Raw genomic sequence first — 72,089 nt, 5'->3', positions numbered from 1 at the left:
TAAGAGAGGGGGTTGGCGACATTTAAGGAAAAAAAAATTGAATATCAGTCGCCAAAACAACATTAATTTTCAAAATTTTGGGGGAATAGTCGGATTCAAATTCAAAACCCCCTATAAATTACGCATGCTGGTCCAACAGAGAACACTTTGTGCCCTTAGAGTTTTGCTGAGCTGTGATGTGTGTTGCCTATGAACTGGTCTTATTGGGAGGATTTAGTTGCGAGCCCTGTGTTTGCTAAGTTGTTTGAGTTGAATTAGAAGTTCATTCTCGAAAAGATGCTTGCACTAAGCCCTGCAAAAACCATGAGTATTGGTGGCGATGTTGCTTCTGAGGGAGCTACCCCTAAATTTGTGAGTATGGAAGCTTCGGCTCTTGTGCCTACGACTCCGAGGTCACATAGGCTAATGCCTACCCCTGCAAGAGAAACCCAGACAGTTAAATCAAAGAAGGATAAGCAGAAAAAGCTAGTACCAGTGCGCAAATCCCATAGGAAGCATTATGTGGCACAGAAACAAAAGAAGGAGAAATAGCCCGAGAAGGTAGTTGACCTAGAGGCGGAGGCAGGCTAGGGTACAAAAGACATAGATGCTAAGGGAGTGGATCCCATCACAAAGCTACTCGACTATATCCCTCCACACAAGGGGAAGGCGAAGGTCCCAAAGGACCCAAATTCAGAGAAGCTTTCCATTTCTATGCCCCTTCTACCTAAGAAGGTTCCCACAACTGAAAATGATAGATCCCACAACTAAAAAAGTGTAGATTGGGACCTAGCGGATCATGATAGGTTTCCACAGTTAGCCACTGTGAAGCACATGAAGCACATCTACTATCCGGATTTGGGGGCTACCACATTAGAGACGGTGGAATGGATTCACAGTGTGGAGAACTCGGGGTTACTGAATCTGCTGTGGGTGCCCCATTATCACCGCACCCCTATCAACACAATTTCTGTGCGCCAGCTGCTCAATTTGGTGCACAATGGGTGCTTATGGCTAGGAGGGCCTATCCCCATCACTCTCATGCTTATCTAGAGAATCATGGATCTGCCATATGAGGGATTGAATCTAGAAAAGGAGTTTAACGGAAAGATAGGGGAAAAGGATTTGGCAGAAAGAATGAAGAAATAATTTGACCTCCTCAAAAAGGTGCAAGGATATTCCATCACCTCAATAAATGACCCCACAGTTCAAATTTCCACCCAAAGTTTAATAGGGAAGGTGATGATAAAGTGGTGCGCGAATGAAGTTCTGGCACCCGTAGTGTCCCCTACTACACAGTGCACGAAGGGCGTGCAATTCAAATGGTATAGGTATCTCTATCAAGAGCTCCTGGAAAATTGCCATGAGGCCTAGGATGAAACCAAGCCGTTTCATTATGCTTGGTTGTTTCTTTCTATTATGTTGGTTGCATGGGAACTGCTAGAGGATAGCCAGTTTCCTCCGTTGGAAGAAGGATTATCAGAGGCAACACAGTTCGCCTCTTCGTGGGCTACAAAGGATCCTGTGCAGATCACAAAGACGGAGATCTTTTGGGTCCTTATGGAGTCAAGCCTCCACATGGCCATTAACCAATGCCCAAGGTCATCCCCAACCTTGTACATGTAGATGTCAGCCTATGCAACATTCAAGGCTAACTTCCATTGAGTTTACATTCAAGAGTGGAAGCATCCACAATAGAAATGGCTTGAATTTCCATATTTGGTGATGGAGACAAATGTGTAGGAGGTGATCACGCAATGGCCAACAGTGTGGTGTGCCCCCTCAGAATTAGATGCTAGAACAAGTAAGGGTATGGGAATTTCGGCAGCACAGAAGAGAAAGCAAGCAGCTAAGCAGGTTGCACAGAACTTGGCTACACAGACAAATAAGGAAGCCACAGAGAAGGCTCGAATGGAGAAAGAGCACGCTGCCAAGGAGCAGGCGGAACAAGAGTAGCACAAGTCAGAAAGAAGAGGCAAATCACCTTTACTAGAGACCGAGGAGGAAGAACTATTCGAACAAGGCGATGGTGAAGATGAGGGGCAGAGCACCCCCTTCATTCTGAAGAAGCATGGAAATGGGCAACAAGAAGGTCCTCAGAAAAATAAAAAATCAGAGAAGTCGCAAGGTGATCCATGATCTTGATAGAGGGCGATCTTGATGACATCGGGGATAAAATAAGCGACACTATGACTGTTAGAAAATTATATATTACAAAGCATTGGAACACATAGAATATTGCATAAATATAAACACAGAAAACACATAAAACTAGAGAGACACAGATATAAGTGGTTCACCCAGTTTGGGCTACGTCCACCCCGAATAGCTAGTCCTTCCTTTCTATTATCCAGCAAAATGAAGAGACACAATGTTATGAAACCAGCTCAAGAAAAGATAGAAAAGATAGATCAACGCCTTAGAATTCAGCCTCTTCGAGGGGGCAACCTCCCTTACATTACATAAATGAATAATTCTTGGATGATACAAATGAAAAGACCTCCTTTCTATATATAGGAGTCTAAGGGGTCATAACATAATCAGAGCCAACATAACAATAATAATGTAAGGGCACAATAATAACAATATTGGGCTTCTATGGGGCACAATAGTAACAATATGGGCACTAAATGGGCACATCAATATAATAAGTGGGTTGTACTAATAACAATAAGGGGTTACACTAGTAGTATAGGGGTCTAACATGCCCCTCTCCTTCAAAAAGCGTTGTCCTCAACGCTTGAGTAGTTCTTGATGCTTTTGTATAAAATTCTTGTCCTCCCATATGGAATCTTCAGCGGGTAAGTTCTTCCACTTGATGAGATACTTTGAAATTGATCGATTTTGTAGCTGTCGAGTTCTTGTTTCTGTGACTACTCCAGATTCCAATATGATTTTTCCTTCCTCTTCAATTTCTGACAATATTGTTTGAATTGGGATCTTTTGCAACTTTTGAATAAGTGGCCATACTTCTTCATCCTTCTTCCATTCATCCCTTGCTTCGTTTATCCAATCTGGTTCGATAATAGAAATAGCATAAAACAATGCTTCCACATCCTCATCTTTGAAGAGTCTTCCCATTCGGTAAGGTCGCCATTTTTAAGTGCATGTAGTATTGCCAGCATTTCCTTCTCATAAATAGCTTGCTTGAGATGTAGCAGTAAAAATACCCAATCACCTACATCAAAACATTTTTCACTACAATGTTGATCTACCTGTTGTTTCCTTTGATTTTGCACAGAAGTGGCGTTATCCTTTAAAAGTTGGAGAACTTGTTGTTGATGCTCGATGTGATCTTTCACTGCTTGAACATTTTGCTTCTTGATATGTCCTTCTATCTCTAGAGTTTGAGGAGTGGTAATTTCTTCCAATCCTTTACAAGATATGGTCGGATTCATTTCTTTATGCTCGATGTGATCTTTCACTTCTTGAACATTTTTCTTCTTGATATGTCCTTCTATTTTGATAGTTTGAGGAGTGGTAATTTCGACCAATGAATTACAAGATATGGTTGGATTCATTTCTTCTTTCTCGATGTGATCTTTCACTTCTTGCACCTTTTTCTTCTTGATATGTCCTTCTATCTTGAGAGTTCGAGAAGTGGTAATTCTTGCCAATGCTTTACAAGATATCGTCTGATTCATTTCTTCTTTCTCTGGGATGGGGTCCTGGTGCATATCTTCTTCTTTTGATGTTTCTTGATCCTTTTCTTCCTCCTCTTCATATTCTATGTAAAATAATTTCTTCTCAGCACACTTATGACCTTTAATGCATTTTCTATCACAATTGTAACAAAGCGCTTTTTCTCTTTTTTCTTCCAATTGTTGTGGTGTAACCCTTGTAGGTTGTGGAAGGCTAGGAGAAACAACACTTCCATCTTTATAGTTGTGAGGGGTATGCTTCTTGGTGTCCATAATTTTGCTTTCCACTATGTCACAAATCCCTTTTACTCTTTCCAATTGTTGTGGTGTTGCTCTAAAGAAGGTGTTGCTCTTTGTATCCTCATAATGTGCTATCATTTCCTCCGTGAAAATTGACCACGTAACAAGTTTTTTACGAGAACAAAGCCCCTCATACCATAAAAATTGATCCGGTTCTAAATATGAAGATGCAATACATTCCTTTTGTAACAGTTGCACCTCATGTAGATCAAAATATTTCTCCATCTGTAGTATCCAATTTACCGGATCCTTGCCATCAAACTTCCTCATCTCGCTTTTTCTTGATTTTAGGAGCTCGATCTTGAAACGATTGTAACTCTGTACTTTCAGATCTTCAAGTTCTAAAATTATGACCTACAGTATCCCTCTATGTCCTATTTCCAATGCCACAAGTCTGACCCAATTTGGATTCTCCAAGGAAGAGTTATGCAAAATCTCCCACAGTGACTTGATTATAGAATAGTTCAGTAGAGTGAACTTGTACGACGTGCCACGAGTCACTGTTTCGACCTTTGGATCTGAAAACTGCATACCAGAAACTAAAGTCCGTCCTCTTTCTGTACCTTTTTATAAAATTTCAATCCGATCCCCAGAGAGAATGTTATGACTATTTTCCCCAGGTCACCTGTTTTGAATGTAATTCAGGGGTCTTCAAAAAGACAAACTTCCTCAGATGATTTCTCTGAAAATATCACGCGAAAAGCTCTAAAATTCGGACCCATGGTTCAGCACGATTACTTCTCAAATGGGTTTTTTTTGCGACTTCTGAAACGTCACAGAAAAAAAGTTATAGCGAAAATGCCACGATGACCTGTTTGGAGTAGCGAAACCCTTGAATCCAAAGCTCTGATACCAAATGTTATGAAACCAGCTCAAGAAAAGATAGAAAAGATAGATCAACGCCTTAGAATTCAGCCTCTTCGAGGGGGAAACCTCCCTTACATTACATAAATGAACAATTCTTGGATGATACAAATGAAAAGACCTCCTTTCTATATATAGGAGTCTAAGAGGTCATAACATAATCAGAGCCGACATAACAATAATAATGTAAGGGCACAATAATAACAATATTGGGCTTCTATGGGGCACAATAGTAACAATATGGGCACTACATGGGCACATAAATATAATAAGTGGGTTGTACTAATAACAATAAGGGGTTACACTAGTAGTATAGGCGTCTAACACACAACCTACAACATATCCGTTGTAATATCCTCTGTTTTCTCTCACAGTCTCACCTCTCTGTTTCTCGCTCGGAGAATACACATCTATTACATAGCCTCAATACAATGCCCTCATACAAAGAGAGGGGTTGCCTTCTAGGGAAAAAAACCCTAAACTAAACATAAGTTCTACCATCAGATCATCTGCCTAATGAACAACCTAGATTGACTAGAAATTACTATACTTTTACAAGGCAATTTTACATCTGTTTTTAGCTTGGGGGTGCTGTCCCAGAAATCCCCACCAGGGGATCGCTAGCCCCCGAAACCTCCAGCTGGGGGGGATGGGACCCCCCGAACCCCTGCGGGGGGGACAAGTCCCCCCCACACCACCCCGCATGGAGGGGTGTATAAACTTCTTGGGGTATACATCCGGCTGAAACAAAGACCTCTAAATAATCATGCTCCACACCCAACAATGACTGAAGTGTTGCAATAGTTCAAGCAGCAATATATGCATTCATTGGGGAGCATCCAAAAGGATCTGCACAAGTTGTAGATCCAGGCGAATAGGATACAGTTGGGCACTGGTCAAGCGAGCTTGGCACCTAGGACGAGTCAAGCAACCGAATTGGTAAGGATCCTCAAGCTTTGAACTATTGCATTACCAAAGGGGTCCCTTCATGTGAAGACAACCGATGACCATGTCATCCTGATCATAATCAAGAACATCGGGCTGAACATAGCAGTGCTCCCCAATGATATTCTTCACGCATTGCATGCAGGGGTGACAGAGGAATTGAGAGCTCAGGAGCATCGTGCTCTCAACCTTATCAGAAAATAAAGAGTGAACAATAAGTATATGTTCGCCAAGAATATGCAAGTCTTGAAGGAAAAGGAGACACTGTAGGCATAGAGTTCCTGACTGGAGTCTGCATTCGCAGAGGCATGCAGAATAGTGCCTGAGCTTCACATCCCTAAAGATGCACATCCAGAAGCGTAGATCAGGAAGTTAGCTACTGGTGTGCGCAAAGACAAGGCAGAGGTTGGACGAGTTTAATTTGAACTCAATATGAAAATTACCGAGCCGCAGTTAAAGTTGTAGCCCAGGACTCCGCTTGAGGTCCAGGAGCAGTGCAGAGTCACCATAAAAGAAGGAATGGCCACCCTGGATGCCACAGTGACTGACTGTTCGACATTATTTGAGCAAGCCATGGAGTTGGTGACAAATCTATAGGATGATCCGAACCTGCAGACACTAAATACAAATATCATGGCAGTATGACGAGGTTAGGGAAATGACGCACTCCATTGCACCAACGCAACGCCTATCCAAAATATAGGATGGTAAGAAGCTCCTCACATAGGTCTAGGTGGCACAGAAGAAGGAGGCCTTGCTATGGGGGGATGTGTCACTGAAGAGCAAACCATTGCTCGTGCCCAGTACTTGGATCTGGTTTACTCTCAGTTTGGCACTTTATACGAGTTGTTACCCAATTCTCTGCAGCCATTATCTGATCCCACAACATCAAAGTCACCAGCTGTTCCTCCCATTGATGGAGTTATTGATTCAGTATCCCAGACCCCTACTAAAAATTCTTCCAAAAGGAAGTCGGTCTGAGATGCTGCTCCTAATATTTCATCTCAAAATCTGCCTGGCCTTGGTAAAACCTCAAAGGTCCACACTGTTCAGTCTACCGCAGCAGAAAAATCCTCAAAAGGAAAAAAGAAAAGGTAAAGGAAAAGCCAAAGCTGATGTCGTGATTGATCACACACTTGGAATTTTTGTGACTGAGTTTTATTAACAATCTTTTCATTTCTGTTGCTTCTTTTTCCCAAGTTTCAGGAGACTCCTCTCTTTGCTTTGCCTTCTCTGCCTACTTTTCTCCCTCTTCTGTCTCTTTTTCCCCCTCCTGTTCTGTATCTTCAACTTTTCCTTCCTCTATTTCTTTTCTTTCCTCCTTCCCTTCTTGCACTGATATGTTACTACTGGCTTCATCTTCTCCTCCTTGCTGGTCTTCCTCCTCACTGACAGCAGGACTGATATCATAGGTTAATGCCTTTATGTCATCTTCCACTGTCATATTTATGAAAACTTCCCATGCTATAGGGATTGTAAGTGTATGGAGGGCTTCTTCTACTAGGATTTTTATTAGGCCATGGTGAGCTAGCTATTGTGAATTTCCTGCTTGTACCTTGGTGCTGGAGCTAATGAGGGATTGAAGGAGAAAGTAAGGAATACTAAGCTTTTGAGGTGTGGGGTATCCATGCCATATCTCAAGTCATGGAGGATTCTGAAATGATATCCATAAACAATGTTGTGCCTCCCCTCACAAGAAATGTATTTAATCACTTGGTAGCTAACCTCATCCCAAGTATATGGTATACTATCCCTCCTAATTCCATTTTTGTCTTCAACAGAGGTTTCATTATCTTGGAAAAATTTCTTCTTGGTAGCCTGTTCTCATATTTACTCCAAGGCAGCCCAAGAAGAAGGGTAGTGACCCTACTGATGAATTCAGGGGTTATTTCCATGGAGAGGCTTCTAATGGTTATAGTAGCATGAGTTCTTGTGTGAGGGACTAGAGAGAGAGCAAATTCATGGGCAATTTTCTCATCAAACCCTCTAAATTTCTCAAAGAAATTCATCCAGTTTTCCCTTGTAAATATTTCCACCATTTGAGGATGTGCATGGAGTCTAGTGGAGTTAGTGGGCTCTTTTCTCATAAACCCCCCTATCATACTACCTGTACTTCTTTTGAAAAACCAAATATGGAGGTGGAGACAAAGAATTTTGAGTGAAATAGAAAAATAGAGGGGACTGTGTTATAGATATTTTTGTGCCTCGCGTCAAGGAGCAGGAAATGTCGATAATTACAGGGATCCTCAGTCCCTAAACATGTTGTTCTTACCCCTAAAAGAACAAGGTCATCAATCAACAGCACTTCCAATCAGTTCTCCACCTGAAAACACTTCAGAACAGGCTTATTTTGGATCATGTCAGCTGCTTAACTGAGCTTCTGCGCTGTATTGCAACTGTCCCACTCTGTACCTGCGCTGGAAGTCAAAAACAATGAAGGCTACCTGCGCTGGGCGAGATTGGCCAAGTGGCACAGTCCTCCTGCAAGGTGTCAATTGCCCAGGAAGCTTCCAAACTGACACTTGGTTCATCAGATTCGCCTTGTGATGAGTAAGAGGTACTTGATCACCATGTGTAACCAAGGATCTCCAAGTGGACTCAAGAACTGAAGATTAACTGAAGAGGGAGAGGACACTAGTCAGCTCTATGCCAGCCTCAAGTTGACTCATCCTCTCTTCTTCTCTCCTATATATAGAGCTCTTCTATGAGGTCTAAGGAGGCGGGAATTTTGTATAAGCAAGGAGGTGCTGTTGGTATACTGCCAGGATTATTGGGTGATTGTTTTACTAGAGGTGAAGAAGAGAGTTCTTGCTGCCGAGGAGGTGCTGCTGGATTGGGGCCAACATCATTGGTTGTAACTTCCTCTGGAACCCTGTTACTTTCTATCAATAAAGTTTGCATGTTCTTCTATATACTTGTTTTACATAGATGCTTTTGTGTTTACATGTATATTTGATGCAACCTAATCCATGCTTCAATTATGATTGCTTGTATCTCGTAGTTTGCTCCCTTTTGTTGTGCAGATTCTGTGTGTAGCTGGATCGGCTTGGAGAGTAAAGAGCTGGGACGGGATACAAAGCGAGAAGGACAAGGATCGACTAAGCGCAAGACACCAGGTTGGTTGATCCTCTTTCTATTCTCTCTGTGCTTTCATAAAGATGAACATGAAAACTTTGTCATTCAGTTGTTGCTAAAGTCTGTCACCTTTAGAAAGGGTTAGTGTCATCCGCATCGGATACTTTTCCCCACAACAAACTGGCGACTCCTCTGGGGAGATCCTAGTATCTTGTTGTTGTAGTATTTTGCTATTCATTTCTTGAAGAAAGGAGTACCGAATCGAAAAGCTTTTGACTCTATCAAAAGCGAAGTAGAGGGTTTTGCTACTCTTGCTCCTTTGCTGAGCAAATTCAAGATTTAAAGAGCTAATCTACAAATGAATCCTTACTCTTAGTGATAGATCTTTATCCTCTTGATCATCCCTTAGCCTGTACTTAACCCATAGCATTTTATTTCAGTCAAAACAGTACATTTTTAAGCTTTTTATGACCCGGAATTCTTAGCAGACGTAACTCTCGTAAGTCAGTGCAGGCTGTCCACAGGCAGTCTGCATTACAGCGCAGGTGCTCCCTTCGGGAACTGCGCTGAGAGTGAAACTGGAAGACCAGTGCCTGCGCTGGTCCAGTTGGCCTTAGTCTAGCTCAGCTCTTCCTTTGTGTCTTGGCCCTGTTTGCACTTGTTTTTGGCTGATTGCTTGCTGGTTATTGTATTTGCTGTAGACCACTTCTCCTTGACATTATTCCGCCTCAGTTGTGTGATGAAATTGTAAACGTTCTTTCAGTATTTCTTGTTTCAGTTACAATTTCCCATTGTGAAAAGCGAACCTAGTAGCTGTGGCCTCTTAGATTGCGATCTTATGAGTTAGTGTTATTGTTGTTCATAGCTGTTTTGGATTGGTTTGCTTCTCACTTTATGGTTTGAATCTATACTTTTCCTGTATTTAAAACAAGTCTTTCATAAGGTGTTCTTTTGATTGTGGACAAGCTTGTTTATTTTTACTTGAAAGTTGATTAAAAAATCATACAACAGTTTCCTTTTGTTAAGCATCAACATTAAGGATAACGAAAAGAAATACATGCATTGTGCATTTTGCATTTGACTGTATGCTTGACGATTTAGGAAAATGTGCATTTTAGTGTGTGTTCTTTGATCTGTGGAAAAAGTTGTGTCTTGCTCTTTCCTCAAGTAGATTAAGGTTTTCAAAGTTGAAAGATTGAAAAGATTTTGCTTCTCATTCTTAGATTGCATATAGGAAGTTGTATATATACATCTCGTGGCGAACCTGAAAGGCAAACTGTTAAGGAAGATCAACATTAAAATAAACTCAATTTACATAACAACGCTTTGGAATTTAACGCAAACATCTAGAGGTCTAGGTAGAGACGTGTTCCGGCGTCGTTAAACATAGTGACTGTCGATCTCTACGAAGGTGGGTGATTCCTCCTGAGAGTCGGTGGCACTAACACGGATTTGAGCTCCCGCGTACCGTCGCGTATATTGGGGACCCCTATAGGCTTTTATCCTTTATCCTTAGGAAACCGTGTCGGCCGCCCTACTGATCGCGATGCAGTGAACACAGCATTCACGAAGATCGAACACCCGTACCGTAAAACGTATTCTGTGGTTTCGCGAAAGGTTTGGCACACCCTCTGCCTAGATCTCTAGAGCAGTTTCTTTTGGCCCTTTTCAAACTCTATAACTGAAAAGGTCCAACCGAGCATTTGTCACTTCGGGCTCGTTAATACATCGAAGGCGACTAGAGTCATCTTTAGCTTTTTCTCGACTCTTAAAACATGAAAAAGCAAGTTTGTGTCTAAAAGCGTCGTAAATAAAACTTATTTTAAAGCGGAACATAATCACCTGTTATTCCCACGTTGATCTTTCAGTTGAAAAGTATGGAGCCCACCAACCAAGGAAGTAACCTTGGCGGAAGTCCAAATCCCTTCTCCTCTTGGGGAGATGTTGGTGCGCCTCATATGGCTACATTGTCACTTCCAGGATTGACAATCGGCCTTCCTGTTTGGCTCTTTTCAACTAATGTTGTCCAAATCGCCACTAATCCTGAGCAGTCGAATCAACTGTCAGAACAATCTAGAACTACCCACCAGCCTTCTACCTCTTGTGATACTTCCTCTGATCCTTCATCTTCGCAGGGTAGAGCCGGCAAAAGTCAGCCTCCCAAGGAGAAGAAGGAAAAGAAGAAGAAAGGGAAGAAGCAGAAGGAGCCTCTGGCGAAGGCGACTGGGGGCAAGCAGAAGAAAACTGACAAAAACCCACACACTGCACCGACCGGGCCTAAATCGCCATGTGTCATTTGCAAAGGGATCCATTTCCATCGTGATTGTCCTTGTATTCCCCGGATACTAAGGGACTGGTCCCCGAGGTTGCACAATCCGGTAGCATCAACCTCTAGTTGTCAAGTTGATTGCATTCCCTCAACTAGCGAGAGTGAAGGACGAAGAAGGGGACCAAGATCACCCTGTCTATTGTGTGAAGGTCACCATGCCATCCACAAATGTCCATTCTTAGATGAGGCAAAGAGAGTTTTGGAAGATCGCCCGGTGTCACCGGTGCAACTTCCGCCTGGATACCGAAAACTCGCGCCTAATCCCTCGATAGTTGAAAATCCAGTTGAACCACTCAAGTGGTCAGCTGATGTGTCAGTCATTGAGAATGAACCTACTGAATCTAGACCAGACGAAAGTCTAAAGGTCGAAACGGCAGTTGACCCGGTTCTTCCTTCAAAGGTTCTATCGTCCAATGACTCCGTCATTGAAGACCCGTCTTCAAATGACACCGTCACCGAAGTGTCGTCTTCATGTGACACCCTCACTGATGAGAACAAGGATGACACCATCCAGGTTCTCTTTATCAGCACCGACTCCGACGAGCATCCGGGCAATGCGCCCATTCCTTTATCGCAGGAAGGAACATCATCTGAGTCGTATCCGGCCGTATATTCGGTCCCACCACCAAGCAACCTGGTTGTATCCTTTGATTGGAATCAACTAGGCAGACCCCGGTTACCAGCCAGTACACCATTTAGAATCATTGTCCAGATCTATAGAATGGTTATGGCTGGTACTATCATTGATGAAGGGGCGTCTGTGAGTATCCTTTCCTCTATTGCTTGGAAAGCACTGGGTTCCCCAGCGCTTTTACCTGAGTTGAGAAATCTCTCAGGTTTTGATAAAGGAACCAGTCGACCATTAGGAATCCTCCCCGATGTACCTGTTACATTGAAGGGGAAGACCGTCAGGATGAACGTGTTGGTAGTTCAAGGACCTTTGGATTATAACCTACTCCTTGGACGCGACTATATTTATTGCATGGGAGCGATAGTCTCCTCACTCTTTAGAGTAATGTGTTTTCCACACGAAGGAAGGGTGGTCAAGCTCGTAGACCAGCTTTCATTTCCGGGATCTCGCATCGCAAATAGTCAAATACCAATCCTAAATGGTCTGTTCACTCAAGATTCGCCTCCGCCCCAAGTCCTCCTTCCCGATGAGCGCGAGTAATTCGGAAAGAAAGACTAGGACCCAGGGGGCATGCACCCTGGTCTGCTTCGGGCAGAAGAAACTCCGGGTATAAGGAAGAATTTCCGCAGGAGAACATGACTAGTCCGTACCCCGTCCGAAGGAAGTGGGGTTGTTCTGGAATAATGATCTTTTGTTAAAGTTATGTGTTTGGGAATCATTCACCTTTGTCTAAAAAAGTGGGCAATGCCCAAGTAGGAATTCCCTTATTGTAACAAGTAGTCACCATCTTTAAATTCAAGCCTCGCCCATCGAAACATATGTTTTGAAGGATAAGCAGGGGCAGTAAACTAAGAAGGAGACCGTATTGTTGTGACAGAGGGTAACCATCTTTGGACAACCCAATGATAGACACCGCCGAAGAAAGAGATTGATTTGCGGCAGCGAATAGAACCACTCTTCGGATAATAAGAAAGAGGCAAGCCTCCCTCGATAATACCAATGTTTTATCTTTGAGTAGTGTTCTTCTATTGTCACAATAGCTGTTTGTTAAAAGTGGGCCGACAGGAAGTCTGAGTACTGCGTAAGACCCCTTAAAATAACGAGAAGACAAGTATCGTTAGCATTAGATTAGCAAGATGACAAATAACTGTGAACACCCAAAGAAAAGCAGAAGTAGGAGAGAGGAGGGGCAACCTCGAAATTCTATCCTATACCTGGGGGCATGCAAACTTTCTGGAGTGCAAGCTAGGGGCGGTTATTTATCTGGTTTTAAGATTAGCCGTTTCCAAACTTGCATGAAAGAAAGCCTGTGGGGCAGAAGTAAAATTTGCCAAAATAAGAGCATAGCTGTAGTAAGGCATAAGCTCTATAAAAATTGGTCCTTATAGGAGGCATTCTTATGACTGGTATATCGAGCAGTTTTAGCATATAGTTCATGCTCGTTAAAAAATAAACGCGAAATTCGAGCAGTTTTAGGCCTGAATTTATGCTCGTTAAAAAATAGAAAAGTGTGAGCAAATGTTTCCCCCAGAGTTCAAGCTCATGGAAAAAATGAACGGTAAATAACCTTTTGAGATCGTAAATTCATTAGCCATAAGAACCTTGATCGTGTTTTCATCCACCACCTCCACCGTTCATTTGGCCGATCATTCACTTCCATTGGTGTGTTTACCTCTTTTGAGAAACAGCTGTGAAGAGTGATTTCACCTAGCCATCCTTGTGACACTGCCGTGATTGGAAATTCCAACCTGTACCTGGAATCTATAGCTATCCCTGTTTATCACTCGTTCCTCAAAAGACGAGTCTTCTTTCAGCTCTTTTCACTGACTCGTAAAATATGAAAAGTTTGCCGAGTTTTGGCCTTCCAGCTCGTTAAAATGACCGGAACGCTATCCCTCCTCTAAATTTTAATCTTTTTGGACTTGAGGGATTATTGCACAAAAGGATCGAGCGCTTGCCTGGTTCAGCTCGTTAAAAATACCGAACAACCATCCCTTCTGTATTGTTTTATACTTTTTCGGACTTAAGGGATTAGCTGACGAAAAAGGAATTATGGAGTTGACTTTCTGTACCTTTTTAGACTCTCTAAAAATGAAAAGGACCGGGTTTTCCTTGTCGTTAGACTCGTTAAAATGATTAAATAGCGACAAACTTGTCTTTAGACGAGAACGAGTTTCCCTATCGCTAGGCTCGTTAAATCTTAGCGATGGGCTTGCCCGAAGGGCAGGTTATAGAACAAGCATATGTTATCCTCCTCAAGCTTGACAAAAATAAAGAGGTACTGGTCAGAAATGACTGGGGAAAATTGGGAGAACATCAAAGTTTAGAGGTAGCAAGTCACTCTTGAACATGACACTTTTCCTCCGTATCACATCGGGTTGGGTTGTCTCATTCACCGGTTTCATCACCATGGTCCTCGCCACACCATCCATTCGGGGTAATGCTACCGATCCATCGCATCAGTGTCGTTATATGTTCAAGAGGGGTCATTCAGAAAGTGTCAACCGTGTCCCATCCACTACCATACATTATCCTTCATCCATTTCACGATCGCCACCCTGAATCATATGTCACAGTTTGTTTCCACCTCCACTAAATCATTAGCTCCGTTCCGTGTCATTGATGTGGGATTCATTAAGGCCCTCCTTTGACGGATCGCTTCTTGTCGACATCAGCTCATTATCCAAGAAGTCAATCTAGGAACACCCCCATCAGTACTTTGAAGCTTGCATGCCTCAATGGCAAGTTTCTCACTTCCGGCGACAGGTATACATCAATGACCTTCGACCAGAAGATTTTGCGTGGCGTTCGACGCCAAGTCCTTTATTCACGCCACGTGAATTGTACTGCCGTACCTTGAGGGTCATCGTCCTTATTGGTGATTCCTCTCGCGCTTGTTAACGGTTTTCATTATTGACCGGTAATCAAGCGATGTCTTTCCATGTTCGACTTCAGCGTAATTCTCACATGGATCGACTTGTACTTAGAGTGAAGATCGAACGAGTTTGAAGACCCCGGATCTAGTTTCATCCATCCGGGCTGCGATATATATTCAGGAAATATAAAAGCATTTACCATGTACATCATTGCAGCAGATGATCATCCTCCTCAAAGGATGATAATTTTAGCGGAAGATTATCAGTCTGTCTTCAGACGATCGTCTGTCATATGTACCAAAATGTATTTATAGAAAGCTGAGCATGGGAATACCCGCCTCAGCTAGATCATGAGAATAATGATGAATGAAAGATAATGTATTGTATTGTATTGTATTACAGGGCACTCTCCTCAGCACTGGAACGAACTTCGGACCCTCTAGCTAAAGCATTTCACCCGATTAACGGCCTCATACTTTAGGGGGCAACTGTTATAGATATTTTTGTGCCTCGCGTCAAGGAGCAGGAAATGTCGATAATTACAGGGATCCTCAGTCCCTAAACATGTTGTTCTTACCCCTAAAAGAACAAGGTCATCAATCAACAGCACTTCCAATCAGTTCTCCACCTGAAAACACTTCAGAACAGGCTTATTTTGGATCATGTCAGCTGCTTAACTGAGCTTCTGCGCTGTATTGCAACTGTCCCACTCTGTACCTGCGCTGGAAGTCAAAAACAATGAAGGCTACCTGCGCTGGGCGAGATTGGCCAAGTGGCACAGTCCTCCTGCAAGGTGTCAATTGCCCAGGAAGCTTCCAAACTGACACTTGGTTCATCAGATTCGCCTTGTGATGAGTAAGAGGTACTTGATCACCATGTGTAACCAAGGATCTCCAAGTGGACTCAAGAACTGAAGATTAACTGAAGAGGGAGAGGACACTAGTCAGCTCTATGCCAGCCTCAAGTTGACTCATCCTCTCTTCTTCTCTCCTATATATAGAGCTCTTCTATGAGGTCTAAGGAGGCGGGAATTTTGTATAAGCAAGGAGGTGCTGTTGGTATACTGCCAGGATTATTGGGTGATTGTTTTACGAGAGGTGAAGAAGAGAGTTCTTGCTGCCGAGGAGGTGCTGCTGGATTGGGGCCAACATCATTGGTTGTAACTTCCTCTGGAACCCTGTTACTTTCTATCAATAAAGTTTGCATGTTCTTCTATATACTTGTTTTACATAGATGCTTTTGTGTTTACATGTATATTTGATGCAACCTAATCCATGCTTCAATTATGATTGCTTGTATCTCGTAGTTTGCTCCCTTTTGTTGTGCAGATTCTGTGTGTAGCTGGATCGGCTTGGAGAGTAAAGAGCTGGGAACGGGATACAAAGCGAGAAGGACAAGGATCGACTAAGCGCAAGACACCAGGTTGGTTGATCCTCTTTCTATTCTCTCTGTGCTTTCATAAAGATGAACATGAAAACTTTGTCATTCAGTTGTTGCTAAAGTCTGTCACCTTTAGAAAGGGTTAGTGTCATCCGCATCGGATACTTTTCCCCACAACAGACTGTGTTTTTTTTTTTGTTTTTTGTTTTTTTTAAACCAGAAATGCTTTTTATGTATTGGTGGGATCCAGTATTACAACAATAAGGCTATAACTCCTGGGACTCCCTTCTTTACTTTTATCAACCCGGTAGTTCGTAACAAACTTGGAAGCGACGGTGCTGTATGCACAAGTACTAGCTCTTGCCGCAGCTGTCACTTGGTCAGCTGGCACAAATCCGCTAGGGGCTTAAGCCAACTTCTATGAGATCTTAGAAGAATCTTTTTAACTGATGGCTGGAAGCTAATTCAAAGGAAACTGATCTACTTGCAGAAAGAAACTGAAAGCCAAAAAGTAACATAAACCCTAACAAACCCTAATTCTACCAGCTAGTCCTACTGATGTAGAGGAGAGAATGCAAACCATTAAGAGAGATGCCATTACTTCTATGAAGGTAAAATGCACATGTCTAGGCTACCTCTATCTGAAGGAAACATCTTTTTTTGTATTTTCAAATAAGTTATCAGAATTATCATACATGTGTTTTAACTAGCTTTTTACTTGTGCAGGGGTGGATCGAGGAAGAGAAATGCTTGGAAAAAGTGGGGAAGGTTCAGGGAGGGTCTAAGGAGTCCCTAACACCCTTCCAGAGAGTTTCACAAAGTTTGGCTATCCAGCAACCTCATTTGTGAGCTTCTACAGGAAGTCTGCAGGGGTTCTACAGGATGTTTAAGGGATTTCTACAGGATGTTTAGAAATTTCTACAGGATGTTCTAAAATTGGATTTTGGAGGATGGGTGAGTAAGAGAAGATGCATGAATGGATAGGGAGGTAGGGTAGGGGCTTGAAATGACCCAGTGACTGATGGATGAAGTGATGAGAGGGTGTGGAAAGTTGACTTGACTTTAAAGAAGGCTAAGACAATGGAAGAGCAAGAAGGTAGGGTTACGTGGGCAGAAGAATAGTTGTGAGACAAGGAACCTAACTAGGAGATGGAGTAGCTGGCCTGGACGAAGCTTAGGTGGATGAGAGATTGATGGAGATGCCCTGCACGGTGTACACTTAACCGAATCAACCAAGTCCTGCACACAATCAAAATCTTAGCTAATCTATCCTAACTGTCAACGAAGCAAATGAACAACAGCTTTATTTATAAAGAGAACCATGTACTGCACTTAAACAAAGAAACATCTCAAAAGGTCTGAACGCATGACTATCTTCTACAAATGAAGACACTACACCAAAGATTACATGGTCAAGCAAACTAGTGTTTTTGTTGGGCAGCACTGTTTCTGCAATTCCAGCCCCTGATCCAATAAGGGAGAGGTGAAACTGAGAGTGTAGACAACCCCTTTTCCTGGAGCTTTATCGATTATTATCCTATCAATCTATTCTACACATCTGAAGCAATTCTATTCCTCAACAGTGACCTATTTAACCAACACAACTAAATCTTGCTCAACAAAACCACGTTTCAAATGCATAAAAGGAAAATCACAATGCATAAAGAAAAGATAACAATACAAAGAAGGAGGCCCTAGGCTCTCAGGTTGGGCCCAACCCCGAGAGCTATGGCTCCTATAGAAAACTCAGAGCTGATATCAAATCTGACTGCTTCTCATTATCAAAAAATAATCATAAGTCAAGAGTTATGCCAACAATGGCTACAAGAGAACAAAATAGAGCTAGCAGCACTGTAGTGCAAAATATGCAAGAGTTTTCCAAAAGTCCCTCACAAAGGCTGAGGCCTTAACATTTATACACCACGAGGCCCTAGCTGGCCTCCTAAATCCATGGGACTTGGCTGCCCAAACTATGAGTGAACAGCTCCTTCCAAAAACTATGTTTGGCTGCCTTCTAGATCCGGTTTTGGTGGCCTTTGGAGCTCGGAGTTAGGGGTGAAGATCCCGAGGGAGGCTATTTAATGCCATAGACAACCCCCCTACGAATCCTCAACCCAAGCTTGGTTGTCTCCTAGCCCATGACTGCTCGTTTTTGCTCCAACATGTGTCAAAAAATCCTGAAATGAGCACGTGTTAGCCACCTAGGAAGAGTGACTACCCTTATTCGTACAAATGACATAAACATACTAAAAAATAATGCATAAGTCATGAAAAATGAAGGATTGAACAAGGCCAATTAGGCCAAATGAGCCCAAAATGTTACCAATTTGGGACTCATCATGTATTTCTACCCTCCTAAAGACTTATTTCATCCTCAAATTGAGACCAATTCTTTCAAATTTTGTTATTCAACAGAGGGAATTCATGAACCATACCTCTTCAGACCGTAATTCGTCCCAAAAATCACATTTTATCCCTTCAAAATGACTCACTACCCCTCCTATAGAAGCCCGCTGTCCCTCCTGTAGATTTCCTGTAGGTGCTCCTGTAGAAAATGCCGAGAGAAAAAATATGGAGAAAATAGATGGAAGATGGTGGATACAAGGCTGTGGGGGCATAAGGAGACTGCTGCGGTTGAGTTCCAAGGAGAAAACTTGAAGAAAAGGTGGTGAGAATGCACGGGGAGGAGTGCTCATTACCTTTTATGGATATTTTCGGTTATGACTGCTGAGATGGCAAGGTGTACGTTCCCTAGATTAGGACCGTTAGTCCCCACCTACTTGGTCATCATGACCCCTCCTCGTAATCATCCCTCATTATTCCATCAGAGTTAACTCTTCCTCCCACTACTTGTCCTTGGCATCTTATGCTTGAGTTGATTGTGCGCACGTGTGGGTGACATCTCGGTTAAGTGGAGTCAACTAAATTAAGGTGGCCAAGTTAACTAGCCACCTTTCGATTTCAACCATCTCATTGCCTTTGTATGATTTCTAATTACACAAATGTAGATAGAGGAGTGACTTAGCTACTTACCTATGATCTGAGTGTATTTGTTGTGAGGTGTTGTGTCTTTCTCTGCTGCATGCCTTCATTTTCCTTCATGCATGTTGTCTCTACTAGCTAATGTGTTGTTGTGTACTTTTGCAGGTTCTTCTTTTGTTGGAGCTGAGCTGCATGTGCCTTTTCAACCTACATATGTGCACTCTTTTGTTGTTGGTGCTGGACTTCTATGGGATCAGCTGCTACAGGAATTCCTACAGGAGCTCCTGTAGCTGCTTCTCCCCTTGAAACTTCAACTATTTCCCTGTGCTTGGAGCTTGAGAATGATGCCAAAGGTGTAGATAAATATGGAGGGATAGTAGGTAAGCTTCAGGTGAAGTTGATGGTGCCTTTTCTCCTTTTAGTTTTTGTTTCTTTAAAAACTGAAAACTGTTTTTTTCTGTGCTTTTTTACTGGAAAGGGAAAAAAAGGATAATAATGATGCTTGGAGTGTGATGCAGGTTTTGAAATGATGGAAAGGAGGTTTGGAGATGGTAAGAGGGATTACAGGTTCCTCATGAAGCTTTCCTTGTCCCTCAAACTGCCTCCTATAGAAACTTTTGGCTCTCTTAAATTCCTACAAGAGCCTCCTGTAGAAAACACAGTTTTAGAGGAAGAGGTACAGTGGGGTGAAAGAGATAAAAAAAATGATGGAGGAAGGTGTGGAGAAGATGAGATGGATGCTGGTATGGATGTAAGGGTCCCCTTGGCACCTTCTTCTGCTCCCTGTAGTCCTCCTGCAAACCTGCAATGCAATAAAAAATCATTTTTTCTTTCTCTCTTTTTTTTGGTTTTTTTGAAAACAACTAGGGCACCTTAGAGAGGTTTTCACCTTAATTGCCTACCATGGGCGCCTCCAAGGGAGGCTTTCACCTAGGGATCTTATTCTTTCTTTTGCCATCACTGGGCCACCTCAAAAGAGGTTTTCAACCCAATGATGGGACTCAAGCGCTTCATCGAGGTTTTCACTTGATTCCTTATTTTTTCTTTTTTCTTTAGTGCGTGGGTGAAGTGGAAGCTAGGACATGCTCCACTACCATCATTGTTTTATTCAAATATTCAATAAAATCTCACTTGGAGAGGGGTTTCTTGTAGACCTTCAACCGATCTCCATCGACAAGCATGGGGATGGCTTCATCATCAATGGTTCTGATTAGAATTGAACCATTGTCATTGCATTTCTCCATAGTGTAGGGTCCCAGCCATATTTTCCTTAGCTTGCCTTTAAAATCCTTGTATCTTGAATCATAGAGTAGTTCCCAATATCCCTCTTGGAATTGCTTCTCCCTGATATTTTTGTCATGTCATATCTTTCTCTGAAGTTGAACTACCTATGTATGGAGAAGGGCTTGCAATCTGTATTCATCCAATCCATTGAGTTGAAGTAATCTCTCCTTCTGTGCATGGCTGAGGTCTAGGTCCAGCTGAGCTGCTATTCTTAGGGTACTTAATTCAAACTCTATTGGCAGCAAAACCTTCTTCCCATAGACCAATTCATAGGGTGTGAACCCGGTGGTGGTCTTCCATGTTGTGTTGTAGGCCCAAGTGGCCTCAACCAATCTGTCCGCCCAGTATTTTCTGCTATTTCTCACTACCTTGGTTAGGATCCCTTCCAATGCTCTATTAGTGACCTCCACTTGCCCATTGACTTGTGGATGGTAAGGAGTGGAAGTCCTGTGATTGATCTTATGATGTGTGAGTAGGTCTTCAATCAGGTTGGAAGTGAACTAATTGCCTGGGTCTGTGACCAACTCTCTCGAATATCCAAATTCATAGAATATGTTTTCCCTTAAAAACTCAACTAATTTTTCATCTGTCATTGCAATGATTTCTTTGTCTCTGCCCACTTTGTCAGGTAGTCGGTGCACACAATGATGTACTGCTTCTGCTTTGAAGGGGGGTTGATAGGCCCCACAAAGTCCATGCCCACTTCTCAAATGGGTCAAAGGACACTTAAGGTTGCATGGGCATTTAATCCTTTGGAGTGGGTTTCCCCATCCTCTGACACCAATCACACTGGCTCGTGTATCTCCTCACATCCTGATGAAGAGTGGGCCAGTAGTAGCCTGCTTGCAATATCTTGAAGGCAGTTCTTTTTGCTGCAAAATGACCTCCACAAGGCCCGTTATGACAGGTCAGGAGGGTGTCAAAGACTTCCTTGTCCTTGACACATCTTCTCAAGATCTGATCTGGGCCAAGTTTGAAGAGATTTCCTCCAATCTAGGTGAAAGGGGCACTTTTCCTTACTATCTTGCTCTTCTCTTTTGAGGATAGGTGTGGTGGGAACTGTGTTGAAACCAAGTAGTTTGCTATATCAGCAAACCATGGAGAGAGTACTGATATAGCAAATAGGTGTTCATCTGGCATTTGGGCATCCACCATTCCTTCTTCACGTACAGGCAAATTTACTCTAGATAAAAAGTCAGCAACAACATTCCCTTTACCAGGCTTATCAATAACGGTCAAATCAAACTGCTGTAGTAAAAGAAACCATCTAATAAGGCGAGAATTTACATCTGGTTTGTTCATTAAATATCTAATTTCAACATGATCAGTGTGCACAAAGGTTTGATAGCCTATGATATAATGTCTGAATTTGTTTAAGGAGTGCACGACAGCTAGGAGTTCCTTCTCAGTCACTGTATAGTTTAATTCTGCCTTTGACAGGTTTTTGCTTATGAAGTATATGGCATAAGGTAACTTTCCATCAATTTGTCCTAAGGCAGCTCCTATCGCTTTGTTCGAGGCATCTGTGTGAATGTGAAAGGGTACGACCCAATTTGGGCCTCTGAGAATTGGGGCAGTCACTAACTTGCTCTTCAAGGTATCTAGGGTTTCTTGATAGTTTTCCGACCATATGAACTCAACATCTTTGCCTAGGAGGCCAAACAAAGGAGAGGCTAGCTGGCTAAAGTCTTTAATGAATCTCCTACAATATCCAGCTAAGCCTAGTAAACTTTTGACATCTCTCACCTTTTGAGGAGGTGGGACCCTTTGGATGATGTAAATTTTGTTGGGGTCCACCTGCAATCCTTGTTAAGATATTACATGACCTAGCACGGTCCCTTTAGTCATCAAAAATTCACATTTTTTTGGATTGAGGGACACGTTCATCTCAATACACTTATATAGAACTTTTCCTAGGTTAAATAAAGCTTCATGAAAGTGAGAGCCATAGGGAGTAAAATCATCCATGTATATTTCTACTGAGCCATGAACCAGTTCAGAAAATATACTCAATATCGCTCTTTGGAAAGTGGTTGGAGCGTTGCACAAACCAAAAGGAAGGACCCAGTATGCAAAGGTACCCCAAGGACAAGTGAAAGTGGTCTTATCTTGGTCTTCCGAGCTGATTTGAATATGATTGTACCTACTAAACCCATCTAGGAAGGAGAAAAACTTTTTCCCTACTAGACTGTCTAACACTTGGTCTATGAAAGGTAAAGGAAAATGGTCCTTTTTAGTGGCTTTGTTCAATTCCCGATAGTCGACACAGATTCTATACTTACCATTTTTATTTGGCACTAGCACCAAAGGAGAGACCCATTCATTGTCAGAGATGGGATAGATGAATCCTGCATCAAGCAATTTTTGCAGTTCTTGCTTAACAATATCTTTAAGTGTTGGGTTCATCCTCCTTTAAGGCTTCCTGACTGGCTTGCAATCTTCCTTGATGTATATATGATGAGTACACATTGAAGGGTGCACTCCCGTCATCTCCTTATAACTCCAGGCGAAGGCATCTAGATGTTTTCTCAGTATGCTGCATAGCTCCTTCTCCTGGTAAGTAGATAGGGATGGATTGATTTTCAATGTTCTTTCTGGACCGAACTCTATATTTTTAACATGGAGAGGAGTGGGGTCAGCCACACAGATATGAGTTGAGGTGTTGTTTTGGGTTTCTCTTATTATGTCTTGTAATGGTGATACACTAGGAGGTGGATTCTGAATCAAATTTTCAATCATATCATCCTCATCTTGCGGTTCCCCCCCATGGCGATTTCTAATGTACAAAGTGGTGCAGAATAAAATTCATTCTCATCCTCCTCCACCAACCAGAGAGGTAGATCATGTTATAGCAAGGGTTGGGCAGGCGGATATAGGGTTAAATACTTGGAAATGTGCCCATTCTTTATGGTCATGTTCCCAACTTGACAGTTAATGTAGGCATCGATTGTAGCCAACTAGGGTCTTCCCAGAATGACAGGATGCCAAATGAGCTTTTCCTTTGGCTAGAAAACTAAGAAACCCGTAGGGTACTCCCAAGAATTAATGGAGACCATCACATCTTCCATAATCCCCTTAGGGTCACTATGGAGCGGTCTACTAGCTGTAGCACTGTCGTGGTCTTTCTCAAGGAGCCTTGGAGATTAAGTTTGAGCATTGTGTCTTTTGTCATCACATTAATGGCAGCTCCCAGATAAATCAAGGTATGCGGGAACATTGTGCCATTGATGTGGACATCAACTACTAGGCTTCCAGGGTCCAGATATTTTGGACAGATTATCTGCCCGAACATCAGTCGGACAGTTTTCCTATGACATTGATGGTTGGGGCATCTCTCTTGCACCCTCCTGGATGCCTAAAGCACTTCTCTTTGATCAACCTATTGTAGATAGGCACATATTTTATGGCTTGGAAAAGTGGTATGTTCACACATAAATGTTTCAATTCTCCCAGGAGTTAAGTCTCTACTGGGGTAGGCTCGATTGTCATGGATAGTCTCTCAAGAAAGGGTGGATTTGCTTTAGGTTCGCTTTCCCCCTTATCTTCCTCAACCTCCTTGGGTGGAGGCTAGCTATTTGGGAGAACTTCCCAAATCACAAGTTAATTTCTTGAATCTACACAACATAAGTTGGGCATGATGGTTCCCCACTATACACTTGCTGAGCTTGTCTATGTTCAGGTTCGAATTTGGCTGGGCAGGCATTTGGGGTTTCCTTGGTGGAGAAGAAGGTAACAGTTGTGGTTGGGGCAGGTGATGGAGGCAGAAGAGCGGGGAGAGAGTTGTATTGGGGAATCCACCCCTGATGAGATGCATTCCAGTGAGGTTGCGACTGAGCATAGGATTGAAATGAATGGGTGGCTGGTTGGGCATGATATTGAGATGTGTAGGACCAAGGAGGAGGTGTGGACCAGGAAGGATGAGCAAGGGTGACTCAAGAAGGTATGGAGGTGACTTGGTTGGGGTTGTAGTATGCCTGAGACATCCCTTGCATCCCCTGTTGGTATGGTCTAGGCCCATGCGGCCTCCTTTGGTTTATGTAATAGATCTATTCAGTGACTCCTTTGGCCCCTTGGTATACAGCTTTAAGTTCGGGCAAGGAAGGGCACTTATCTGTAGAATGATTTTCTTCACACACTGAACAGACCTCTATAGAGTTCACTAGAAATTCATTCCTAGGATGCCTCCTGGTGCATCTAGGGAAAAAAATGGCCAAAGCCCTCTCTGTTCCTCTTGTTTTCTTTTGATATGTAAGGTATCCATTTGCATGGCAAGAGTCTGCAGCATCTCACTCTTGAAGTCTTCTAGCATGTTTCCAATTTCAACCTTAATGGATGAATTGAAAGAAGACGTACTGGCTATGGGTTGACTCCCCCTACCTTTCTTTCTGGCTGCTCTAGAATGGTTTCTAAAAACAGTCTTTATGTCCTCATTGGATACTTGGTAGATATCTCCCCCAGCCAGTAGATGGAGGGTGTCTAAAAGGTCTTCCCGAATTCCCCTGAGTAGGACCAACTTCAGAGACTGAGGGTCAAGTGTACACTTGAACCTTTTGTAACTGAGTTGGAACCTCTCTTCATAGTCTTCGAGGGACTCATCACTTCCTATGGTCATTCGGAAGATTTCTTCTTTAGTATATTTTGACCTATAATAGTCTCGATACTTGTTGTTAAAGGCCTGCTGCATCTGAGCCCAAGTTGTGATGCTATTGCCAGGTAATCCCATGAACCAACATAGTGCTGCATCCTTGAGAGTAGAAGGGAACAGTTTCAACTTTTGCTCGTCTTCTGCATAGTCATAAGTTCGACATATGACAACAATTTCTAACAAGAAGGTGTCAGTATCTTTTGTAGTCAGACCATGGAAGTGAGGTAGGGCTGAATGACTTATATTCTTCATTTTGGTGTCCCCATTGGTCTCCCGAATGGGGAAGGTACCTTCTATTCTCTCTCTATTTCCCCTAACATTTCTATTTTCAGCCATTAGCTCCAGAGGAATGTTTTCTTCTTCTTCTTCCCCTATAGGTTCTTCAAATATATTTGGCTATTCACCTAAGGGTTTTTCTTGATTGCAACCACCGGGTTGGCTGTGTGAAGCAGCGGGGCTGTTGGGTAAGAATTTTCCTGAGTTATCTCTATTCCTACGAGGCATGAAAGGAAATATTTTTGGTAGGTTTTTGTTTCTTTTTCCCCACACTGATAGTACCTGCAGAAACTAAAATTGTGATTGAACAAAACAAATTGAAACTAGCTGAAATGAACTCGCTGAATGGAAAATTGTAGAATTGAAAAGGAAAGCAAGGAAATGTAGAACTGAAAGAAAAGAAATGACTAGTCTACTTTTGCCGAAATAAACTATTAGCAGAATGTTGCAATAGGAAATAGAAGAAAGTAGTAATCACATAATACTCTGACGCTTCCCCGGAAATGATGCCAAAAAGGTGGTGAGTGCCAGTATTGCAACAAGAATGCTGCAACTCCTCGGCTGCCAGCTTTACTTTTATCAACTTGGTAGTTCGTAACAAACTTGGAAGCGTCGATGCTATCTGCACAAGTACTAGTTCTCACTGCAGGTTGTCACCTGGTCAGCTGGCACGAGATCACTAGGAGCTCAAGCCAATTTCTATAGATTTCAGAAGAAGCTCTATGTATGATGAAAGGAAAGAAATATTACTCTACAGATGCTATTCTAATTGAAGAAAGGAGAAAGAATGGAATGTAAAGCAAAACCTAGTAAACCCTAATTAACAAGCTAATTCTACTTTTGCCAAAAACACTATGAAAACCATGAAAGAAATGCCATTACCTACTCAAGAAAGTAAACAACATCTAACCATGCTACTTCTGGAAGTAAATAAGCAAAAAACATATTTTTGGATTTTTATGTGTTTTTATGTGAATTTAACATGCATCTAAGTTGTTGTGTGTGAGTATGGTAGCAAACAGGTGGCGTTAGAGGGAATCTTTGGAGCTTGGGAGGATGTAGGATGGTGTGGATGGGTCCTAGGAGGTCTTAGGTAGCCTTCTGGAGGATTTTCCCAGATTCGGCCTTCAAACGAAAGCCTACAGGAAAAACTATAGGAGGACACAAAAAAACTACAGGAGGAAAATAGGGAAACTACAGGAGGCCGAGAGCAATTTTCACTGTTTTGAGGGTGTGAGAGTGGGTGGAAAATGTGGATGAAGGTGGAATGAGGTTTTAGGGTGCCTAAGATATACCATGAATCACTAGGAGAGAGAAAGATGATTGGGTTTTCTCAAGGAGAGAGGAAGAAGTTCTATGAAAAATGAAGGAAACTAGGACATAATTGAGGTGAGGTTTGGGAGACCTGTAGGGCATGGATCAAATGGAAGGTGTGATTGATGGTAAGTTGGAATACTATTGGAAGAGATCTGGTTCATAGAAATTGACAGTCAACCAAGAAAATCAAGCAAGAAATGAAATTAGTGCGTCCTAGGAAAAACAGAGTTTTGCATTAAAATGGCCTAAGCTATGATGTATAGAAGGGAATGCTCGTAAATATTGTAAGAAAGGAAAGAATGAAAGAGGAATATTGTAAATCATGAAGTGAACATGATAAAGAAGATCTAAAGCAAAGCAAAACTGGACTATCAACCTACTAGAGAGCTGCAAACACTAGAAGTCCTAGGAATGAGGAAAATCTGTGTTTTTAGCGAAGCAAGAGAATCTTTGCCTCAAATCATGGTCCCAGAGGGAGGATGAGAGGCCAAGGCACTGTTTCTATCCTTTTGAATCTTCTCTGATCACTGCTTAAGCTGTTACAGAAATCATAAATGGAAGCAAGCTACTAAATCATCAAAAGCAACGTATTCTTAACCATACGAGAAATACATCTAACAGCAAACTAATCTACAAATTGAAGTAAAGCATACAAATACAAGTAGAGAGAAGCTTGGATGCTTGTATTGGGCCCTAATCCAAGAGCTTCAACCCTCTGAGGTAACTCAATGCTAGCTCAAAAAGGATTCCATCTTCATTATAAAAAAATAACAAGACTACATAAAACTGTCACAATATAATAAGCTCCAAATTTGAGCAGAGTTTAGACAAAAAAAAAATCTGAACCTAGTGAGGCCCGAGGCCTCTCTACTTATACATCTGAAGCTACCAACAGATTCATTAAAATCAAGGAGGCTTGGCTCCCATAACTCGAGATAACTATCAATCATCTTCCACTTGTTTGGCTGCCTTCTTAGTGCATGATTCGACTGCTTCTACTCCGAGATGAATTGAGGAGAATTCGAAGTGAGGAGCAATAAATGAGGGGGATTCCCTCCTATAAGTCCTCTCCTCTGTCTACTTTGAGTTATTGCTGCAGTTTGACCATTAAATCCTTGACTTTGACCTCGAAATCCATCAATAATCTACATTAAATACATGTTAGACCACATGGCATAATAACTAACTCAACCCACCCTATAAGCATAAATATAATCAGAAAATCATACAATAAGCTAAGAGAATGGTTGATTTCACTAGGTTAGGAGGTAAAATGAGCCCATATAATTACCCATTTATGAGGCTCATCACTATCGCAACAGACAAATCCTCGAAAAGAAAAAAGAAAAGGTAAAGGAAAAGCCAAAGCCGATGCCGCGATTGATCGCACACTTGGAAGTTTTGTGACTAAGTTCGCGGTTGATTGAACTATCAACTACAACGAAGTAGAACGTAGGATCTTCAAGGGACTGTGAGGTAAGTGTTACACAACATTTTGTCACTGTCCCTGTAATCCGCATTCCTTGATCCTGGACGACCTCTACAGTGAACCCTGCATGCTTTGCCTTCATGAAGAAACTCCCATTATGTCCCTCTTCATGAGATGATCATTTCCCTTTTGCACCATTTCCCCTAAAACTTCTATTTTGCCTAGTTTACAAGACTGATGCTAATGGGATTTGTCTCCCCCGCACCAATGTGCAGAGATTAGCACTACTCCTCGCACCGACCGGAGTGAATGATCTGTGTTCTAGTCATGCCAGTCCTATTATGGATTTTTTTTTAAATTAGAGCCGAAGCTTCTAGTTCTAGAAGCTCTGTAACAAAAGCTGGTAAATGGTTTGGAAAGATGGGGTCAAGGATGACAGTTTGGGCTCCTTTCCCCTATAATTATGGAACTACCCCAAGGGATAAGTCCTTCTCCCATGAGAAGAGGATCCATTTGCCATCCATATTTCCTATATAAACCTCCCTTCTTCCCAAGCACAAACTAGTCCTAGTTGTAGTCATAGTTACAATTTTGGCTGAGTGTGAGTATACTATTTTGGATTAGACAAACAAGATACTACTAGTTGTAGCCATCTAGTTGTGTGAGGGAGAAGTGTGTTTGGTTTGGAGTGAAGCCTAAAGGGAAGAGCCTTTAAACTATTGTTGTTTGAAGCCATCATGGAATACTAGCATAAGTGTGTGGGAACCTGGTCTTGTCAGAGGAAGACTGCGATGTCAAGATGAATGGTTGTAATCTCTCTTTGATATTAATATATGCAACTATCGATTGATTTCCTAAATGTTTTGTAATATTACATATCCATGTATTAATGTTTCTTGACTTGTTAAGTAGGTTGAATTACAATTTGTCTATTATTATGTTTGTGTGTTGTTGTTGTTTACTTGTTTCAGGAGCTTGATGAAGGAAGCGAGATATTGTTGGAGTGAGCAAGTGAGGAAATCATCAAGCAGGATAAGCGACCAAGAGGTAGGCCCTCTTGATTGATTCTAAGCTAAGGAAATCTTCCATAGAATGTATCTGTTGTGGCTAGACCCATTATCAGGCTAGAGGAATTCGTTCGTGCCCACACTTATAATTTTACTTCACGACAGTAAGTATCTGAAATCATTGAAAACATAGATTAAAATGTTGTTATGTGAAAAGAGGGTGATGTAGTCACCTTGATGTTTGGAGCTATGCTAAGTGGTAAATTATTCAGAATAAATGAAGGAATTAACTCTGAATATAGCCCATTGATCAAATCCCCATCGAGTGATGACGAAGGGACAATGATAACTACACCACGAAGTGCAATACAGTTGATTAAGCAGGAAATCTTGAGGATACCTCATCCATCCACTCCACCTCCACCTCCACCTCTACCTCATACGTTGACACCTTCACCTCCACCTCCACCTCCACTTCCACCATTCAACATGGTGAATGCAATCAAGATGTTGGTTTTTGAATGGATAGGGAGTGAAGATCGTAAATAGTTTGTGTTTGTTGCAGGAGCTGTATGGACGACACAATAGATTACAAATGATAACATCAAGAAAGCGCAGTTGGTCACAACCTTACAAGATTGAGCATTGACATGGTACATCAAGTACTGCACTAACAACCCCACCGTGATGTTGGCAGAAACCCAGCAAGCTCTGAACAAGGAGTTTAGGAAGCCTAAGTCAAAGGCACAATCGGTGACTGAGTTTAAAGAAATTCGACAAAATATAGATGAGTCACCCTGGGATTTTGATCAAAGGTTGAAATTCCTAATCAAAAAGACCAATATGGTGATTATAGATTCCAAACATCGATACTGGTATATCGCGTTGCTCTTACCACACTTAAGATTGTTGTTGTCACAAAAAAAGATAGAAACACACGTAGAAGCCTTAGAAATCGTGATGAGGCTGGAAGCCACACCCATACAAGATAAAAAACCTTGGAATGAATCAAATTCACTCACAGTTGGAAAGCCTACACTTGGAGTTACAGAGCCTGCGGAAAGGAAAGGAAGCCCAGCTAGAGGTGTGCGCTGAATTCTGGTGCTTGAAATGCAAGGGGAATGGGCATGATAAGGACCATTGCCCGCTTTATAAGAACTATTTTATTAGGGGAGGGCCTGTTCCCATGAAACCAAAGAATACTGTCAGGTCGAGCACAGGAGTTGTGTCGTGGTACACTATCTTTCAGGTTACAAGACAACATGCGACTGATAATTTCCTTTTACTACAGAAGTTTGTATAGACCACTCAGCAGTTGTCTTGCAATTTTTGTAAATATGTAGGTCATGACGAATGCCATTGTAGGAGTTATGAGCTAATGATGGATAGAACCCCTACCTATCGAATGCAGGCAAAAATTTCGGCCTCAGGATCAGGTGTAGGAGCAGCACGTGGAGGATTCCAAGGCTGAGGACGAGGAAGAGGGGGAGGAGCTGGTAGAGGACGGGGGCAGATAATTTGCAATAACTTTGGTGAAGCAAGACACTTCGCGCAAGATTTACCAAACCCCAGACATCCATCATGTCAGTATTGCAGACAATTTGACCATGTGATAGAGGAATGTCCGATCCTTATAGAAAAAATGCAAGAAAAGAAGATGTAACCCCAACAACCTACACAGAACATCCAAATGATGAGAGTGGAGCCCCACGAAGAATATCATAACATAAAGATAGTAACAAGAAGTGGTATGTCCACTGGTGGGGATAAGGGAAAGCAACCTAAGACTGATGGGTGGGTGCGCAAGGTTTAAGAGAAAGAACTAGACTTTGATCTTTATCGAGCTAAAGAGACCTTCATGGAAGCAAAGAAGAAATTCACTAAGAAATTCACTGAGGCCTCCACCTCAGGAAGCTAGGAGAAAATTCCGAAAATAGTACAACACAAGAGGTAGATTCGTCATATTGGCTACATTTCTAAACACCTGTATGAAGTTTCTACACGATAATAAAGTTGTAGAAGGGTTGAAAGAGCTAATCAACAAGTGCATTAATAAAGACAAGACCCTTATTGAATAATGCACCGTGAGAAAAGTTGGTAAGCATAAGAAGTGAACAGGGCGCTAGGTGAGGGTGACCACAAAAATAGGAGAATATGAAATGGACTAGGTAATCTTAGGTCTGGGATCTGATGCAAATATCTTGCCTAATAAAATGTGGGAGAGAATGGGTAGGCCTGCTCTACAGTGGTCTCCTATCCAACTATGCATGGCTAATCAATAGAAAATTATTCCGATGGGGCGCTTATATGGTGTAATGGTAGACATTGAGGGCGCAAGTGCGTTCGCTAACTTTGAGGTCATTGAAATAGTGGATGATAGTAACCCGTACCCCACACTATCGGGGATTGACTGAGATTTTGATATGGATGCAGTAATCAACTTGAAGAAGAGGAAAATGACGTTTGAAAGGAAGGCGCATAGGGTTGTAGTGCCACTAGATGCTGCTGAGGGAGCGCGTTATATTGAACCTGTTTGCGAATTTGTGGAAGAGGATGATGATTTGGATCAAATATACAAGATCACAATGTGCAATGAAGATTGGATCAATCCTACGACTGAAGAATGAATTGCGGGGGATAGGGGTAGTTCCTGCACCTTAGACTTAGATGAAGATATTGAACACTAGTAGAATCAGTTGCATGAGGTATCTATGTTGCGATGAAATATGATGACCAAATCACTACACTATGTCTCAACTAAGGTAAGAAGGCTTCCACATTATGATGGTTTGATGATGTGGATCTATTTTTAGATGAATTTGAAAGGGAAGTACTGGAAGAACATTGCTTCCAAGCCCTGGAGTTAGCACTGCGTGCTACGCCTGCCCGTTGGTGGGGTATGCACAAGGAGAGCTTTGCTGGATGGAAGGACTATAGAAGAATGATGATATTAAGATTTGGGTATGCTAATACCCAGATGACAAAAGAGTACAAGGGGAAGGATGACTTAAGTAGATCTGCATGAACACTAATCTAGGATTGTTCTCCGATGCATGTAAGTGGATAAATCAACTGATAAAGGTCCGCAAAAGATGATTGTAGACCTTCGCGAAGGTCTGAAGTCTGTTTTACCAGAGTTTTAGTACTAAGCCCTAGGGGCTTATCAATCTACAGGAAGACAGATCTGAGGCGTTAAAACACATCACACTCATCTCTGGATGTAGAAACTTGGTTCTTGCATCCCCCCATACTGCTTCGGGTGAGACTACAACCTACGCTATATGGGTTGTTGTTGAAAGGGCCAGTAGTGTAGGGATTTGTTGGTTAGCACAAATAACTCTGAACCTATGTCAGGACTCCCTAAGCCAACAAATGGTTCTGTTGTCAGGACCAGGATCTGCTTGAAGAAGATGTGTGATGTCACATCACTAGAACCCGCTGAAGAAAGAAATTGAAAGGTGGTTGGATATAAAAATTCACGAATTCGCGGCACGGAAAAATAGGAATCCACACCTATCAAAGGAGCAGTGGTTGGATAGGTATTTTTATAAGGAGATACATGAAATTTTCTTCTGCACCTTCCCGATTGAATTATACGAGTGGTTATCTAAGTTGGTAGACGGTCAAGGGAGGAGGAAGCTTGATGGACCAATAGTGTGGACTTTAAAACTGGTATGATGATTAGAAGCCTCTGAAGACAATATCGCGTGGGGTATCGATCACTGGCTTGATCGAATTATAGGAGGATTTTTTAGAGAATTTGAAGTTGATACCTTAGTCAGCTACAACAAAGTGGAGTGACGATTTTTCAAGGGACCGCGAGGTAAGTATTTAAGATCTTTGAATCCCTAGATTAAAATGTTGTTATGTGAAAAATGGGTTATGCCATTGCCTTGATGTTCAGAGCTACACAAAGTGGAAAAATATTTAGAAATCGAGAAGGATTAGGGCCAGAGTATAGTCCCTTGATTGTACCTCCTGTAAGTGACAATGAAGGGGTAGAAAGGACTATGTTGTGAAGTATTGTCTAGATGATAACTCAGGGTTTTTTGCAGACACATCATCCATCCACTCCACCTTCGCCTCTACCTCCACCACATACACCTTTGCCCACTTCTGCACCACCACCACCACCATTCAACATATCGAACACAATGAAGCCGCAGATTTTCAAGTGCATAGGGAGTGAAGATATAGAGCAGTTTTGGTTTGTTGTGAATGATGTGTGGATAACACAGCAGATTACTGATGACAATATAAAGAAGGCACAATTAGTTACGTCTCTGCAGGATCGTGCGCTGACTTGGTATATTAAGTACTATTATGATAATCCTCTGGCAACACTAGCAGAGACTAAGTCTGCTTTAAAAAAAGAGTTTAGTAAGCCTAAGTCTGTCTCACAGTTAGTAGTGGGATTTAAGGAAATCACGGTGAGGGTTAATGAGACACCTTTGGAATTAGATCAAAGGCTGAAATGTGTGATTCTAGAAGCTAACATGCAGCTCATGAATGGTCAGCATCATGAGTGGTTTATAGCTTTGCTTCTACCCCACCTGCAGATTGCTTTGTTGCAACAGAAGATAGGAAGTCAAGCAGAAGCCTAGAAAATTACAATGAGGTTGCATGAAACACCCAGTCAGGATACGACCTTGGGAGTATAAAAGATTCACTCTCAGTTACAGATCCTTTGCTTAGAATTGTTAAGCTTGAAGAAAGACAAGAGGACTAAACCAGAGGTGTGTATGGAAGTTTGGTGTCTGAAGTGTAAGGGCCAAGGGTACGATAAAGACCATTATCCTATATTCATGAACTATATCACAGAAGGGGGACCAATTCCCCTGAGGCCAAAAGCTATGGCACAAACTATTTTTCAGGTTGTTGGACAACACGTGACAAATAACTATCATTTGCTTCAAAAGTTCATCTAGATACCTCAGCAGTTGTTCTGTAACTTCTGCAAATTAGTGGGCCATGATGAACACCACTGTCACAAATATGACTTGATGATGGAAAGAACTCCTACATACCAAATGCAAGTAGAAACTTGGCCTCCAGAGCAGGTCGTCTGATGAGTGCATGGAGGTTATCAAGGAAAAGGACGAGGCTGAGGGGGAGGAAGGCCTGGTAGAGGCCGGGGAGAAGTTATCTGTTACAACTGTGGGACACTGGGGCACTACGTGTGGGAGTGTCAGAATCAAACATGCCCATCATGTCAATACTGAAACTAGTTTGACCACATTATAGAAGAATTCTCGGTGCTGATAGCTATGATGCAGGAGAATAAGGCACAACCTCAGCTACCTACGTAGAGCTTATAGATGATGAGAGCTGAACCCTACGAGGAGGATCAAAGTGTGACCATAGTGCAGAGAAGTAGAATAACAACTGGTGATGATAAAGGAAAACAACCTAAAGAAGACAAATGGGTCTGCAAGGCCCTAGAAAAAGAAGTTGGTTTTGATTTGGAGCGCACCAAGAAAAAATTTATGGTGGCCAAGAAAAGCTTCACTGAGGCATCCAATTCAGGAGGTTAGGACAAGATGAAAGACACCAATGCACCTACAGAGTTTGATCCCTCTGTCCTTACCACGTTCTTGGAGACCTGCATGAAACTGCTACGCGGCAACGAAGTTGTGAAAGGCCTGCAAGAGTTAATAAACAAATGCACCAGAAAAGAGAATGCCCTTGACAGACACCGCGTAGTTAGAAAAATTGGCAAACATAAGGCTAGAACAGGGCACGAGATGAGGTTCATTGCACAAATAGGAGATTATGAGATGGACCAGGTCATCTTGGATCTAGGGTCCGATCCGAATGTTTTGCAGAAACAAACATGCAAAAGAATGGGGAGACCTACACTATAGTGGTCTCCGATCCAGCTCAGAATGGAAAACCAGCAGAAGATAATTCGTATGGGACGACTATATGGAGTAACAGTTGATATATAAGGTGCGAGTGTGATGGCTGACTTTGAAGTGATAGAGATCGTTGATGACAATAATCCTTACCCTACGCTCCTCGGAATTGACTGGGCCATTTACATGAATGGGGTCATCAATTTAAAGAAGAAGATGATGTCATTTGAAACGAAATTTCTTTGAGTTGTAGTGTCGTTGGACCCTACAGAAGGGGTGCGCTACACTGGACCGGTCCATGATTATGAAGAAAGTGAGGATGAACTAGATCAGATCTACAAAATAACGGCATGAGACCAAGACTGGATCAATCTAATGATAGATGGATAGGTTGCATGGGATCGGGAGAGTTTTTGTACCTATGATTCAGATGAAGAGTTGGAGCACTGGCAGAATCATTTGCAGGAAGTATCTACACTGCGTTGCAACATGATGACTAAATCGTTGTGTTGTGTTTCGTCAGAGGTAAGGAAATTACCTTATTATGATGGTTTAACTAACATGGACAAGGTTTTGTATATGTTTGAGCGTGAAGTCCCCGAGCATCACCACTTCCAAGCATTAGATTTGGCTATGTGCACTACATCTGCACGATGGTAGGGTACACACAAGCATAGATTTGATGGATGGCAGGATTATAGAAGGATGATGAGGTTACGGTTTGGTCAACCTAACACTAGATTGACTAAGAAATATAGAGGGATGGATGATCCACGCAGTCACTTAGCGAAATGGAATAAAGCTTATGGAACAGAGCTACAGTTGGAGTGGTTACACTTATTTTTCCATACTTTGGATACAATTCCCATGAAGTGGTATTTGGAAACAGAGCTCTGTGTAGAAATTTTGAATAATATGACACATATTCACAAAGATTATCCTGATTATACACTTATAAGCGGAACATGCATAATACATAACCTCCTCTACGTTGATCATCAATTTACAGAAGCAGAAACATTCACAGGCACACATAGAAGCATCAATCAAACTCATTAACACAGTATGTATCCCGGGGAAAGCATCTCGCTAAAAAACCCCACACTATCTATATATTATATTGATTGAATCATGTAACATTACAAAGTACAATGCTTATCACAAGCAATCCAGTACCAACTCCACTTGTTACACACAATACAACTCATATCTGATCTCAAAATCTATTCCACTGCTTGCCTGCCTCTCCAGTTCAATACCTACTCAAGAACTGATGAGAATGGTTTACCAAAATCGTATTTCACCTGCAAAGAATCACTCACACTGTGTTGGACGTGAGCACAAGCTACAATTCTTGGTATTGGCCAATTCATTGGCATACTCAATCCCTCTGATTGTGCAAATCACCATGCACAGCTATAGTCACAACTGATAGCAATCTGATCCTCTAACACCTGTCCCTGCTGAACTGAACATGCACTGACATGCAACTGAGTTAACTGATGTATTCTATAGTTGCATTATGAGTTAATAACTTGTGAATTAATTAATAACTAATTCACCCAACTCATCTCTAGTCTATTGATCAGTTAGACTAAATACAACTAGTTTAACAAAGTTAAACTGAACACAACTCCATCAACTGCACCTCCAGTCCACTAAACTCAAATCACTTGAGTTCTAACTGAAGTCCTGCATGCAAATATTAGTCATCCCATAGGTAACCACGTATTTCCTTCTGGGATCTGCATGTACCACATCCGTAGCTCATCCTGAAGTGCTCCAAGAGAATAAGATCAAGTTTATAGTCCAAATATTATTATGAGACAATAATATTTGACTTTTCTATTTTTTACAGCTAGTCTAAAAATAGAATTTGATCACTCATACTGTGATCACTCATACTGTGGTCACCCATACTGTGGTCACCCATACTGTGATCACTCATACTGTGATCATCCCTACTGGGATCAAAAATAGAAATTGCGCCATAATTTGCCTGCGGGCCCACTTAGTGAAGGCGACTCCTTTCCACTAATCTCCATCATCTTGTTGCATTCTCAACAAGCATTTCTTGTTGCACACTTTTCAACACTCCCTCTCAACAAGAAAAGCTTCCTCTCAAACCCGATCCTGAAACTCTAGAATGTTCTCCATGCAACACATCTGGCTGGTCCACTTGCTCTGTCATCAAAGTCTCTGACTGCTATTGCCTTTGTCGACTGAAAACTCTGCATCTCTGTGCTCTTCAGTATCTAACTGATCTAGCCTCTGTCACTTTGATCTCTGATTGCATCCGTGCTGCTGCTGGTTCTATCTCCCAGCATTGCATCCGGACTGCACCTCCCAACTGACCTCCCTGTTGGGCTAGAAACACCCTCTGATGCTGAAGCTCTACCTACTGCTGACAAGTGCTCCCTCTCTGACATCAGCGCTACTGCAACAGCTCCATGCATCTTGCACCATTGCACACCTCTTTGTGCCACCTAGCACTATGCAAAACACTTGTGCCTCTTGCATTGCTGCAGCCTGCTAGCTATGTGTTGTCCTGGGATTCCCTGCACTGTCGCTCTCTTTGCCGCTCCATCCGCATCTGTCTCTACCCATTCAGTCAGTTCCTACTACTACACATCTGGGGCTCCCGTAGCAAGGTCTCATCCAAGAGGTTGGGTACCTCAAGGATCCTGCCCCTCCTCCTTGGGACAATCAATCCACATCACCCCACCTCCTACCTGGAGGTATGGCTGCATGCGATCCCTCAGCCCACCTGGCTCGAAGTTTCCCCCTACTGGATGTCTCTAGATGAGTAGATGTCTCTACTGATCTCCTCTCAGCTTCCCCTATTGTGGCTCCTCCACAACCTCCTGAAGCTGCTGCACCAATCGTGGCTCCTCCACAATCGTCCAAGACTTCTTCTGGCTATGCATGTTGAAAGGTAATATACGCTCCCTCTCAACCACCAAGTCTTCATCAGTTGCCTTGCTGCTCAAGGCTTCGCATGCATCTTGAACCTCAAGAGCATACAGGTTCCTGACCCATGAACCAATCTCATGACAATGGAAGCATCGCACCTTCGACTTGTCAACTTTCTTCCCATCACTGGAAGAACAAGATTCGAAAAGAGAAACCTTCTCCTTCCCCTTCTTTGCCTTACTTGCTAAGGCACAGTTCTCCTCATCCTGCATGGATGAAGAACCGTCTCTGGTGCTTCGTCTAATCTCCTCTTGCACAAGATCCGACCAAAGTCTCTCCCATCCTGGCAATTTCTCCCTTCCATTCACCGAGTCCTGGTAGCTATGCCAACTCTTAGGAAGGTCAAGGAGTGCTAGACTCACCATCCTCATCCGACAGTCACCCCCACACTTCCCAGCTCATCCCGGCATTGGGTGAACTTCGTGAGATACTGGGGTATACTGTCTCCATTCTCAAACTGAATGTTTCTGAGTTTTATCTCTTGCTTTGGAATAAATTTGAATTCCACCAGCTCAAAACTCAACCGCTTCCGATCTAGAATTCGTGAGAACAAAGTATTTCTTGTATAGAGATTGACTGTCTGGTCATTCACCAGATATCTCACCTTCCAAAAGAAGGATGAATCCAAAGGCTACCTGGCCTGATTACAGACTCTGCCTGAAGAAATAAAATGTAAACACTTTCTGAATAATAGATCTGATGATCAATCCTCGCTTGATATCCTGTAAAAATCTCTTCTACAAATCAAGCAGCTCTGATACCATGTAGAAACTTTTTCCACAAATCATCTAGCTCTGATACCATGTAGAAATTTTGAATAATATGACACATATTCACATAGATTATCCTGATTATACACTTATAAGCGGAACATGCATAATACATAACCTCCTCTACGTTGATCATCAATTTATAGAAGCAAAAACATTCACAGGCACACATAGAAGCATCAATCAAACTCATTAACACAATATGTATCCCGGGGAAAGCATCTCGCTAAAAAACCCCACACTATCTGTATATTATATTGATTGAATCATGTAACATTACAAAGTACAATGCTTATCACAAGCAATCCAGTACCAGCTCCACCTGTTACACACAATACAACTCAGATCTGATCTCCAAATCTATTCCACTGCTTGCCTACATCTCCAGCTCAATACCTGCTCAAGAACTGATGAGAATGGTTTACCAAACTCGTATTTCACCTGCAAAGAATCACTCACACTGTGTTGGACGTGAGCACATGCTACAATTCTTGGTATTGGCCAATTCATTGGCATACTCAATCCCTCTGATTGTGCAAATCCTCATGCACAGCTATAGTCACAACTGATAGCAATCTGATCCTCTAACACCTGTCCCTGCTGAACTGAACATGCACTGACATGAAACTGAGTTAACTGATGTATTCTATAGTTGCATTATGAGTTAATAACTTGTGAATTAATTAATAACTAACTAACCCAACTCATCTCTAGTCTATTGATCAGTTAGACTAAATACAACTAGTTTAACAAAGTTAAACTGAACACAACTCCATCAACTGCACCTCCAGTCCACTAAACTCAACTCACTTGAGTTCTAACTGAAGTCCTGCATGCAAATATTAGTCATCCCATAGGTAACCACGTATTTCCTTCTGGGATCTGCATGTACCACATCCGTAGCTCATCCTGAAGTGCTCCAAGAGAATAAGATCAAGTTTATAGGCCAAATATTATTATGAGACAATAATATTTGACTTTTCTATTTTTTACAGCTAGTCTAAAAATAGACTTTGATCACTCATACTGTGATCACTCATACTGTGGTCACCCATACTGTGGTCACCCATACTGTGATCACTCATACTGTGATCATCCCTGCTGGGATCAAAAAATAGAAATTGCGCCATAATTTGCCTGCGGGCCCACTTAGTGAAGGCGACTCCTTTCCACTAAGCTCCATCATCTTGTTGCATTCTCAACAAGCATTTCTTGTTGCACACTTTTCAACACTCTGCCATGGCACTGCTGAGTGGGATATAGTGAGGGAAGGGTTCTTATTAACCTTCATTTTGAAGACGACTTTGTGAGAATCAATGAACCCCTGCAGGAGATAAAGGCAGTTATCATCAAAACGCCGAAACAACCTCTAGAATGGGTCCAGCCTGATTGTAGCACCCATCTGTGCCATGTGCTGGAATGTTATAATGTGACCACTGAAGAGGAGAACAAAGATCCAAGAAATATTAATATTCCAAAGGTGGAGGGGAATTGAGAGGTTGAGGGCCCGTAAATTGACAATTTGGACATCACCGCATCATTGAAAAGAAGGCAAGTAAACATTGAAACTGAAGCCTAACAGAAGTTTGCAAAGATTGGCGATTATTGGGATGACACTACTATGGATAAAGTTGTTGAGTTACTTCGCGAATATCAGGACATGTTTCCTACCAAGTTTTTGGATTTGAAGGGAATAGTAGGAGACTTGGGCGTTATGAAAATCACTCTGAAGCTAGAAGCAAAGCTTGTTAAATAGAGGTTGTACTGCCTGAATCCTAAGTATAAGGAAGAGGTGCACTTAGAGTTGGACAAAATGTTGGAAGCAGGCATCATAGAACCAGTGGAAGAATCTGATTGGGTCAGCCTGATGGTGGTTTAGGAGAATAAACACAAGGGCGAGATAAGGATTTGCATGGATATGCGGAAGCTTAATGATGCATGTGTCCATGATCCATTCCCGACACCATTTACCAATGAAGTATTAGACAATGTTGAAGGGTAGGAGGCCTACTCGTTCACTGATGGGTTTTCAGGGTATCATCAAATTAAAATTGTTCTTGAGGATAGGAGAAAAATGACCTTCACAATAGAATGGGGTTGTTTTCAATACACTGTAATGCCGTTTGGACTCAATAATGCAGCTGCGATATTTTCTTGTGTAGTCATTGCAGCATTTAAGGAGTTCATTCATAAGTTCCTGGAAGTATACTTTGATGATTGGACAGTGTTCAAACTAGTAAAGTGCCATGTAGCAAGTCCGCGCCTGATGTTGGATATGTGTTGCAGATACTAGATCGCGCTGAATTTGAAGAAATGCATCTTCTGTGTTCCCTTTGGAATCTTTCTTGGTCACGTGGTGTGCAAGCAAAGGCTGATGGTGGACCCTCAAAGATTGCGGTGATAAGAAATCTGGAGGCCCCAAGGAACATAAAGCATCTGCACGCAACGTTGGGACATATGGGATATTATAGAAAATTGATCAAATAATATGCTCAAATTAATGTGCCTATGGAGAAACTACTGAAGAAGGATGCAACATTCTGTTGGGACAAAAAGTGTCAGCACAGTTTAGATGTTTTGAAAGAAAAGATGGTCACTATGCTAATCTTGGTATTCCCGGATTGGAAGAATGAATTTCACGTGCATATGGATGCCTCTTGTATTACGTTGGGTGTAGCGTTAATGCAAGACAGTGAAGGAGAAATGGACCATCCTATAGCCTTCGTGAGTAGGAAATTATTGAAGGCTGAGAAAAATTACTCAATGACTGAATGCGAAGGGTTGGATATGGTGTATGCATTGTAGAAGTTTAGGAACTATTTGTTAGGAGGGAATTTCAAGATGTACATGGACCATTCTTGCTTGAAATACCTGGTTAATAAGCCTGTGTTGGGGGGGAAGATCTGCTGATGGTTGCTGCTATTCCAGGAGTATGATTTTGAAGTAATTGTGAAGCCAGGAAGGTTGAATACAGGACCTAACCATTTGTCGCGGATTGAAACAATAGAGGATCCTAATAATTTGGAGGAAGGGTTTTCGGGTGCGCAACTCTTCGTGGTGCACGTAGCGGATAACCATTTTTCTGATATTATTCACTTTTTGACTATGAGGATGGCATCGGAAGGGTATACAAGTCAAAAAAAGGAGGTAGTAGTGCGTGTGAATTTTTTTTTAGTGATTGCGGGACATCTATATACGATGGGTGCAGATGAGATATGGCAAAGATATGTGCCAAATTTTGAGAGAAATAGCATTCTTGTTGAAGTTCATGGAGGGTCTGCGGGAGGACATTATGCAGGAAAGGCGACTACGCAGAATATTTTTCGCACAGGTCTCTGGTGGCCAACGCTACATAAGGATTCCAAAGTGTATTATAAGGCATGCGATGCATGTCAGAGAACAAGCAGACCATCACGAAGTGATGAATTTCCATTACAAACTCAAGTATCTTTACAACCATTTGAAAAATGGGCGATCAATTTTGTAGGGCCAATTCAGCCCCCAGGGAAGAAAACTGTTGTGCGCTATATCATCACCATGGCGGAATATCTCATCAAATGGGCAAAAGCACAATTAGTTAAAGATTATACAAGGGCCATAGCAGCAAATTTTTTGTTTGAGTATGTACTAACTATATTTGGCTACCTGAAAGTGTTAATGAGTGACCGGGGTACGCACTTTCAAAATGAAATGATCAGCGTGTTGACCGAAGAATTTCAGGTCTATCACCAGAAGAGTACACTGTATCACCCATGGGCCAATGGAACCGTTGACACGTTCAACAAGATTTTGGAGAACACGCTGACGAAGATCTACAATGCGCAACAAAATGACTGGGATGTGAGCGTACTTGTAGTGCTATGGGCTTATAGGACTACTTGCAAGAAGCTGACATGACCAACACCGTTCACATTGGTTTATGGTGTAGAAGCTGTGATGCGAATGGAGTATATTGTGCCTAGTCTGCATATAGCAGCTCTCACAAGTATGGTAGATCGTGAAGCCTTGGAGGAACGCTCGTGCAGCTGATGGAGCTTGAAGAGGTCTGATTCTTGGATGGATTCCATCAGCAAGTACATAAGTAATGTGAAAAAGCATGGCACGATCGACACATAAAGCTTCACACATTCAAGGTAAATGATATGGTATTTTTATATGATAGTAAACTCACTAAATTTCTAGGTAAATTTCAGATGCATTAGCTGGGGCCATATATTATCAAAGAAATTATAGATGGAGGTGCAATTCAGCTCGTGAAGCTGAATGGAGGACCTTTTCCGAGAAGAGTGAATGGAAGCTGACTGGAGCTGTATACAGGGGATCCTGCACAATGACTATATGGCAGTAGGATAGTCTTAGTTCTCCAGGTAGTTGCAAGGGAGCGCGAGACTATAAAATACACTGTCAGGGTTGGAGGACTATGCAACAAGTGGGCTACACGAAAGATGATGAAGATACAACCTATGAAGCTATGCGCAGGAAGATGCACTATGCAGGAAGGTGTCGCGCATCATAGTAGAAAAGTGACTGTTGGGGTCACTGTTTAAGTCTTGACAGTTAGAGGACGGTTAAGAGGAGTGGGCTGGCAACATTTAAGAAATTGTTTTGAATATCTGTTGCCAAAAAAACATTAATTTTCAAAATTTGGGGGGAATAGTCGGATTCAAATTCAAAACCCCTATAAATTACGCGTGTCGGTCTAACAGAGAACACTTTGCACCCCTTGAGTTTTTGCTGAGCTGTGATGTGTGTTGCCTATGAACTAGTCTTATTGGGAGGATTTAGTTGCAAGCCCTGCGTTTGCTAAGCTATTTGAGTTGAATTAGAAGTTCATTCTCGAAAAGATGCTTGGACTAAGCCCTGCAAAAACTGTGAGTACTGGTGGCGATGTTGCTTCTGAATGAGATACCCATAAATTTGTGAGTATGGAAGCTTCGGCTCTTGCGCCTACGACGCCGAGGTCACATAGGCTGAAGCCTACCCCTGCAAGAGAAACCCAGACAGCTAAGCCGAAGAAGGATAAGCAGAAAAAGCTGGTACCAGTGCGCAAATCCCACAGGAAGCATTATGTGGCACAGAAACAAAAGAAGGAAAAATAGCACGAGAAGGTAGTTGACCTAGAGGCGGAAGAAGGCCAAGGTACAAAAGACATAGATGTTGAGGGAGTGGATCCCATCACAAAGCTACCTGACGATATCCCTCCACACAAGGGGAAGGCGAAGGTCCCAAAGGACCCAAATTCAGAGAAGTTTTCCATTTCTATGCCCTTGCTACCTAAGAAGGTTCCCTTTTAAGGTCCGTAGCTTGCGCGGATCCCACAGCTGAAAATGGCAGATTGGGACCTAGCGGATCATGCTAGGTTTCCACAGTTAGCCACTGAGAAGTACATGAAGCACGTCTATTATGCGGATTTTGGGGTTACCACATTAGAGATGGTGGAATGGATCTGTAATGTGGAGAACTCGGGGTTACTGAATCTGCTGTGGGTGCCCCATTATCACCGCACCCCTATCAACACAATTTGTGTGCACTAGTTGCTCACTTTTGTGAACGATGGGTGCTTATGGCTAGGAGGGCCTATCCCCATCACTGTCATGCTTATCTAGAGAATCATGGATCGGACATACGAGGGATTGAATCCAGGAAAGGAGTTTGACGGAAAGATATGGGAAAAGGATCTGGCAAAAAGAATGAAGAAATAATTTGACCTCCTCAAAAAGGTGCAAGGATATTCCATCACCTCAATAAATGACCCCGCAGTTCAAATTTCCACCCAAATTTTAATAGGGAAGGTGATGAGAAAGTGGTGCGTGAATGAAGCTTCGGCACCCGTAGTGTCCCCTACTACACAGTGCACGAAGGGCATGCAATTCAACTGGTCTAGGTATCTCTATCAAGAGCTACTGGAAAACTGCCATGAGGCCTAGGATGAAACCAAGCCGTTTCATTATGCTTGGTTGCTGCTTTCTATTGTGTTGGTTGCATGGGAACTACTGGAGGATAGCCAATTTCCTCCATCGGAAGAAGGACTATCAGAGGCAGCGCAGTTCGCCTCTTCGTGGGCTACAAAGGACCCTGTGCGGATCACAGAGATAAAGATCTTTTGGGTCCTTATGGAATCAAGCCTCCACATGGCCATTAATCAATGCCCAAGGTTGTCCCCAACCTTGTACATGTAGATGTCAGCCTATGCAACATTCAAGGCTGACTTCCACCGAGTTTACATTCAAGCTCGGAAGCATCCACAATAGAAATGGCATGAATTTCCATATTTGGTGATGGAGACAGATGTGTAGGAGGTGATCATGCAATGGCCAATAGAGTGGTGTGCCCCCTCAGAATTAGATGCTAGAACAAGTAAGGGTATGGGAATTTTGGTAGAGCAAAAGAGAAAGCAAGCAGCTAAGCAGGTTGCGCAAAAATTGACTGCACAGAGAAATAAGGAAGCTGCAAAGAAGGCTCGAATGGAGAAAGAGCACGCTGCCAAGGATCAGGCAGAACAAAAGTAGCACAAGTCAGAAAGAAGTGGAAAATCACCTTCACTAGAGACTGAGGAGGAAGAACTGTCCGAACAAGGCGATGGTGGACATGAGGGGCAGAGCACCCCCTTCATTCTGAAGAAGCATGGAAATGGGCAACAAGAAGGTCCCCCAAAAAATAAAAAATCAGACAAGTCGCAAGGTGATCCCATGATCTTGACAGAGGGCGATCTCGATGAGATCGGGGATAAAATAAGGGACACTATGACTTTTAGAAAATTATATATTACAGAGCAATGGAACACATAGAATATTGCATAAATATAAACAAAAAAAACACATAAAACTAGATAGACACAGATATAAGTGGTTCACCCAGTTTGGGCTACGTCCACCCCGAACAGCCAGTCCTTCCTTTCTATTATCCAGCAAAATGAAGAGACACAACCTACAACAGATCTGCTGTAATATCCTCTTTTTCTCTCACAGTCTCACCTCTCTGTTTCTCGCTCGGAGAATACACATCTATTACATAGCCTCAATACATTGCCCTCATACAAAGAGAGGGGTTGCCTTCTAGGGCAAAAACCCTAAACTAAACATAAGTTCTACCGTCAGATCATCCGCCTAATGAACGACCTAGATTGACTAGAAATTACTATACTTTTACAAGGCAATTTTACATTTGTTTTTAGCTTTGGGAGAACTACTCCCGAAACCCCCATCGGGAGATCATTGGCCCCCGGACCCCCCTACTGTGGGGGATGGGGCCCCCTGAACCTGCGGGGGGACAAGTCCCCCCCGCACCACCCCGCGTGGAGGGGTGTACAAACTTCCTAGGGTATACATCTGACTGAAACAAAGACCTCTAAATAATCATGCTCCACACTCAACAATTACTAAAGTGTTGCAGTAGTTCAAGAAGAAATATATGTAGACACTAGGGAGCATCCAAAAGGATCTGCATGAGCTATAGATCCAGGCGAATAAGATACAGGTGGGCACTGGTCAAGCGAGCGCAAAACAAGCGAGCTTTACACCTGGGACGAGTCAAGCAACCGAATTGGTAAGGATCCTCAACCTTTGAACTATTGCATTACTAGAGGGGTCCCTTCATGCAAAGACAACCAATGACTATGTCATCCTGATCACAATCAAGAAAATAGGACTAAACATAGCAGTGCTCCCCAATGAGATTCTTCACGCATTGCATGCAGGGGTGACAGAGCAATTGAGAGCTCAAGAGCATCGTGCTCTCAACCTTATCAGCAAATAAAGGGTGAACAATGAGCAAATGTTCCCGAAGAATATGCAAGTCTTGAAGGAAAAGGAGACACTATAGGCATAGAGTCCCTGACTGGAGTTTTCAGTCGCAGAGTCATGCAGAACAGTGCCTGAGCTTCACATCCCTAAAGATGCATAGCCAGAAGCCTAGATCAGGAAGTTAGCTACTAGTGTGCACAAAGCCAAGGTAGAGGTTGGACAAGTTTAATTTGAACTCAATATGAAAATTACCAAGCTGCAGTTAAAATTGCAGCCCACGACTCCGCCTAATGTCCAGGAGCAGTGCGGAGTCGCCATAAAAGAAGGAATGACCACCCTGGATGCCATAGTGACTGTCTGTTCGACATTATTTGAGCAAGCCATGGAGTTGGTGAAAAATCTGCAGGAGGATCCGAACCTGTAGACACTAAATACAAATATCATGGCAGTATGACGAGGTTAGGGAAATGACGAGCTCCATTGCACCAACGCAACGCCTATCCAAAATACAGGAGGGGAAGAATCTCCTCACACAGGTAGAGATGGCATAGAAGAAGGAGGCCTTGCTAAAGGCCAGGTTGTAGCCATGGTTGGAAGAAGCCTATCATATCAGGACAACCATCTAGGATAAGCTGAAGGGCTTGTAGCAGGTGCATAAGACAATCAAGATGGCTGCAGAAGGCGTAGCTACAGAGAGATTAGTCAAAGAGGTCAAGCATGAAACCACACAAAGCGTTGCTGAGGTTGCAGTAGTTCAAGGGGAGCTGGGGGATCTTCGCAGCAAGATCGCAGCTCCAGGCGAGTGACTCGAGGGCGAATCACGATCTTTGTGTTGGGGGCCTGTTGGGATGGGGTCCCTTGGGTCAGTTTTGGGGTTAAAATAACCCAATATTTGATGTATTTTTTGTAAATGATGTAAAGTCTCCACAATTTGTGGATGCGGCGCGCGTAGATGATTAGGAGTCAAAGGGATTTTAGCCCCTTGTTTATGTAAAGGATGAATCGACTTTGAGATCCTCCCATGGTCTTTGGACCATGGGATTGTATAAATAGATGTGTCTTAGAGAGTCTAAGAGAGATATCTTAGAAAATCATGGATGTAATGGGTCAATAGAGGAAAGTGTTAGCGCAGAGAAGCAGGTTATATAGGAGAAAAAGGCTCTACAGCTGAGTGTGCAAAGGCCTAGGTAGAGTCCATAGCTGAATGTGTGGACCCATGCAACTAAGTGCACAGGGTAGTTTTGAGTCTGTAAACCTGAACTAAAGATCAAAAAAGAACATTATTGAAGAATTCCTGTGTATATTTGTTTATTTCTGTTTACTTCTGTTTACAATATATGTTGTGGATGAATAATGTGTTTATGAAATATTTATCTAATGATGCATGATTCACTTGAATAGGCCTTAATAGATGTACGCAATTCATGTTAAGTACTTTCGCAAAGACTGTGATGAATTTTGTTATGTTTTCTAAATAACTTAATAGATCTGCGCGAACACTAATCTAGGATTGTTCTCCGATGTGCATAAGTGGATCAATCAACTGATTAAGGTCTACAAAAGCCGATCATGGACCTTCGCAAAGGTTTGAAGATTATTTTACCAGAGTTGCAGTACCAAACCCTAGGGGCTTATCGATCTGCGCGAAGGCAAATGTGAGGCGCTAAAAGACTTCACACTCATCTATGGATGTATAAACTTGGTTCTTGCATCCCCCCATACTACTTTGGGTGAGACTATAGGCTGTTCTAAGCGAGTTGTTGCCGAAAGGGCTAGTAGTGTAGGGATTTGTTGGTTGGCGCAACTAACTCTAAAATTGGGTCAGGACACCCTAAGCCAACAATTCCCAACAAAGTTCTTGATCTAAAGGGGATCATAGGAGATTTGGGTGTAATGAAAATTACTTTGGCGCCAAACCCCACACCCCTCCCCCATGGGCCGTTTAGGCCGCCAGGTTGGGTGCCGCTAGCAAGCACGATTGGGCCCACCAAGCCCACTGTGAACGTAGTGGGGAAATATGGCTCATCTAAAATTTTAATTTCTAAAATAAAATTAAACTTCATTAAACGTATTGAATTTTAAAACTTGCACACAGCAAAAGGGAAACTAACCTTTCAAATGTGACAATATTCCGTTGAATATGTTGTTGATAGCAATGTAGATGCTCCAATAATTTGCTCCAAATCTTTTAACGAACCACAAAAAACCTTGATGTGATGTGAGGAATAGTTGTAATGAAATTTATGTTACAACGAAAATTACGGAATTGTTTTACCGCACTGTTAATGTGGGACTAATTTGTTTTTATAAAAACTTTAACATGTAAATTTTGTTATGGCGACATAGGGAACTATGATAGAACTAACATTATAGAATTGTTTTACCGCACAGTGAATGTGGGATTTTTTTTATTTTTTATTTTTATAAAGACTTTAACATATAAATCTTGTTATGACGATATAGTAAATTATGATAAAGCGAACATTACAAAATTGTTTTACCGCACAGTGAATGTGGGATTAATTTGTTTTAGAAGATATAATAAAAATTTAAAAAAACATTCAATTGTCTAGTAAATGTTATATAGTTTAAGTAAAAATTTAAGTTATGTAAAATATTTAGTTTACAATTTTAATTTAAATATTTAGTTTAAAAGATTTATTTCATAAGAAAACTTTAGTTAGAAATTTTCAATAAATTGTAGAAGAAAATTATGGAGGGAAATACATGAATCAAAATTTTTGGAGGGAAACTTTGGAGAGAAATTTTCATTCTTTAATATATATATATTATCATTATGAGAGAGTGCATTTGTATCATTCAACCTCTTCTGTTTAAAAGGCATGGATTATTCTTATAATGAAGTTTCGCTTTGTGAAGCATCAACATCTTCGTCGCATAACAACCCTCTTCATATTGATGAAAATAACATAATTATTCCACTATGAATAGAGAGTCAAATATTCCACTTAGTCCTAATCTTAAGGGCTATGAGAGCAGAACTGATAAAAGATAGGATGAATAATTTCAAATAAATAAAGAGTCACGATTTCCACTTAGTCCTAATCCTATGGAATATGAGAGTAGCAGTGATGAAGAGCATGATGAAGATTTTCAAATAAATAAAGAGTCACAGTTTCGACTTAGTCCTAGTCCTGTGGACTATGAGAGAAGCAAAGATGAATAGCATGACAAATAATTTCAAATGAATAGAGTGTCACAGTTGTTATAGATATATTTGGGCACTGCAACCCCAATCACATATGTCCATAAACCAAGGGCTTCTAAGTCCCTAAAAGTGTTGTTTCATACCCTAAAGGAGCAAGGTCAGCTCATTACATCATCTCCTATAAGTTTTCCATGAAAATCCACTCAGAACTGGTTAAAGCAGGACCATACAGACTGTCCAATGCAAAGGGTGCGATGCATCTCACCTGCCACATGCAAAAAGTGCGATGCATCCTAGAAAGCCCTTCTGTAGGGTGCGATGAGCGAGAGTAGACAAATGGCACAAGCAATTTTCTAGGTGGAGACCCTGAGAATTTTCTAGAAGCTGCTCATTTGACACCTGCCTCCCTGAATTCGCCCAAGGATGAGTAAGAGATCATGAAATCTCCAAATGGAACCAAGAACTATCAGAGAGATGACACTAATCAAAATCCCAGAAGCTGACTCACCCCCTGCAAATATCTATAAATGGATCACTCATCCCAGAGATCCAGGGGTTAGAATTTGGTAATTTTCAAAGAGGTGTTGTTGGTTTATCTTTGAAGACATTGTTGGGCGATATTGCTTTATGTGAGGTGAAGAGGGCTTTCACGCTAGGAGGATGGCGGTGGGTCAGACCAAATGGTTGTAATCCTCTATTCTACAACTTTTACTAATAAAGATATTTGAGTTTTCCTCCATATTCTTGTGTATCTCTGAATATTGTGTTGGTATATACATTTGTATGGTCAATATATATATATGATCCTATATTGTTTACAGTGAAAGATCTCTATGCCTTGATGGTATTATGCTGCTATGAATCTTCAGGTGCTCTTTGAAGCGGGACAAGTAAGGAAGCAGTGGCGAGATTCTGTCAAAGGGGAAAGGAAACAAGCAAGGAGCCAAGCAGAAGACTGAGGTTGGTACTCTCTGCTTCTTTCTCATCTCTCTCTTGTAAAGGAAAAACAAGTGACTTTAATCTATTTGTTTCTAAGATAGCTACCCGTCTTAGTGGGACTAGCAGCTCTGAATAGACACTAGATTTCCCGATAACAAAATGGTGACTCCACTGGGGAGCGATTAGTTTGATTTCTTGTCTCTATTTGTTTGATTCATAAACCACAGATGGAGCCTGAAGTTAACCCAGCTAGCCTTCGAACCGCATTTGCTATGTGAGTGCAAAGTAGATCAATGCTGCTTCAGTCAATCTCCAGGTTTGTTTATGAACTGAACAATTGGAATTGCAAACATCCTAAGTGCCCTATAGGTAGCTTGAGTAACATCATTAGATCAGCCCATGTACTTTGTAGTTACTGACTATCATTTGCTCGACCTAAATCCTTCAACTAAACTGCAAACTATGACCAAAAACCAAGTTAAAGTCTCATCCCTGGACCATCGCACCTTGTCTTCTTGGCAATCTGGATGCATCGCACCTCCCGTGTGCAGTAGGTGGGATGCATCCCTGTTTCCCTGTGTTACAGGTGCGATGATCAAACAAGACTAAATCTGCCTCCAGATTTTGGTTTTTTCTTCACTCTCTTCAGCTTTATTTAGGAGTTTTGTTGTCTATGATCAGTAGACCACTATTGAAACCCCCTTTCTTTGCATCATCCAACCTCCATTGTACAAAGATTTGTGAATGTTTTTATGTATTTTTCGCCATTCACAGTTCTCATTTACAAAATAGTAGCTTAATCGAACTGTCGTTTTTTGATTTGAAAGTGTCGCAAGTGTCATTTTCAGTCAAAGAAAAGAATACTTCTCTTTTTGATAGTCGATTACACTGTTACTCTTGTATTTGATCTGAATTTATAAATATTTCAAGTGTCGAAAGCAGATTTCAATTCAAAATCGCAAAGTGTTGTCTTGTCTCCCTTTGGTATTTTTTGGAAAAGAAAATCGTTAGTACTGTCGCTTTGAAAGAAGATATAATTCAGATTTGTGCTTAGCATTCTTTGTCATTCACACATTAAGAAAGTAGAAAACAAATACATGCATGTGAATTTGCATTTAGACTGCTTGTTGGTTTTGATTTAGGACAATGCATCTAGTGTGTGCTCTCTGCTCTATGTTGAAAGGATATCATTTCTCTTTCCTTAGTAGCTAGGATTTTCATTGTAAAAAGAAGAGTAGATGATTGTTTATCATATTAGATTCCATATTTAGGAGTTGTATATCTACATCACACGGTGAACCTTAAAGGCAAACTTCTTAAGAAAGATCAACTGTAAAATAAATTCAATGAACATAAAAACGCTTTGGAACCTAATGCACAACGTCTAGAAGTCTAGGCTAGAGACGTATTCTGACGTCATAAAGCCTGGTAACTGTCGCTTTCATCGTAAGTTGGGTGATTCCTCCTCTTTGAGACGAAAAGTGCCAGTACAGACTTGTGCTCCCATGTACCGTCGAGTATCTATTGGGAGACCACAATAGGCTATATCCTTTATCCTTAGGAAGCCGTGTCTGCTGCCCTATTGATCGCAATGCACTAAACACATCATTCGAGAAGATTGACTGCCGTATCGTAAAAAGTATTCTGCAGTTTTGTGATTGGTTTGGTAATCACTTTGTCTAGATTTCTAGAGTAGTCTCTTTCGTTCCTTTCCAGACTCCTTAAAGGAAAAGGTCCATCTGAGCACTTGTCACTTTAGGCTCATTAAAAATCGAAGGCGACTAGAGTCATCTTTAGCTTTTTCTTGAATCTTAAAAATTGAAAAAGCAAGTTGTGTCAAAGCGTCTAAAATTCATTTAATTCGGAATAAAATTTTCCCCTCCTATTTTGAGTTGATCAAATAATCCAAAATCGTGGAAGAAAGTCAATCAAAACCCCATCGTTCATGGAGACTGACGAGTCAACCATCTTTGACTACGGAAATGAAACCATTCCGAGCCAAGAAAACTCGTTTAATTGGGTCAAAGTCTCCTGGTTTGTTTGAAACTTGTGTTTCAACATCCTCTGAGACTCCAGTTACTTCAACCATTTCTAGTATCCCTGCCTCTACAGAAGAAGTTCTGCAGTTACAAGAGGACATTAGAACTGATCCTAGTGTAACAGTAAACACTTCTATTCCTGAACTAGCTCCATCTAGAGTTGATTCGAAAGGTGTTACCCTCCAGCATCTGTCGCTGCAGAATATATACCTTCTTCGGCACTAGAAATATTTTACGGACCTAACGGTCTACCTCTTCCACATGGATTAATTGCTATAGAAGAGATTACGCAGGATCTTCCATCGAGTACTCCATCGCATTTTGGAACTGAGATCCACCTATATCCTTTTGCTTCAGAGGTTAATACCCCTTCATCGCAAGTTCCTGTAGAATCGCTAGGAAGTATTTTGGATAGACTCGATAAGTTTGGACAATCATCGACATCTAGGAGTGTGTCATCTGATACAGTGGTAGCAGAACCTCCTGCCACCACTTCGACGATGTTCGCTGGCATACAATCTGTCTCAACTAGCTCTCAATTGCTAGAGGGAGTCCACCCAGGGACTGTTTCGACAGTATGGTCTGTTCCTGTTTATTTGTCCGGAATGATATCTGGAATTTCTTATGTTGAGTCTCAGCAAATTGATCCCTCACAACAATATAAATTTGGGCAGTTCGGTCTCCAAAGGCCAATATTTCCTGTGAGCACTGGATTGCTGCCGTATGGGGGGCAGTATGCCCTTTCATTGTTCCCTCCGCGAGAACAACCATATGAGAGTTCACAACCGAATTCGGGTCAAATTGGAATCACATCCAGTGGTTGGGTGCCAATACTGCCTCAACAACCAAGAGTTGTATACTTAATGCAATCGAGTCTACCTGTGTCGAATATCCCCACTACACCAGCTATTGTGACAGTGTCGCAGGTACAAGCGTTGTGTGTTGTATGCCAGCCTCAAGTTTCTTAGGTCGTAATACAATAGCCTCTTGTCTCCACGATGCAACTGCAATCGCCGGTTAGTGGCTCCTTAACTGGAGCGACTCAGGCTCAAACAGGTACTATTACCTCTCATCTTGGTCAAACATCTAGTATGGGGCAACAAAAAATGGTTTCACAACCATGGCTGTTGCAACATCAACAACCGCAATTCTAGCAAGTGTACCAAGGACCTGAGCAACAAAACTTTGCAAGTAATGGGCAGCCGTATATTCAAAACGGTTATCATCAATCATCCCAAATTGGTTATGCCCAGCAACCTTATCAAAGTTATCAACATCAAATGCATTATGCTGGTATGCAAAGACCTACTGCTCAGTCAATTCCATCTTATCCTCGGTATGCTTCACCGAACGTGAATCAAAAGTTGCCCTTCGTGGCAAATTTAGAGTTACCAGATCTAAATCGGCTAACAAACGATCCAATTGCTTATGCCCCTTGGTGGCCAGTGATTCCTCATAAAATTCCATCAGATATTCCTAAATTTAATGGAAAATCAGGGTGAATATCCGTCGAATCATGTGATGACCTTTCATCTATGGTGTTCCTCCAACACTCTAAATGATGATTCAATTAGACTTCAACTTTTTCAGTGAATGCTAATTGGTCCGACAGCAAAATGGTACATCGAATTGCCTAGAGATTCGTTTGATAACTTCGGCGCCCTTGCCACCACCTTTTTAACCCATTTTCAGTTACCAATAAGGTACGAAACAGTAACAAGCTCTTACCAATTTCAAGCAGACGACGGCCACTCACATATCTGATCATATTCATGAGTGGTGACATTGTCGTAGAATGGTAAAAACATATGTTCCTGATCAACTACTAGCTGAATGGTTTATTAAGTCATTGTTACCTTCTATTACAGAAGATGTGCCAAAGGGAGGAGTCGTCACCGAAGAGCAAGTCATTGCTCGTGCGCAATATCTAGACTTGATCTATACTTAGTCTAGCACGCTCTATGACAAAATCCCTGATGCTCCGAGACCATAATTTTCTGTTCCTCCTCCTCCTAAATCAAACAAGGACTCTCATGCCGGCGATGGCGTGATAGGTATGACAAGCACGAAATCGACAAAGGCTACATCTAAGAAAGCCCGTAAGGTTTTTGGTCAAAATTCAAATGAAGAACTTCTCGCCTTGGAGGTTAATGCCGTGTTGATTGACAAAGGCAAATAATCGAAGCAACCAGGGGGCAAGAAGAAAGGAAAGAGCAAAAAGAAGAAACAGGATGATTCGTCTCCTGAAAAATCTTCTGCAAACCCTTTTGGGCAAAAGAAACCTAGTCATCCATACCTCATATGTGATGAGGATCATTGGACGAGAGATTGTCCATATAAAGTTAAAGTTAAGAAAATCTTTAAGAATTCAAGAACTTCAGCAATATTGACTGACCCATTTCCCAACCCAGGAACCAATCTGGTTGCTAGCGATAATGCTTCCCCATCCCAAGTGCTTATGTTGTCCATTTCAAAACAGAAAAATGATGCTTTGATATAGACAAGGAATAAAGATTACGAGAATCCTCAGCTGTTGAACAACAAGGCTACTGATCAACCTAGTAGTTCGACAACAACTTCGATCGAAGTTGTGCCACCCATCATTCTTGAGCTAACGATAAAGCCATCGAAGGGATTAGTACACAAATCGACATTTATTCCTCGTGCCAGAGCGGCACAGAATTATAATATAGTAGAGGACCTGGCCCAATCGCCGTCCACTATGTCAACACTTGAAGTACTGCAAAATTACCCCTCCCAAAAGCAGGCTCTATTATCAGCAATAGGTGGCATTGACCCAGTGGATTCCAATCTTGTGGCCTTTAATCATAAAGGATATGAACCTCAGTTACCAGCTCAACTCGCTTTCCCCATTCAAGTGAAAGCCCTCAACAAAACTGTTCACCAAACAATTATTGGTGAGGGGGCATCTACATGTGTTATGTAGATGGATGAACATACACTCCATATAGAATTTTAAGTAAATTACAGGTTGAACTGGGGGGTAAAATAGTAGAAATTGATGTTGAAGTTATCGATGGAAACCTCGACTACAACATCCTACTAGGAAGGCCCTGGATTTATGCTATGGCCGCTATTGTGTCGACATACTTCAGAAAGATTGCATTTCCTTTTCAAGGAGGAATTACAATCGTCGACCAACAAACCTTTCTCCCCAACAGTTCACAAGTTACGGGAAGCATCCCGATGATCCATGGAAGCTCTCATTCGCTTCAAAATATCGGAGTAGGCCTGCTAAAATACCCTACATTGATGGGTACTTTTGCCCTACCGCCTCAGAGTAATCTGGTGGAAGTGGCCACGGTGGAAACCTGCAATATGATATCTTCTATATCTAAAAGATTCAGAATATTCCCGAACATTTTGTCAGCATGGATCATCGCCATTTTAGAAATATTGTAGCAATAAATTTTCTTGGCCTGGGGGGAAAATCCAAATCAACGCTCATCGAGTGTTTGGATAGATAGGTTTAAGGAATATGGTACATCTTCAGATCCTTGGTCACATGTACATTGTACAGATGAAGGAATCATCCAGTCAATGATGATAGGAGAGGCACCATGGGAAGATTACCACCATCGTTCCCATCTTCCGGATCACCATGAAGATTATTCCAGCAACCTTAATCATCCTTCAGTTTTTGATTTTCTATCAAATACTGTAAATATGGTGGATTATGAGGATAGTTATTTTATTGTGTCAACCACATTAAAAATTGAAACAACTCCCTTTCCAAATCGAGTCTTTGATTACGATCTTGTAAAATCCAAGTCGAGTCTTTCAAAGATCTCGAAGGTAAACCTTCATTCCAACCACCTCGTTGAATGCAATGAAGCTTGGGGGTCATGCATCTCGATTTGCGTCATTATGCTGGGGCATGCGAACTTATAACAAGCATATTTTCTTGTTTCAAGCTTGTGTGAACATGAAACCGAATCTGAGCATATGTTTTCGCATGGTTCAAGCTCATTAAAAAATGAACCAGGCCACGAGCAGTCTTACGCGAAGTTCAAGCTCGTTAAAAAATAAACCTAGCAATGAGCATATGTTCCACCAGAGTTTAAGCTCATTAAAAAATGAACCCACCTCCGGTAAATAACTGTTGCGATCGCATTATTATTAGCCTTTGAGCCTTGGTCGTGTTCTTACCATCACCTCCACTCTTTTTTAGCCAATCATACGCCTCCATTTGATTGTTTACCCCTTTTGAGGAACATTTGTGACAAGTGATCCTATTAGCCACCTTCTTTACACTACTTTGATTGAAGAAGTTCCAAACATTACCTGGAACCAGCTGCTATCCAAAAACATCAATTTTCCTCAAAAAACGAGTCTCCATTAAGCTCTTTTCATCTAATTCGTCAAATATGAAAAGATTTCCAAGCAATTGGCCTCTCCATCTCGTTAAAGTAATTGGAAGTGCTATCCCTCCTCTAGATTTTAATCGTTTTGGACTTGAGGGATTATTACACAAAAATATCGAGCGTTTGTCTTGTTCGGCTCATTAAAACTATTGAAAAGTCATCCCTTTCGCATTGTTTTATACTTTTTCAGATTAAGGGATTATATTACGAAAAAGGAATATTGGAGTTTTCTTTTCGTCTCTTTTCAGACTCTCTAAAATTGAAAAGGACCGAGTTATCCTTGTCGTTAAACTTGTTAAAAAAATAGCGACAAACTTGTCCATTCAGACAAGAGCGAGTTTCACTATTGCTAGCCTCGTTAAAACATAGCAACGGGTTTGCCCGAAGGGAAAATTATAGAACAAGCATATGTTATCCTCCTCAAGCTTGAAAAAAATAAAGAGGTACTGGTCAGAAATGACTGGGGAAAATTGGGAAGAAAACTTGAAGAAACTTTAATTGTAGCAGGTCGCTCTTGAACATGACACTTTCACTCCATCACCATGATTGAGTCGGGTTGGGTTATTCCGTTCACCGATCATATCACCATTGGTCCACCGTACCATCCACTTTTGGGGTTAACGCTACCAATCCATTTCAGTGTCACCGATATGCTCAAGAGAAGTCGCTAAGAGAATTCACCTACCCAGCTTGTGTCTCATCCGCTACAATACCTTCACGCTTCATTCTTTCATGACCGCCACCCCGAACCTTGTATCATCAAATCGTTTTCACCTCTACAAAATCATTTTCTCCGTTCCATGTCGTATATGTGGGATCCATTAATGCCCTCCTACGACGGGTCACTTCTTGTCAATATCAGCATCCAATAAGCTGACCTAGGGACAACCCTTCCAGTACTTTGAAGCTTGCATGCCTCAATGGCAAGTTTCTCACTTCTGGCGACAGGTTTACACTAATGGCCTTCGACCGAAATATTTTGCGTGGTGTTTGACATCAACTCATGTATTCGCACCACGTGAATTGTACTGCAGTACCTTGAGGGTCATCATCATTATCGGTGATTCCTCTCACGTCTGTTAACAACTTACATCATTGGTTGGTAATCAGGAAATGTCTTTCCATGTTCGACATCAAAACATCTATTCACATGGATCGACTTGTACTTTGGGCGAAGATTGAATGAGTTTTTAAAACCCCGGATCTAGTTTCATCCATCCGGGCTGCGGTATAATCAGGAAAATAAAGACATCAAATGTACATCATTGCTGCACATATAATCATCCAAATTAAGGGATGATGGCTCTACCAGAATCATTAGTCTGCACACAGACGGTTGTCTGTCCTATGTACATGAAAATGAATTTATCAAGTTGAGCATGGGAATGCCCGGCTCAGCTAGATCATGAAAATATTATGAAGATAATGTATTGTATTGTATCTTATTACAGGTCACCTTCCAGTGCGAAAAACCTCGGATCCTTATTATAAAGCATTTCACCCGACATCAAAAGATTTAATACCTCATGCTTTAGGGGGCAACTGTTATAGACATATTTGGGCACTGCAACCCCAATCACATATGTACATAAACCAAGGGATTCTTAGTCCCTAAAAGTGTTGTTTCATACCCTAAAGGAGCAAGGTTAGCTGATTACATCATCTCCCAGAAGTTTTCCATGAAAAACCACTCAGAACTGGTCAAAGAAGGACCATACAGACTGCCCAGTGCAAAGGGTGCAATGCATCTCACCTACCACATGCAAAAAGTGCGATGCATCCTAGAAAGCCCTTCTGTAGGGTGCGATGAGCGAGAGCAGACAAATGGCACAAGAAGTTTGCTAGGTGGAGACCCCGAGAATCTTCTAGAAGCTGCTCATTTGACACTTGCCTCCCTGAATTCGCCCAAGGATGAGTAAGAGATCATGAAATCTCCAAATGGAACCAAGAACTATCAGAGTGATGACACTAATCAAAATCCTAGAAGCTGACTCACGCCCCTGCAAATATGTCTAAATTGATCCCTCATCCCAGAGATCCAGGGGTTGGAATTTCGTAATTTGCAAAGAGGTGCTACTAGTTTCTCTTTGAAGACATTATTGGGTGATCTTGCTTTGTGTGAGGTAAAGAGGGCTTTCAAGCTGGGAGGATGGCGATGGGTTAGACCAAGTGGTTGTAATCCTCTCTTCTAATACTTTTACTAATAAAGCTATTTGAGTTTTCCTCCATATTCTTGTGTATCTCTGAATATTGTGTTGGTATATACATTTGTATGGTCAATATATATCTAATCCTATATTGTTTATAGTGAAAGATCTCTATGATTTGATGGTATTATGCTACTGTGAATCTACAGGTGCTCTTTGAAGCGAGACAAGTAAGGAAGCAGTGGTGAGATTCTGTCAAAGGGGAAAGGAAACTAACAAGGAGCCAAGTGGAAGACTGAGGTTGGTACTCTCTGCTTCTTTCTCATCTCTCTCTTTTAAAGGAAAAATAAGTGACTTCAATCTGTTTGTTTCTAAGATAGCTACCCATCTTAGTGGGACTAGCAGCTCTGAATAGACACTAGATTTCCCGATAACAAAATGGCGACTCCACTGGGGAGCGATTAGTTTGATTTCTTGTCTCTATTTTTTTTATTCATAAACCATAAACGGAGCCTGAATTTAAGCCAGCTAGCCTTCGAACTGCATTTTCTATGCAAGTGCAAAGTAGATCAATGCTGCTTCAGTCAATCTTCGGGTTTGTTTATGAACTGAACAATTGACTTGAAAACATCCTAAGTGCCCTAGAGGTAGCTTGAGTAACCTCATTAGATCAGCCCTTGTACTTTGTAGTTACTGACTATCATTTGCTCGGCCTAAATCCCTGAACTAAACTGCAAACTGTGACCAAAAACTAAGTTAAAGTATCATCCCTGGACCATCGCACCTTGTCTTCTTAGCAATATGGGTGCATCACACCTCCCGTGTGCAGTAGGTTGGATGCATCCCTGTTTCCCTGTGCTACAGGTGTGATGATCAGACAAGACTAAATCTGCCTCCAGATTTTGGTTTTTTCTTCACTCTCTTCAGCTTTATTAAGGAGTTTTGTTGTCTGTGATCAGTAGACCACTGTTAAAACCCCCTTTCTTTGCATCATCCAACCTCCATTGTACAAAGATTTTTGAATGTTTTTATGTATTTTTCGCCATTCACAGTTCTCATTTACAAAATAGTAGCTTAATCGAACTGTTGTCTTTTGATTTGAAAGTGTCGCAAGTGTCATTTTCAGTCAAAGAAAAGAATACTTCTCTTTTTGATAGTCGATTACACTGTTACTCTTGTATTTGATCTGAATTTATAAATATTTCAAGTGTTGAAAGCAGTTTTCAATTCAAAATCGCAAAGTCTCGTCTTGTCTCCCTTTGGTTTTTTTTTGAAAAGGAAATCGTTAGTACTGTCACTTTGAAAGAAGATATAATTCAGATTTGTTCTTAGCATTCTTTTTGTCATTCGCACATTAAGAAAGTGGAAAACAAATACATGCATGTGCTCTCTGCTCTATGTTGAAAGGATATCGTTTCTCTTTCCTTAGTAGATAGGATTTTCATTGTAAAAAGAAGAGTAAACGACTGTTTATCATATTAGATTGCATATTTAGTAGTTGTATATCTACATCACGCGGTGAACCTTAAAGGCAAACTTCTTAAGAAAGATTAACTGTAAAATAAATTCAATGAACATAAAAATGCTTTGGAACCTAACGCACAACATCTAGAAGTCTAGGCTAGAGACGTATTCTGATGTCATAAAGCCTGGTAACTGTTGCTTTCATCGTAGGTTGGATTATTCCTCCTCTTTGAGACGACAAGTGCCAATATGGACTTGTGCTCCCACGTACTGTGGAGTATATATTGGGAGACCACAATAGGCTATATCCTTTATCCTTAGGAAGCCGTGTCTACTGCCCTATCGATCGCAATGCACTGAACACAACGTTCGGGAAGATTGACTACTGTACCGTAAAAAGTATTCTGCAGTTTTGTGATTGGTTTGGTAATCCCTCTGTCTAGATTTCCAGAGTAGTCTCTTTCATTCCTTTTCAAACCCCTTAAAGGAAAAGGTCCATCTGAGCACTTGTCACTTCAGGCTCATTAAAAATCGAAGGCGACTAGAGTCATATTTAGCTTTTTCTTGACTCTTAAAAATTGAAAAAGCAAGCTGTGTCAAAGCGTATAAAATTCATTTAATTTGGAATAACATTTTCCCCTCCTATTTTGAGTTGATAAAATAATCCGAAATCGTGGAAGAAAGTAAATCAAAACCCCATCATTTGCAGAGACTAACGAGTCAACCATGTTTGACTCTAGAAACAAAACCATTCCGAGCCAAGCAAACTCGTTTAATTGGGTCAAAGTATCTTCGTTTGTTTGAAACTTGTGTTTCAACATCCTCTGAGACTCCAGTTACTCCAATCATTTATGGTATCCCTGCCTCTATAGAAGAAGTTCCGCAGTTACAAGAGGACATTAGAACTGATCCTAGTGTAACAGTAAACACTTCTATTCCTGAACTAGCTCCATTTAGAGTTGATTCGGAAGGTGTTACCCCTCCAACATCTGTCGCTGTAGAATCTATACCTTCTTCGGCACCAGAAATATTTTACGAACCTGATGGTCTACCTCTTCCACCTGGATTGATTGCTATAGAAGAGATTACGGAGGAACTTCCATCCAGTACTCCATCAAATTTTGGAACTAGGATCCACCTATATCCTTCTACTTAAGAGGTTAATACCCCTTCATCGCAAGTTCCTGTAGAATCGCTAGGAAGTCTTTTGGATAGACTCGATATATCTGGAAAACCATCGACATCTAGGACTATGTCGTCTGATACAACGGTAGCAGAACCTCCTGCCACCACTCTTACGATGTTCGTTGGCATACCATCTGTCCCAACTAGCTCTCAATCGCTAGAGGGAGTCCACCTAGGGACTGTTTCGACAGTATGGTCTGTTCCCGTTTGTTCGTCTGGAATGATATCTGGAATTTCTTATGTTGAGTCTCAACAAATTGATCCTTCACAACAGTATCAATTTGGGCTGTTCGGTCTCCAACGATCAATATTTCCTGTGAGCACTGGATTGCCGCTGTTTGGGGGGCGGTATACCCTTTCATTGTTCCCTCCGGAAGAACAACCATATGAGAGTTCACAACCGAATTCAGGTCAAATTGGAATCACATCTAGTGGTTCGGTGCCAATACTGCCTCAACAACCAAGATTTGTATACTCAATGCAACCAAGTCTACCTATGTCGAATATCCCCACTACACCAGCTATTATGACAGTGTCACAAGTACAAGCGTTGCATGTTGTATGCCAACCTCAAGTTTCTCAGGTCGTAATACAACAACCTCTTGTCTCCACGACGCAACCGTAATCGCCGGTTAGTGGCTCCTTAACTGGAGTGACTCAGGATCAAATGGGTACTATTACCCCTCATCTTGGTAAAACATCCAGTATGGGCCAACAACAAATGGTTTCACAACCATGGCTGGTGCAACATCAATAACCGCAATTCCAGCAAGTGTACCAAGGACCTGAGCAACAAGACTTTGCAAGTAATGGGCAGCCGTATATTCAAAACGGTTATCATCAATCATCCCAAATTGGTTATGCCCAACAACCTTATCAAAGTTATCAGCATCAAATGCATTATGCTCGTATGCAAAGACCCACTGCTCAGTCAATCCCATCTTATCCTGGGTATGCTTAGTCGAACCTAAATCAACAGTTGCCCTTCGTGGTGACTTTAGAGTTACCAGATCTAAATCGGCTAACAAACGATCCAATTTCTTATGCCCCTTGGTGGCCAACGATTCCTCATAAACTTCCGTCATATATTCCTAAATTTAATGGAAATCCAGGTGAAGATCCGTTGAATCATGTGATGACCTTTAATCTATGGTTTTCCTCCAACACTCTAAATGATGATTCAATTAGGCTTCACCTTTTTCAGCAAACGTTAATTGGTCCGGCAGCAAAATGGTACATCGAATTGCCTAGAGCTTCGTTTGATAACTTCAATGCCCTTGCCACCACCTTTTTAACCCATTTTCAGTTACCAATAAGGTACGAAATAGGAACAGAACTTCTTACCAATTTCATGCAGACGACGACCACTCACATATCTGATCATATTCATGAGTGGCGACGTCGTCGTAGAATGGTAAAAACATATGTTCCTGATCAACTACTAGCTAAATGATTTATTAAGTCATTGTTACCTTCTATTACAGAATATGTGGCAAAGGGAGGATTCGTCACTTAAGAGCAAGTCATTGCTCGTGCGCAATATCTAGACTTGATCTATACTCAGTCTGGCATGCTCTATGAAAAAATCCCTGATGCTCCCAGACCAAAATTTTATGTTACTCCTCCTCCTAAATCAAACAAGGACTCTCATGTCGGTGATGGCCTGATAGGTATGACAAGCACGAAATCGACAAAGGCTACATCTAAGAAATCCCGTAAGGTTTCTGGTCAAAATGAAAATGAAGAACTTCTCGCCTCGGAGGTTAATGCCATGTCGATTGACAAAGGCAAAGAACAGAAGCAACCAGGGGGAAAGAAGAAAGGGAAGAGAAAAAAGAAGAAACATGACGATTCGTCTCCTGAAAAATCTTCTGCAAACCCTTAAGGGCAAAAGAAACCTAGTCAGCCATGCCTCATATGCAATGAGGATCATTGGACGAGAGATTGTCCATATAAAGCTGAAGTTAAGAAAATCTTTAAGAATTCAAGAACTTCAGCAATATTGACTGACCCATTTCCCAACCCAGGAACCAATCTGGTTGCTATCGATAATGCTTCCCCATCCCAAGTGCTTATGTTGTCCATTTCAAAACAGCAAAATGATGCTTTGATATAGACAAGGAATAAAGATTACGGGAATCCACAGTTGTCGAACAACAAGGCTACTGAGCTAACGATAAAGTCGTCGAAGGGAGTAGTACACAAATAGACATTTAATCCTCATGCCAGAGCGGCACATAATTATAATATAGTAGAGGAACTGGCCCAATCGTCGTCCGCTATGTCGACACTTGAAGTACTGCAAAATTGCCCCTCCCAAAAGTAGGCTCTATTATCAGCAATAGGTGGGATTGACCCAGTGGATTCCAATCTTGTGGCCTTTAATCATAAAGGATATGAACCTTGGTTACCAGCTCAACTCTCTTTCCTCAATCAAGTGAAAGACCTCAACAAAACTGTTCACCGAACAGTTATTGATGAGGGGGCATCTACATGTATTATGTCAATGAGTTGCTAGAAAACTTTAGGATCACCACCCTTGTCGCAATCTTCAATGACGTTAAAAGCATTTGATGGATGAAAATACACTCCGTACAGAATTTTAAGTAACTTACAAGTTAAACTGGGGGGTAGAACAATAGAAATTGATGTTGAAGTTATCGATGGAAACCTCGACTACAACATCCTACTAGGAAGGCCCTGGATTTATGCTATGGCCGCTGTTGTGTCGACATACTTCAGAAAGATTGCATTTCCTTTTCAAGGAGGAATTACAATCGTTGACCAACAAACCTTTCTCCCCAATAGTTGACAAGTTACGGGAAGCATCCCGATGATTCATGGAAGCTCTCATTCGCTTCAAAATATCGAAGTAGGCTTGCTAAAAGACCCTACATTAATGGGTACTTTTGCCCTACCACCTCAGAGTAATCTGGTAGAAGTGGCCATGATGGAAACCTGCAATATGATATCTTCTATATCTAAAAGATTCAGAAGATTCCTAAACATTTTGTCAGCATGGATCATCACCATTTTAGAAATATTGTAGCAATCAATTTTCTTGGCCTGGGGGGCAAACCCAAATCAATGCTCATCGAGTGTTTGGATAGATAGGTCTAAGGAATATGGCACCTCTTCAGATCCTTGGTCACATGTACATTCTACAGATGAAGGAATCATTTAGTCAATGATGATAGGAGAGGCACCATGGGAAGATTACCACCATTGTTCCCATCTTCTGGATCACCACGAAGATTATTCTAGCAACCTTAATCATCCTTCAGTTTTTGATTTTCTATCAAATACTGTAAATACGGTGGATTATGAGGATAGTTCTTTTACTGTGTCAACCTCATTAAAAATTGAGACAACTCCCTTTCCAAATCGAGTCTTTGATTACGATCTCGTAAAATCCAAGTCGATTCTTTCAAAGATCTCGAAGGTAAAGCTTCATTCCAAACACCTTGTTTAATGCAATGAAGCTTGGGGGGCATGCATCTCGATTTGCGTCATTATGCTGGGGGCATGCAAACTTATAACAAGCATAGTTTCTCATTTCAAGCTTGTGTAAACTTGAAACCGAATCTGAGCATATGTTGTCGCATGGTTCAAGCTCATTAAAAGATGAACTAGGCCACGAGCAGTTTTACGCGAAGTTCAAGATCGCTAGAAAATAAACCTAGCAATGAGCATATGTTCCACCAGAGTTTAAGCTCATTAAAAAATCAACCCACCTCTGGTAAATAACCATTGCGATCGCATTATTATCAGCCTTTGAGCCTTGGTTGTGTTCTTACCATCACCTCCACTCTTTTTTAGCCGATCATACGCCTCCATTTGATTGTTTACCCCTTTTGAGGAACAGTTGTGATGAGTGATCCTATTAGCCACCTTCTTTACACTGCCATGATTGAAGAAGTTCCAAACATTACCTGGAACCGGCTGCTATCCGAAAAACATCACTCGTTCCTAAAAAGACGAGTCTCCTTTAAGCTCTTTTCATCTGACTCATCAAATATGAAAATATTGCCGAGCAATTGGCCTCTCCAGCTCGTTAAAGTAATTGGAAGTGCTATCCATCCTCTAGATTTTTATGTTTTTGGAGCTGAGGGATTATTACACAAAAAGGTCGAGTGTTTGTCTTGTTCGGCTTGTTAAAAATATCGAAAAGTCATCCCTTTTGCATTGTTTTATACTTTTTCAAACTTAAGGTATTATATTACGAAAAAGGAATATTGGAGTTTTCTCTTTGTCTCTTTTCAGACTCTCTAAAATTTAAAAGGACTGAGTTATCCTTGTCGTTAAACTCGTTAAAACAATAGCGACAAACTTGTCCATTCAGACAAGAGCGAGTTTCACTGTTGCTAGGCTTGTTAAAACATAGCAACGGGTTTGCCCGAAGGGAAAATTATAGAACAAGCATATGTTATCCTCCTCAAGCTTCACAAAAATGAAGAGGTACTGGTCAAAAATGACTGGGGAAAATTGGGAAGAAAACTTGAAGAAACTTTATTGGTAGCAGGTCGCTCTTGAACATGACACTTTCACTCCATCACCATGATTGAGTCGGGTTGGGTTATTCCATTCACTAGTCATATCACCATTGGTCCACCGTACCATCCACTTTTGGGGTTAACGCTACCAATCCATTTTAGTTTCGCCGATATGTTCAAGAGAAGTCACTAAGAGAATTCACCTACCTAGCTTGTGTCTCATCCGCTACAATACCTTCACGCTTCATTCTTTCATGACTGCCACCCTGAACCTTGTATCATCAGATCGTTTTCACCTCTACAAAATCATTTGCTCCGTTCCATGTCGTAGATGTGGGATCCATTAATGCCCTCCTACAACGGGTCACTTCTTGTCGACATCAGCATCCAATAAGCTGACCTAGGGACAACCCTTCCAGTACTTTGAAGCTTGCATGCCTCAATGGAAAGTTTCTCACTTCCTTCGATGGGTTTACACTAATGGCCATCGACCGAAATATTTTGCGTGGTGTTCGACATCGACTCATGTATTCGCACCACGTGAATTGTACTGCAGTACCTTGAGGGTCATCATCATTATCGGTGATTCCTCTCGCGTCTGTTAGTAGCTTACATCATTGGCTGGTAATCATGCAATGTCTTTCCATGTTCGACATCAGAACATATATTCACATGGATCGACTTGTACTTCGGGTGAAGATTGAACGAGTTTTGAAGACCTTGGATCTAGTTTCATCCATCCGGGCTGTGGTATAATCAGGAAAATAAAGACATCAAATGTACATCATTGCTGCACAGGTAATCATCCAAACTAAGGGATGATGGTTCTACCAGAATCATCAGTCTAGACACAGACAGTTGTCTGTCATATGTACATGAAAATGAATTTATCAAGCTGAGCATGGGAATGACCACCTCAGCTAGATCATGAAAATATTATGAAGATAATGTATTTTATTGTATCTTATTACGGGTCACCTTCCACTGCGAAAAACCTCAGATCCTCATTATAAATCATTTCACCCGACATCAAAATATTTACGACCTCATGCTTTAGGGGGAAACTGTTATAGACATATTTGGGCACTGCAACCCCAATCACATATGTACATAAACCAAGGGCTTCTAAGTCCCTAAAAGTGTTGTTTCATACCCTAAGGGAGCAAGGTCAGCTGATTACATCATCTCCCAGAAGTTTTCCATGAAAAACCACTCAGAACTCGTCAAAGCAGGACCATACAGATTGCCCAGTGCAAAGGGTGCAATGCATCTCACCCGCCACATGAAAAAAGTCTTACGCATCCTGGAAAGCCCTTCTGTAGGGTGTGATGAGTGAGAGCAGACAAATGGCACAAGAATTTTGCTAGGTGGAGACCCTGAGAATCTTCTAGAAGTTGCTCATTTGACACTTGCCTCCCTGAATTCGCCCAAGGATGAGCAAGAGATCATGAAATCTCCAAATGGAACCAAGAACTATCAGAGAGATGACACTAATCAAAATCCCAGAAGCTGACTCACCCCCCTGAAAATATCTTTAAATGGATCCCTCATCCCAGAGATCCAGGGGTTGGAATTTGGTAATTTGCAAAGAGGTGCTACTGGTTTCTCTTTGAAGACATTTTTGGGTGATCTTGCTTTGTGTGAGGTGAAGAGGGCTTTCAAGCTGGGAGGATGGCGCTGGGTCAGACCAAGTGGTTGTAATCCTCTCTTCTACTACTTTTACTAATAAAGCTATATGAGTTTTCCTCCATATTCTTGTGTATCTTTGAATATTGTGTTGGTATATACATTTGTATGGTCAATATATATCTAATCCTATATTGTTTACGATGAAGGATCTCTATGCTTTGATGGTATTATGCTATTGTGAATCTATAGGTGCTCTTTGAAGTGGGACAAGTAAGGAAGTAGTGGCGAGATTCTGTCAAAGGGGAAAGGAAACAAGCAAGGAGCCAAGCGGAAGACTGAGGTTGGTACTCTCTGCTTCTTTCTCATCTCTCTCTTGTAAAGGAAAAACAAGTGACTTTAATTTGTTTGTTTCTAAGATAGCTACCCATCTTAGTGGGACTAGTAGCTCCGAATAGACACTAGATTTCCCGATAACAATAGTGTCCACTTATTCCTAATCCTATGGAATATGAGAATAGCAGTGATGAAGAGCATGATGAATAATTTCAAATGAATACAGTGTCACTGTTTCCACTTAGTCCTAATCCTATGGACCATGAGAGAGGCAGTGGTGAAGAACATGATGAAGAATTTTAAATGAATAGTGTCACTTTGTCCACTTAGTCATAATCCTATGGACTATGAGAGCAGCAGTGATGAAGAACATGATGAATCATTTCAAATGAATAGAATATCATGGTGTCCACTTAGTCATAATCCTATGGACTATGAGAGCAGAAGTGATGAAGAGCATGATGAATATCTTCAAATAAATAAAGAGTCACGAATTCCACTTAGTCCTAATCCCATGGACTACAAGAGCAGTAGTGATGAAGGCCACGATGAAGAATTTCCAATAAATTGGGAGTCAAATTTTCCACCTAGTACTAATCCTAAGGACTATTAGAGTAGTAGTGATGAAGGACATGATGAAGCAGTTAGTCCTAATCCTAAGGACTATGAGAGTAGCAATGACAAAGGGAAGGATGAAGAATTTTTAGTAAGTAAAGAGTCACATTTTCTATGTAGTCCTGATCCTATGGACTATGAGAGTAGCATTGCCAATGCACATGATGAAGAATATCCAATAAACGTCGAGTCAAATTTTCCATCTTGTCCTAATTCTAAGGACTATGAGGGTAGCATTGAAGGAGGGAAATATGAAGAATATCCTCCAAGTTAGTATTTCAAAGGCAAAGATGATAATAGTGAGGATAACATTCCTCATAATGATGATGAAAATGCTTATACAAATGATGATCCAATGATGGAGATGTTGCCAGGAAATATTATATCGAGGAGTAGGAGGAGATCTTTTCGTATCAATCCAAGATGTTCTAGTTATACAAGGGGTAGAGAAGAATATATGATGAGAATAAGTTCTATCAACGCTTTCATTTCAAGTCAATGTTGTCAAAAATATTGGTTGAAACATATGGATTTCAAGTTTGCATTAGAGAAAAGGAAGATATATTTTTCAATGAATAAAAGCATGCAAAATTCATATTTAGTGGGGTGCATATGATTATCATATTGGGTCTTTATTTATCTGTAGAAAGGCTTTCAAAATGTTTCATTCAATGGGTAATTTTCTTCTGTCAAGAATCCAAGAAAAATTGGAAAAGGATCCCACATTTTATTCAGAGGTACGTCATAAACGACAGTTTGGGCCATTATCAAATACTACAATATCATGGATGAAAGATTTCTTTTCAAGGCATGGAGAATGCATGCCAAATAAAGAGACAATACATATTCCATATGATTTTTCAAGATGAGAAATATACAAGTTATATAAAGAATATGAAAAAGGTGCGGAGATACATGGTCGATTTATTACATATCAATATTTTGTGAAGATATGGAAGAAAGAATTCAACAATGTCCATATTCCTAAGGATTTGTAGTACATGTGCTTCTCTTAAATAAAAAAGGGATAAATATGAAGGGTCAGAAAGAGGTAAGCATTCATAACTTTAACTTTTAAAATTGTATAGTCATCAACTATGAAAACATACTTCTTAATGAATTTCTTTTATGTTGTGTAGATTCCATTGTCAAAACACTTCAAGAGCTTGCAAACAAGTGAAAGGAAAAAGTTGTACAAGCATCAAAAGAAGTGTTATGATAATCCAATTAAATATTTGGGTTTCATAATTGATGGAATGGATTAGAAGAAAACACTTCTACCACATCTTGTTCGCACACCCAAAATTTACAGGAGGAAATTTTTATTCAGTATCACTTGGTCGGTTGTATGGTCTTCAATGGGAAAATGTTGCAAAGGGTATACTTCACAGCTCCAAATATTAATAATGATGCAAATATGACAATAACCATAATTCATGATGTGCTTTCTCATTGGTCTAGTAATCTTCCTAAAGATTTGTATCTACAATTGGACAACACTTGTTGTGAAAACAAAAATCATATTGTTTTTGGATATCTAAAAATGCTTGTTGAATTGAGATTTTTTCATAAGGTAAAGGTTGGTTTCCTTATTTTTGGGCACACTCATGACCATATTGACCAATTGTTCAGTGGTATTTCTGTCACATTAAGGAGGAAGGAAGTTGGGAGCTTGCCATGATTAATTGAATGTATTAAGAAATCATACATGCCAGAGCCTACTTTTGATGTGTTGGAAGAAACTGTTGACATGCGAAGGTTTATTCTGGGATCACATGGTGAGGAGAAATGCATTGAAAAAATTAATGACATTAGATTCCAACATCAATATAGTATCAAAAAAATTGATGGCAAAACACTAATATGGGGTAAGAAGTATTCAACCACTGTAGAATGGGCACCATCATCAGGTTTGGCATTTTTGAAGTTCATTCTAGATCATTTAATATTTGCATCAAATATATTGTTATTATAATTAGTTGCTGAAGTTCATAATGCACGCAGGCAGAATAGAGATATAAATTATTCTGATTGCCTAGAAGAAATAAAAAATGTATTAGATATACATATGAGTACTTTTATATCGCTGATTCAGTTTGGTGGGAGTATTTTTTAAATAATCAAAGTGATATCATTTCAATAAAAAAAAAGATATACCTTTGAAAAATCAATTTATTTGGCCAAAAAATGTGTCAAATGACCATGAGGAAAGAAACATTGTTGAACAACAACAATCTCAAGGTATTATTAGTTCTTCACAGGCAGAGGAAATAGAAATGTATATTGGTTTTAGAAGGTCTCGTGCACAACGTGAAGCCATGGAAGATCTTTATAGGGGTTCAGTAGAGGATATTAAGGAGGGTTGCATGATCGCAGTTGTTATAGACATTTTTGTGCCCTACAACTCCAAGCATGAAATGTCCATAAACCAAGGGCTCCTAAGTCCCTAAAAGTGTTGTTCTAACCCCTAAAGGAACAAGGTCAACAGATTACAGCTTCTCCCAGAAGTTCTCCACCAGAAACTACTCAGAATAAGTCAAAACAGGATCATTTCAGCTGCTCCACTGGCTAGGTGCATTGCATTGCACCTAAATACACTGTGAGGGTGCGTTGCATTTCAAAAGTCCCTTCTGTGGGGTGCGATGGGCGAGAAATGACAAATGGCAGTGTCATTCTGCAAGGTGGAAAGACAATGGAAGCTTCCAGAATCTTCTCCTGTGACACTTGCCTCACTGAATTCGACCAAGGATGAGTAAGAGGCCTTCAGTCTCCAAGTGGAAGCAAGAACTGATAGAGAGAAGACACTAATCAAACCACAAGCTGACTCATCCTCCTTACAGATATCTATATATGGATCCCTCATCCCAGAGATCCAGAGGCTGGAATTTGGCATATTGTAAGGAATTGCTGTTGGTTTTTGAGACAAACATCAGAGTATTGGGTGATCTATGCTTTGTTTGAGGTGAAGAGGGGCTTCTTTGCTAGGAGGTTGATGCTGGGTCAGGAACCACCGGTTGTAACTCCTCCTGGATCTTTTCTTGTTTATCAATAAAAACTATTTGAGTTTTTCCTCCATGCTTTTGTATCATTGATGCTTGTTACATTCGTATGGTTAACTTAAATCTGATCCTAAGTTGTTTATGAATATAGATCCATGTCTTTGTATAGTGTTCTTCTTCTGTGATCTTACAAGTACTTTGTGAAGCTGGGCAAGTAAGGGAGCAGGTAGCTGGAAACTATCAAAGAAGAGAGGGATTGGATCAAAGGATTAGTGCAAGACACAGGTTGGTTCTTTCTATTCCTCTCTATCTATAGTTCATAAAGGAAATACAAAATTAGTTTTTCTCTGTTTGTTTCTAAGGCAACTGTCACACCTTAGTGGGATAGAGCA

The sequence above is a fragment of the Pinus tabuliformis genome, chromosome J (assembly GCF_031772625.1).
Source record: "Pinus tabuliformis cultivar Carrire ecotype Pingquan chromosome J, CPIR1, whole genome shotgun sequence".
In the NCBI taxonomy this organism is placed as follows: domain Eukaryota; kingdom Viridiplantae; phylum Streptophyta; class Pinopsida; order Pinales; family Pinaceae; genus Pinus; species Pinus tabuliformis.
This window is presented reverse-complemented; position numbering follows the sequence as displayed.